This window comes from Neltuma alba, unplaced genomic scaffold (assembly GCF_004799145.2).
Source record: "Neltuma alba isolate B1F8T4 unplaced genomic scaffold, ASM479914v2 tig00006132_pilon, whole genome shotgun sequence".
Taxonomy (NCBI): Eukaryota; Viridiplantae; Streptophyta; class Magnoliopsida; order Fabales; family Fabaceae; genus Neltuma; species Neltuma alba.
Genome location: NW_021634362.1, coordinates 1 through 70529, shown reverse-complemented (window position 1 = coordinate 70529; position 70529 = coordinate 1). Strand labels below are relative to the sequence as shown.

General features: G+C 33.8%; 8 protein-coding genes across 12 annotated transcripts; 4 read left to right on the top strand and 4 right to left on the bottom strand.

Annotated features, from left to right (window-relative positions):
• Nucleotides 1–2048: 2048 nt before the first annotated feature.
• On the bottom strand, nt 2049–13706 carry LOC114749701 (probable thimet oligopeptidase). 2 transcript variants are annotated; one of them, XM_028938246.1, is made up of 21 exons: nt 13549–13706; nt 11333–11517; nt 11059–11180; nt 10320–10483; nt 9960–10050; nt 9607–9786; nt 8869–8949; nt 8169–8249; nt 7169–7261; nt 6091–6171; nt 5860–6022; nt 5584–5704; nt 5413–5485; nt 4814–4921; nt 4151–4248; nt 3997–4042; nt 3496–3592; nt 2824–2897; nt 2629–2733; nt 2464–2550; nt 2049–2311 (listed from the first exon to the last, which is right to left on the bottom strand). In XM_028938246.1, exons 2-21 carry the CDS (start codon nt 11487–11489, stop codon nt 2201–2203), a joined length of 2133 nt encoding a protein of 710 aa, XP_028794079.1. In that variant the 5' UTR covers nt 11490–11517; nt 13549–13706; the 3' UTR covers nt 2049–2200. The 2 variants fall into 2 exon arrangements, with proteins under 2 accessions (XP_028794079.1, XP_028794078.1); XM_028938245.1 differs by lacking the exon at nt 13549–13706 and adding an exon at nt 12733–12805 and having other exon boundaries at nt 11333–11545.
• Nucleotides 13707–18083: 4377 nt separating this feature from the next.
• On the top strand, nt 18084–22744 carry LOC114749704 (signal recognition particle subunit SRP72-like). Its single transcript, XM_028938248.1, has 6 exons — nt 18084–18354; nt 18454–18599; nt 19857–20209; nt 20819–20915; nt 21014–21295; nt 21465–22744. Exons 1-6 carry the CDS (start codon nt 18213–18215, stop codon nt 22458–22460), a joined length of 2016 nt encoding a protein of 671 aa, XP_028794081.1. The 5' UTR covers nt 18084–18212; the 3' UTR covers nt 22461–22744.
• A 3110-nt stretch (nt 22745–25854) lies between these two features.
• On the top strand, nt 25855–30350 carry LOC114749699 (trihelix transcription factor GT-1-like). 4 transcript variants are annotated; one of them, XM_028938242.1, is made up of 5 exons: nt 25855–26473; nt 27821–27859; nt 28847–28978; nt 29235–29459; nt 29917–30350. In XM_028938242.1, exons 1-5 carry the CDS (start codon nt 25933–25935, stop codon nt 30117–30119), a joined length of 1140 nt encoding a protein of 379 aa, XP_028794075.1. In that variant the 5' UTR covers nt 25855–25932; the 3' UTR covers nt 30120–30350. The 4 variants fall into 4 exon arrangements, with proteins under 4 accessions (XP_028794075.1, XP_028794074.1, XP_028794073.1 ...); XM_028938241.1 differs by having other exon boundaries at nt 29232–29459; XM_028938240.1 differs by having other exon boundaries at nt 28841–28978.
• Nucleotides 30351–31269: 919 nt separating this feature from the next.
• On the bottom strand, nt 31270–33509 carry LOC114749707 (mitotic spindle checkpoint protein MAD2). The gene is made up of 7 exons (XM_028938250.1): nt 33293–33509; nt 33182–33197; nt 32927–33057; nt 32233–32353; nt 31897–32000; nt 31647–31768; nt 31270–31558 (listed from the first exon to the last, which is right to left on the bottom strand). The coding sequence occupies exons 1-7, from the start codon at nt 33363–33365 to the stop codon at nt 31502–31504; spliced, it is 624 nt and encodes a 207-aa protein (XP_028794083.1). The 5' UTR covers nt 33366–33509; the 3' UTR covers nt 31270–31501.
• An 11031-nt stretch (nt 33510–44540) lies between these two features.
• On the top strand, nt 44541–48314 carry LOC114749697 (lysine histidine transporter 1-like). The gene is made up of 7 exons (XM_028938238.1): nt 44541–44683; nt 45575–45958; nt 46587–46980; nt 47115–47220; nt 47526–47617; nt 48029–48097; nt 48216–48314. Exons 1-7 carry the CDS (start codon nt 44631–44633, stop codon nt 48312–48314), a joined length of 1197 nt encoding a protein of 398 aa, XP_028794071.1. The 5' UTR covers nt 44541–44630.
• A 1205-nt stretch (nt 48315–49519) lies between these two features.
• Nucleotides 49520–52880, bottom strand: LOC114749705 (3-oxoacyl-[acyl-carrier-protein] reductase 4-like). The gene is made up of 11 exons (XM_028938249.1): nt 52565–52880; nt 52249–52391; nt 51791–51844; nt 51087–51167; nt 50972–51017; nt 50800–50894; nt 50690–50722; nt 50348–50482; nt 50167–50260; nt 49961–50043; nt 49520–49760 (listed from the first exon to the last, which is right to left on the bottom strand). The coding sequence occupies exons 1-11, from the start codon at nt 52752–52754 to the stop codon at nt 49728–49730; spliced, it is 987 nt and encodes a 328-aa protein (XP_028794082.1). The 5' UTR covers nt 52755–52880; the 3' UTR covers nt 49520–49727.
• A 3724-nt stretch (nt 52881–56604) lies between these two features.
• LOC114749703 (protein Iojap-related, mitochondrial) lies at nt 56605–58963 on the bottom strand. The gene is made up of 4 exons (XM_028938247.1): nt 58586–58963; nt 58036–58123; nt 57453–57544; nt 56605–57080 (listed from the first exon to the last, which is right to left on the bottom strand). The coding sequence occupies exons 1-4, from the start codon at nt 58910–58912 to the stop codon at nt 57009–57011; spliced, it is 579 nt and encodes a 192-aa protein (XP_028794080.1). The 5' UTR covers nt 58913–58963; the 3' UTR covers nt 56605–57008.
• A 6634-nt stretch (nt 58964–65597) lies between these two features.
• On the top strand, nt 65598–70523 carry LOC114749700 (cell wall protein RBR3; the record flags this gene model as incomplete). Its single annotated transcript, XM_028938244.1, has 6 exons — nt 65598–65863; nt 66126–66627; nt 66737–66845; nt 67100–67223; nt 67741–68484; nt 69288–70523. Coding segments are annotated over exons 2-6 (2409 nt in total), but the record flags the coding sequence as incomplete, so codon positions are not given.
• Between the last annotated feature and the right edge of the window lie 6 nt (nt 70524–70529).

Genomic DNA, 70529 nt, shown 5'->3' with positions numbered 1-70529 from the left:
TCCAGATAACTCAGAATAACGCAACAGGAAAAAAAGAAAAAAAGCGAAGAAGAAGAAGAAGAAGTAATTATAGGGTCGTATATACATAGAGCAAACACGGCTTAATCTTCCTCGTCGTTGTTTGTTGACCCGGAAAGATATTCATTACCAGCACGCATTAAAACATTTCCTCTGATTCAAATTCAACCATTCTTCTCTTTCTTTGGGATCCGTTTGGTCGCCACTCGATGGTCAAAGCTGAAGAAAACAGCGACGAAACGAGCGAGAAATGCCCCAGAAAACATCAATTGGCCAGGACACAATTCAAGACGACACTGTCGTCGGTCACATCAAAATCACGCGTTCTGAACGTCAATGAAAGGAACTTCGGCTCGGATTGAGATTGAAGGCCCTGGAAGAATAGCTTTTGTGGTTAGCAAAAGCACAGGGAAAACGGAGTGTAAAACTGTCAATATTTTAAGCTCGCCACGGAAAATTCACAATAAATCGTGTATTTTTATGCATGTTTTGGATTTGGATTTGGCTTTGGCATCCTTTTTGGTTTCAATTTTTGGTTGGTGAAACTGAAGGAAGACAAAAGTAGAATCGAGTAAACACAAAAGAAGATTGTCATTTTTATTCTTCTGGTAAAAAAAATAAAAACTAATTTGGGAACATTTAAATTCCCAGCAAATATTAACAGTTCAAATTTTATTACTGGGGCCTTGCCGTTTGAAAACATGAGCGTTGTACGGTAAAGCTAATGAAATGTAAAATAAATTTAAATTCTAACTACATTTCCCAAAGGAATGAGCATATTATGCTACTGCTATCCCTACTAGTATAAAGTATTTTCTAGATATTAATTAGCCGGTTAAAAAAATATATTAAGTTTTTAAAAAAAGTAAGATATTAGTTAAATTTCTAAGATTTCATATAATCAAGACCGGAAGAAGGACATGCATATACATGTACACCATTGTGTAAATTTAGGGAGAGGGGAATTTGACTGGAAAATAATAAATTGGTAAGCAAAAGGAGACTTTTCTTTGAGGTCAAAAATTATTTTTCTTTAAAAAAATGGGGGAAGATTATGCATTTTTTAGCTCGAAAGACTACGGAGAATTAGGCTTTCCTTGACATGGCATAATTTGAAGCAATCATCATTGTCCGCCCAATGGATCGATCGATTTCACAAAAGAGAGAGGAAAAAAAAAAACCCACCAACCAACAAGAAAAAGCTACATGTTCGTATCTATATGCAATTAGAAAATTTGTTTTCAAAAAATAAACTATTTATTCATAAGTATAGCTCAATTTAAACTTACACTACAGCATTCACATTTAGTTAAAATAAAATAAGTAAATGTTAAGACAAAAAGGAAGGCTGTACTGAAAAAGAGGGGGGGGGGAAAGCATCATAGGCCAACATTAAACAAACAAATAAATGAAACAGGAACAAATACAAATAAATCTGAGGTTCGCAAACCCATGATTCCTCTACAAGCCTAGCGCATATACCTAGGAAAGAGTATCATGTTATATAGAATAATCCAGCTCACATGCAGGAGGGAATGTATAAAGGTAGATGACCAAGAATGAAAAACATTAGCATTTAGCTAATGGTTGTGCACACGTGCTCCTCTGCTGCCAGAGGCACCGCATCTAAAAATATGCCCCAAATCATCTCACCACAACACTTTTTCTCTCCACGACTCTCTCTCTATATATATACACTTTCTCTTTCTCTCTCCCTCTCCCTCTAACCTGTCAGGGGGAATCTAATAAACATAGGATTTAACAGGTCATCCACGCCCAAATCAAGTTTCAAACAATGACAATCCAACGGCACAAACAACTTTAAAAAAAATGAAAAGAAAAGAAGACAAGTACCTAGAGTATTTACACTTTTCGCCTGGGAAGTAATAAATCTCCAAAAAAACTGGAGCTTGAGTGGATGTTTAAAGTGATAAAAGCTAGCTACGGACTTATTTACTTTGATAAATTTTTATTGGGTCAGCTGGTATTTGGGTGCTTCTGGGAAAAAAAGTAAAAAAAAAAAAAAAAACTGCATAATTAACCCAAGCATATAAATTTAACTGCACAATTATCATAACATCTTATCTTTATCAACGAAGCTCAATAAATGGACAAATTTATAGGCCAATAAATAAAACCAGGGTGTAAGGTAATGAGCCGACAGACGATACTCTCAAATTCCCTACAAAGTACAGTTGGCTCTGCTATTGATATAAGCCTGAATTGACGGTTCTCTTCCCAGAAAGGCCGATAAAACTTCAATGGGATCCTTTGATCCCCCTGGGGCCAATACCTGCCGATATGGTTTAATCAAATAAGCAAATAAAAACCTTCACCGATACGCGAGAATTTCATTAGGTAACCCATACAAAGCTGTATGACAATTTTAACGCTAGTAACAAATAATCAATATAGCTCTTGGGAAAATGCCATAACATTATGTACCTTGTTCCTGAATTGCATGCCAACGTGATGGTTTGAATTTGAAACATCATTGCCAAATTTTGAGGCAAATATATCAGCAGCAAAAACCTGGACATTTCATCATGAAGTTTTAAAATGTTGAGATATGTGACTATGGTCTTTGATGAAGCAGTGAGTTACTCGTACCTGGCTCCAAATACGACTGTAGCAAGCAGCCTCATAGCCTATGACACTGGAAGGAAAACATGAAGCTGGATTGATTCCTTCTAACATCGGCAAGCCTAACATCACCTGGGAAATGAAAATTGTACACATCTTTCTTCCATTTTTTTTTCCATTCCACAGTATGAACTCAATGTCGTATACCGTAAATTTATGTACCTTAGGGTGAAGATGCTTGAACAACTCTAGAATGTCTACATTATCAGCAGAATGTATGATTTGATCAAAAAGACCTGTTAGCAAAAAATCATGTGTCAAATTGGAAGTACTATTGACAGATTCTCTCCATCAACAAACAACACCAAGTTCAATTCCTACTCAAAAGAAAAAATAATGGAGAAAATAGTAAGCATCTGACACCTAACAAAAATTGTAAAACCTTGAATAAAAATTACATGGGCCGAACAATGAAAATTTGCCCAGTATAATAACCATGAAAATTACTACGTGCTTTGTATGACATACAGCAGAATACTGTTTCACATTCTTACGACTAGAACATTCAGACTCTAGCATGCAATAGAGGCTCATAGGTATCCAAAATACTCGTCCTTGGAATTTTGAACAGTGTGAATCGAATTTACAAAAAATGAACAAGTCACATCCCAATAGATAAAAGCGATTCAATCACATTTTATTATGAAAAATGCCACAACAGAGACAAGGGAACTAACATTTAAAATCAACGATACATTTCCAATCAATTTTTACTTCTAAGCAGATTTCAAGATATTCAATAAAAACACTAATTATCAATTACACAACTAAATACATAACATAGTGATACCAAATATGAAGTTTAATTCCATGATGTAAAATGATATAACATACAGTAAAGAATCTCTTGCTTTAGTTTGAGTGCAGAAAAAGAATTCCTCCATCTTTTAATTGATTTACATACGTCTTCCTGTAAGGGCTTTGTAATGTCCTGCAGCTCATTAAATCAATGTAACAATTAACAAGCGTAGAGCGCGATCAAAAGAAGTATTTATTAGACCCATTTCAGATGATTAATGATAGTTTTTGTAATGCCCGCAACTCATTAAATCAATGCAACAAGTAATAAGTGCATAGCGTGATCAAAAGTAGTATTTATTAGACCCATTTCAGATGATTAATGGCAGTTCCAAACTGTTTCAGGGTCATGCAATTAAGAATGCAGTGTTGGAGACACGATTTCTGGTGCAGCTGGCCCCAGATAAATCAGACACACTGCACAGTGAGAATGGTACGACTCTAAAATGATCAGCAATAATCATCACTCGTTTCAGGTGGAGGGGACCAAAATCATTAAAGACTTAAATCATGCAGTGAACGGACAGCAAAACCCACCTGATAGAATCCACTTATCAATTTCAAAGAAGAGCTTTCATAACACCTGCAGTTTTTCACAAGCATGAAGAATGAACTTGGGTTCAAAAAAAAGACCGGTGAAGTCCTTTTATTTTTAAACCATTGAAGAAATATTGATTGAGTGATTGATTACCAATTTTCTAGCACCTGAGCAGGGATTTCCACAAAGTCAGGATCAACACGCAGCCCAGAAAGTCTAGAAAATGATGCGCGATTGCAGATTTGTTGAACCTAGCAGTTTAATTTGAAAAGATTCCATAAGAAAAATATAATGTGCACAAACAAATATAAATGGAAGTACAATCAATGAATAGTAAAAATTTAATAATGCTCTGATTCTTATTAATTGAAAGCTGAACAGTTTGAGTAAAAATAGGGTTGAAGAGCAGTGGTCAACGATCAACATCCAATGAAAACCAATTTTTCTTGAATATAATACAAGGTCAGGAAAATTAATAATAAAGGCCTAACTAACTGACAGATAGATAAAGGCGTAACAACTAAATAAAAAATGCTTTCTGTAATAGGCAAAAAGAAACAGTTAGATAAGAAAGATATCATTGATAAAGCATTTACTGGAGTAATAAACACCAATCTGCCCTTCCCTTTTGTAACTTGAGTTGCCACAACAATAAGGAAAATTGTTAAAGTTCCCCAGAGCAGGATGTCTCTCATTCAGATATTTTTAATTTTCTTCCCTTTTTCCCCAGAAAAATTAATCATAATGACAACAATGATAACCATAATAAATTCAATAACTCAGATTAGGGAACCATTTAAGACGACAGCAACATACCACGTGCCCAAACTCATGGAGAAGACCAACCACTTCAGAAAATCGCAATAATCCAGAATTACTGCCAGCATCCCTTTGACACTGAGAGATCAATAATGCAACTGGAACCTACATACAGGAAAACATGATGGAGGGATATATTTTTATCCATGTAATTGTCAAGATTCAGTGTTTAGGAAAATAAATAATTAAATGCAAACCTAACCTGTACATTCAACAAATTTGCATGAGATGCATGTTAGTGTAGTTACAAGTTAAAAACAAAATAACAGACCATAAATACATCACACGAATCATAATCATCCATGCATGAAATTATTTATGCAGGAAATTTCTCAATTAGAAGTTCTACTTTTCTTTTAGAACAAGACATGTGACGATTGTATTTGTTAATTGGCATTATAGCAACAGATCCTTGCTTCAGTTCCTGATTGCAATGTTCAACACAAGTAAATCTGTAAAAGCAGTGATAGAAATATGGCATGTAAATAATCATTACCATGAGACAACGTTTAGAGGGAGAAAATAGAGAACTCTAACATCGAACCTATTGCTTTGAATCAGAAAGTTAGGAAATCAAATGTTAAGCAAAAATTAACCTGCCGTGCCTGACTGATTGTTGAGGCATTGTTTTGAAGAGCCACCACACAAGTATGGCCATATTTACCTTCCCTGTTATAGTTAAAAAAAAAAAAATTAAATCACTTTTCCAACTTTCTAGCAAACATAATTTACTGAAACTCTGAAATATCAGGTAATAGGGAATAAACCTTGCGTACAAATCAAGGTAGCAATAACCCAATAATTCACCAGAACCTAAATCAAGTACTGAGAAAACACGAACATCAGAATGCCAAACCTCAGCACCAACAATTTCCTCAAACCTTAAACCTGTGTGTTTGGTGAAAAAAAATGAGACATAACAAGAAAGAGAATCAGCATGCATTATAACAAACCCAAAAAAAAAAAAGGTTAATAAATTGAATATCTGGTGGTCAGGGCAACGAAATACAAGAAGGCTAATAGATAGTCAGATATAACAATACCAAATATATCTTGGAGAATTTTGAAGATCCCAGATAGAACTAAACTAATTGGAAAGTATTGTTTGAGCTCGATGAAATCCAGACTATAATTCTGCTCTTCAACTCGTTTTATGTAATACGGTAAATCCTCAATTCCAAATGGAAGCTCTCCTTCTTCTTTCTTCTGAAAACACAACAAATTGTAATCAGAAGGAATAAAAGTACAGAAAATGCTTTAAAAAATGTACAAACCTTCATATTTTTCAACAAATCAAGTTCCTTCATGGCCAAGTCATCTAAACTGGATGATATCTCTTCTAGGAACTCAAACACCTGGATAAAATTTAGAATAGGTCCGCATCAAACAAAAAGCCTCATGCGAGAAGTGAAGGGAAGAAAATATAGGATCACAGGAAGAAGACAATGCCTTCAATTCCTATCACATTTTCCTCAGAGCACGCCCAACACAAACAAGCCTGTACTGAACATGCATTGATGAAAATAGGCTTTTTTATACATTTTTACCCTGTAAAGAAATATGACTTTATCAATGATCATGAATATTTATTATACTTCCTCCGGCCCTCAATATATCTTTTAGGAGTTTCGCTTGGTCATTAATATAAGATGCTTTATAAAATTCGGTGAAGCATTTATGAATTATTTCCAAAAATGCCCACATATCTAATTGATTCATTTAGGGGCATGTTTGACTTTAAGGTTCAAAAATGGAAGTCAATAGTTTTAATTACGGGTAATTTGGGAATATTATAGTAATTTTTGAAGAAATCAAGACTCTTAACCAATTTTAACCACCTTTCTTAATCTGTGTGATTCAGCTAAAATGCCTAATAAATAGGACCAGATGAAGCATTCCAATTCAACATAACTGCATATGCTGTTAGTTGTTCATCTGATGAGCACACCACGCAGTAGGCAGAAATGAAATAGAAGAAAGATAGCAGAAATAAGAGCAAGAAATGTTTTGGACTGACTTAATGTTCAATAGATGCATTTTTGACTTAACGTTTACCACCAAATTTAAAATGTAAACACAGATAAACTGAAGACAAAAGCTAAACCAGACTAGAAAGACAAACGGTTCGCATCACGGTCTCCACATATCCATATCACTCTTTCTCCTTTCCTCTTCCACTGACCAGGCATCCCAAAATGAAATGCAATACAAGTTACCATATAGTTACTTGTCATGAGAATCCAATGAAAAATTATTTTGACTTTAATTAGAAAAGCATTTTCCAACAGAAACCCAGTTCATAGACCTCTAATTATAATCACATTACAACATGTCTAGTAGAACCATACAAACCTTTGTAGGTGTCCTCGCCATCCTAATATCAACAACATATTCAGCATAGTTTGAATACCCAAGTAACCGGGCATATTTATGTCGTTGTTCCACCTGAATCATACCAATGGAATATGCATTAACAAGTTTATAACATGTATCATAATGAAAATTCAAGAAACAACACAGCAACAAATACATAATCAAGGATCATATAAACTCAATGCCTAAATATGCTCATGTGAATACGATATGCAATTCAAAATTTAATCAAAACAACTGTTCTACAAAGTTCACAATTCATATTTTTAAATTTTGTCCAAAAAATTCAATTTTCTAACGAATCACAAATGAGTTCTTTGAATTAGAGCATATATAGAATTATACAATCACCTGGAGAATTCGTCAAGGAGCATTAGAGAATGTTATTATTTGAAGACTAATTAAGTTGTTTTAAATAAATATTATCCTACCTTGTCTGCCAAAGAGGTGGGAGAGGATTAGGATGTCTCTAACTTCTTATTTTATTGGGATTAGATTGGGTGTTGAATTACTGGATTGTAGTCAACCATAACACAAATCTCTCCCATTCGTATCAACAGATTCTGCCTTGAATGATAAAGGGAGAAAGCACAGAAACATTTTCTTTGGTTTCCTTCAACACCTCTAAATTTCAGTTAGTCACGTACATATATCAATGTTCAATGACCCGCTAAAAAGGCAGTTTCTGGTATTTTAGTACTTCGTAACATTACCCAACTCATAAAGTTGCTCACAAATCATTAACTTGCAACGAAGCTAGCTTTTGGTTTATGGTTTTTTACTTCTATTTCCAAATTCCTATTAGCAGTCTAAGTACAATTTCAATAACAAAAAGTCGCTTATAATTCAATTACCCACTAGAAAAGCCAATTTTGGGTCAAATAACCAATAACTTCAATGTTCATGGCTCACAATTGGCTCATCATTGATATTAGAAATTGAAGTCCTAGTAGTGATTGATTCCATTTACAAAAATTACCAGATTTTCCAAAAGTGAAAGATTGACTTCTCCAGATCTCTTCCCGTATGCTCTAGCTACCATCCGCCTTGTAGTTCCTACCTTCACAAACTCAAGGAAATATTAGAGATCATGTGAGTAGATGTTCTCAACATAAATGGTGATATACAAGAAAGATGTACCCACCACCATGACAAACAATAGACCTAATAGATGCTATACAGAAAAAATTAATATTTCTGCTTGCGCACATGAAATAAATTCAGAATCTACAGTGACAATATGATTACTCTTAGTCAATCCCTTCATTACTGTGGGCGCATACTGTTTGATAACTCACATTTTTCAACAGAATTAGTTGTAGGTTTCATCTTGGTCTAACCAAGAGTTTAAGAATGATAATCATCTAGTAAAGTATTTATAAAATTACAATCGATTATAAACAACTCTTTTGGCAAAATCAAGCTCGAAATAATATTCAGTACTTCGCATCTACTTCCAGGCAGACTGTCCTTCTTACAACTGTATGAGACACTTGACCTATTCCAAATGGCAAACCACTATGAAAACGAAAATATCGATTTATAATAGATATGGTTCGTGAACCTCAGATGCCTTGTAGTATAAGGGGATACAAAAATCAATATAGTGCCCTGCGATAATATAGCACTCAGTTGACAAAGCAACATGCAATCACTTATCAATACTTCAAATGCGATACCTTGCAAAGTTCAAGTACAGCTGCAACATGATGACTTCTCAAAGAGATCTTCACTTTTCCGTCTTCAGATTTATCTAAAGCCTGTGATGGAATCAGTTTATTCCAAGTTTTAAAACTATAATTCTTCAAGACAGAAATGTTCTTTTTCTCAAGGAAACTCAGAACCAGAGTAGTGAGGAGTGCTCATATTAATAGCTCTTTTTGAGAAGAGTTGAATTTAAAAAAGAAAAAAAGAAAAAAAAATCATATAAAGCTTATCTTCCCGACCAATTAAATCATTTACGTCCAGGAAGCTGAGAGGGATCTGGTTAACTGTGAATTAATAAGGATTTCCCAGATAGTTTACTATAATCACAAAGGTTCAAAATATTTCGTGTCCAGGAAGCTGAGAGGGATCTGTTCAATTGTGAACTAACAAAGATGCCCTGGATGGTTTACTATAATCACAAAGATTCAAAATTTTCTCAGAAATTCAATTTTGCTTGAAATTTTTAGGAGAAAAAATTTCATTGACAATATATTTTTCTTCCATTCAAAGGAGAGAATTTCAATGAAACATCCATTATATGTCTAACTCAATAAAACGTCCATTATATGTAAGCACTCACTTAGTATTTTACTTGTTCTAAGGATCACAATGGAGAAAAAGTTAATTTTGGAGACATACCATCTAAATTTCTAAAGTCACTAAAAGTTTTGTCAGAAATAAAACTAAAGGGAAGAAAAATCATACTAAACCTTGAGAAACTCTGGAGGCGATCCAGCTAACTCTGACTCATTGAAGAGAAGAAAACTGCTATCGTCGCTAAGATTTTGGACATATCTTAAGCTTAATTCATCAATCTGAGCTCTTAAACGCAGTAACTCTTCTCTCTTGGTTGCAGTGAGGTTCAATCCATTTCGCTCAAAGTCTCTCACCTGTCACTGATTAGGCAAGAATCAAGATCTGGATTTTGTCTTTCACATGGATAACATTTTGATATATAAAATTGAGTTTACCAAAACGTAATTAGGTAGGACAAAAATGTTTATTTTCTCAACAAAATCTCCTAAAAATATTATACTATAATTACAAATAGAAATTGTCTTACCAGAGTTTGAACAAAGCATTTGGCTTCAGCACTCATCCACTCCCCCCTTGCTGCAAATGCCTTGACAGCAAGATATACATCTTCACGTTTGCTGATCCGATTTCATGGAACACTAATATATTTAGTTCTATAATCATTCTATTGAAGAGAAAGTTAAATCTTTAATATCTTGTAATGACACATATTGAATAAGTCACGGAAAACCAAAAACTTAAAAAACCGTAAGTTTTCCTTTCTTTTGCTTCTGGTAGAAAAATAAGCATAGTAGGGAAAGCTATTATAGCATTTTGGTTTTTCTTCACTTTGTAGATTACAGTTAAACGTAACCACCACATATTCCCATAAACTAATCAACCAAACCTGCACAAGTTAAGATGAGCATCTATTTTTCTTTCTGCTTCTGCACTAGCTTTGCGTACATCCTCCACAGAAGATACCAGCTTTGGAAAAACACAAGATTGTATCAACGGGAATTGCTGTGCTTCAAGTTCTGCTAGAGGTGATATGACGTTCATGTATGTAGCCTGCGGTTTTTGGCCACTCAATTAAGTCAAGCAAGCCTAAGAAAACAATTTACGGTGACGACTAAAATAAAAAGGGGGGAGTAAAGTTAATATCAACAAACAGAAATGACAACAGTTATGAATTTACCAATGGAAGCAAGATAGAGGGAAAATAATTAGGAACAGACGCATACACATACAAGAAAGTTGAACAGAGGATTATATCCTTAAAAGTTCTCAGCAAGAATATGCCACAAATAAAATGCCGTTAAATACACCAACAGTGCATGAAGAAGCTCCCTCATGAATAGCATCAAAAAAGATTAAGAAATACTACTTCCCGTGTTTAATATAAGAGCTCATTTGGCTTTTATTTTGATCCTAATTATAAGACCCAATCCACTTTATCTCTTATATTTATCTATTTTTTCCCCAAAATAGTTCTAACCAATTTACTTAATAATCAAGGATATTTTAGGAAAAACAATACCTAGTTACTACAAATAACTAACTTAACTAGTTTTCTTAATCTTCTCAAATTAAATTAGTTAACTAATTCTCATGTTAAGCTGAGCTAGTACAACAATTAAGAGTACCTTGTCAAGGGGGACTGAGGCAACAGCATCATGGACCTCTTTTGACTTAGCAATGATTTGGTCAGCCAACTTAAGAATCTCAGATTTTGATAGGTTAATACGCACATTGGAACCCGGAAGATCTACAACGTTACGAAAGCGATTTCAGAAACAAATAGATATTCATTTAAACTATAACTAAACCAAAAATTATATATAAAATTAGATCACTGAAGCAAAACAAGCCAGACGGCTTAAGTTAACTCCAAGATAAGAAAGTAAGAGATAATTGGACCTTTTTTCCTTCGATTTTTCTCCTTATGATGCTTGATGGCGGTGATGGCAAGGTTGACGGCAATTGCAAGTACAGCTGCAGCTCCGGTGAAGGCGAGTAGGCTTCTGTCTCTCTTCTGCCTGACCATTTTCTCACTCTTTTCTTCACTTCCCGTCATTTTCTCTGGTCTTTTCTTGGTCACCAACCTGCCGAGCGCGAGGGAAATTTGTTTAGCTTTTGGCGGAGTGAAATGGCAAAATTGAAATTAACGCGTACGAAGAAATTCCAAAAATAAATGATGTAATGAATAGCAATAAATAACTAATACTACGTCCGATCCTAATTATAAGAGCCATTTAACTAATTTGAGAAGGTTAAAAAGGTAAGTTGAATTAGTTATTTGTCCTAAATAGGTGTTGTCTTCTCTAAAATATCCTTGCTAATCAAGTACTCCTCCGGTCCTAATTATAAGACCCAATTGACTTATTTGAGGAGATTAAGGAAGTAAGTTAAGTTGGTTATTTATAATAAATAAGTGTTGTCATTCCTAAAATATCCTTGCTAATTAAGTATATTGGCTAAAACTATCATTATTAGAAGGATTATCTTGGAAAAAAATGCATAAATATAAGAGACAAAATGGATTGGGTCTTATAATTAGGACCAAATAAAAAGTCAAATTGGGTCTTATAATAAGGACCGGAGGAGTATATTGACTAGAACTATCATTGTTAGAAGGGTTACTTTAGAAAAAAAATATGTAAATATGGGAGACAAAGTGGATTGGGATTTTATATTTAGGACCAAAATAAAAGTCAAATAGGGTCTTATATTAAGAATCAGAGGTAGTATATTACTTTGTTATGACGTTATTTAAATTTTAATATTTTTTATAAAATTATCAAATTATATATATTGTAAAACTTATATATTTTTAAATTATTTTAAATCTAAACTTACTTTTTTACCAATCATCTAAATAAGTTTTAACTTTTAAAATTGAGTTCTTTATAAAAGTTAATCTAAACAAAATCACATTACAATTTAAAATAGAAATCACATTATAAAAAATGTTGGCAAAAAAATTAAAATTTAAATTGCAAAAATAAAAAAATTAATTTATTATTAAAAAATTTTTAAATAAATAAAAACCTTAATTAATTGTTTTTACTTAAGGGAAAATCATAAAATAAATAATTTTTATTAGTAAAAAGTAATAATTATTTTCTTAAAACTATATAAAATAAATAACATAATAAAATAAACAGAGTGATTATAAATGAAATAAATAAAAATGTAAATATTAAAATATGAGAATGGAGACGAAAGTTATGACAAGGTAGCAACAAAGTTAAGAATGAGGACAAAAATTGTGAGGGCAGAAAAGGAAAGAACAAAAGAGCAGGTGAAGGAGATGCAACCTAACGTTGGAAGCTAAAAAATTGGCTTCTCCGGTAGTGAGCCTTTTCTTCAAAAGCCAAATGAAAATGAAAGTTGATCCGAACAATGTTTAAATTGACGATAAAAAAAATAATTTATTTCTAATTTAATTTTTAAAAAAGTAAAATTAGGTAAAAGTTCAATTGAATAAGTTGAATTATGTTTATATTAAAATTTTAAAAAATTAATTTATAAAAATAAGATTAGTAAAAAATTATTTAGATTATGACGAAGTAAAAGTAAGTTTATTTTTAAAATTATCAAAATGGGTATGAGTTTTAATAAATAATAAAATATAATTTAAAAATAATTTAACATAATATAATAAATTTAAATTTAAATTAATTTAATATGAAGAAATAAAATTTAATAAGTAAATTAAATTTTAAAACTTTAAAAAAATATTTTAAATATAAAGTGAAACAAGGTGCGACTCGGTAAGAATGGGCACAGGGGGGAAGAAGAAATATTCCGAGGAACTATCAAGAACTGCAGGTGGGGGTGGGACTGCGATTCCAGGTGATCAGAAATTCCGAGAAGGCAAGCACGACGACAAACAGGGCAAGTATCGTTTTGGTCAAAGTTGAGCCAAACATGGATAAATGCAAAGCAAAAGAAATGGTCGCAAGGTAATTTGTCTGCATCTCCTCCTAATTTGAACTCCTCCTTGCGTATCAGACATATGGTTTTCTCTCTCGTAATCGCCTCCCTTATTTCCATATTCCTAACCACATCACCATGATCATCTTCAACCCCTGAGATTTTAGTTATCTTTACACAGATTTGTGGAACCTGACTACGGTTTCGCAGATGATGTTGCGCTCACCCACGATAAATGGAGTCAGCAGCAATGGTGGTGGTGGATGGAGTTGCCAATCAACTTCAGTAGCTGAATGGGAAGCGTAAGGTATGGCATCTTCAGTGGCTGGGCTTGGCATCTTCGGCGACCTCAGTTGCATAACCGTCCTGAATTAAGCTCCTCAGACTTTAAAAGGAAGCTCTAGCTTATTTTCAATAAACCCCATGTGTCATAAGCCCTCCCACATATTGGATTAATTTTCAATCAGGCTTATGTTAAAATTAAGCCACGTTTGGGCCAGTAAACGCTGACCCGAACAGGCACAAAATGGTGATCCAAACGCACTCAAAGACTAATGAGACTATGACGGGTAAAAGCTTAAAGGTCCGTTATCCATACTTGTCCTCATTATAACATTATTTAGGCTGGTCTTTTTTTTTTTTTTTTACAAAAACATAATAAAATAAAATAGTGTGATTATAAATGAAATAAATAAATACCAACGAGAATTGGGTCTAGCAGAAAGGGCTAGTTTCCCACAATGTGGTGAATTAAGGTTCAAATCTCTGTTGGAAGAGGTGCCCACATTTAATGTCTGACAGTACCTTGAATAAGATTGCCTCCAATAGAAGAATACCTATGCTTTAACAAAACAAAAAAAAAGTAAATGAAATAAATAAAAAAATGCACATATTAAAATATGAGAATCTAAGACGAAAGTTATGACAAGGAAACTATAAAAGTTGAGAATGAGGACAAAAATTATGAGGATAGAAAAGGAAAGAAGAAAAAAAGTAAAGAGAAGGCGATCCAACCTAATGTTGGAAGCTAAGGGTCCGTTTGAATTAACAATTAGAAAAATAGCTTATTGTTAATTTGGTTTATGAAAAAGTAAAGTTGGGCAAAAGCTAAATTGGATAAACTGAATTGTATTTGGATTAGAATTCAGAAAAGTTAGTTTGCAAAAATGATATTGGTAAAAAGTTGTTTAGATTATAGTTGAGTAAAAGTAAGTTTGGTTGTAAAATGATCAAAATGGGTATGAGTTTTAATAAATAATAAAACATGATTAAAGAAGTACAATTTAGTGAGTGAATTAAATTTAATTTAATGTGAAGAATGGAAAAAAATTATGACAGAAAGCAACTGAAAGATAAGCTTCCTCCTATTTAAACACACACGTATATAAACATAGCAAAGTGATTTATATTTGAAAATGCGCTCGCAACAAATGGGCCTCCGCAAAAGGAAAAGTTGGTCTAAAATGTTACTTCTTGTTATTATTATTACTCTCACCAACATTTGTTTGTTTATAATCACCCAGATATATATATATATGTATGTATATATTACAAAAGGGGATGGCGACAATTTGACGTGTGAGTGGCATAAATAGGAGAGATATTTGATATTTTGATGCAAAGATATTTTTAATTTGAAGGAAGGATGGCGGTGCGTGTCACTTTCACATTGGTGAAGTTGTCGTCTTGGGGTGAGTACTAGACCCACATGTGGAAATAAGCTCTTAAGATTTCAAAATAAGCTCCCTCTGCTTTTTTTCTTTCTTTCTTTCTTTCTTTCTGCTACAAGAGAGAGGGCTAGGCCCAGAAGTTACAAAAGCTAATCAAAAGGGGAATTAAATCTCATAGACTCATCAGCAACGGGAGTGCTTAGCCAAAGAGGGCAAGAGTCCAAGAAGGTCGAGGTGCTTAATCCTCTTTTAACCAATAAATCAACTACTTTGTTTCTTTCCCTCAGAGTATGTTCGATCACTACACGCCACAGTCTAGCCAAGAAATTTTAGACCTGCCAATTTAGAAGGCTGTACAAAGGGGAGACTTCTTGTCTTTGAATTAGAGGGATAATATTCTGGGCGTCTCTCTCCAGTATCACATTTTTCATACCCAAATCCCAAGCCAATTGCAATCCCTTATAGATCACCCACAATTCAGCTTCCGCTACTTCACCAATTCCGATAGAGTAGGTGAAGCCTGCAATCCACAGACCATTATGATACCTTAATACTCCTCCATAACCAGCTTTGAGGGTAATCGAAGAAACTGCACCATCAACATTCAGTTTTACCCAGTCTTAGGTGGAGGTTTCCATGTCTAAAGCATAGAAGAAGATAACTTCCCTGGGAATTGAACAAGTCTTTCCCAACTTCGTAGAATGATGATTGAGGGCTCCTTAGGCTGTGTAAATTCTAGATTGAAGAGAGCTTCATTCCTCCATTTTCATATCCTCCAAATTGCTACCCCCCAAATGAGGTCCCAAGACCTATCTACAATAGCTCCCAAGTCTCGCTTAAGGTTCATATCAAACCATTCTTGCAAAGTAGCAGCAAAGAAGGAAGTGTGGAATTGGGGGGCTTAGAATCTGTTTCCACAAGTTCCTAATAAAAGGATAGTCTCGCAAGATATGTAGTGTGTCTTCTACTACCTGTTCACAATAGTCACATAATGGTGATGTATTAGCCCATTTGTGTCTCCGTGCTTCAGTGGTAAGTCTGTTTTGGAAAGGAATCCACATAAAGACTCGGATCTTCTCAACACCCTTCCAACTCTATGTGGCCTTATAAATTCTCTTGGAAGTCTGAATCCTCATTGTGCTCTAGTAAGTAATAAGCACTTTTGATTAACAAGGATCCATTCGACGCCACACTCCATATTAAACTATCTTTCCTTGCTATTTCCATCAGGGGAAGTTTAGTTATAAGAGTTTGCAAGGTATCTGCAGGTAGAATTGTCACTAATCTCAAAAAATCCCAGGTTCCATGCTCAACCTCTGCCACTTTACTCCTTTCTTCATCTAGGGAGAGAGGCCTGAGGCATATATCTTTGATTGTTCGGTCAGGTAAGAGCCATTTATCAGTGAAAAAGTGTACAGATTTGCCATTCCTTATGTTCCATGTTAAACCCATTTCAATAATATGTTGCTGCCGCGAAATAAATCACCACAGCGAAGAATCCACTTTCCTAGCTGCCAATAAGTTGGTTTCATTCCTCGCCATACATCTATTGAAAAGAACATCAGCCCATAAACCTTGCTCACCTGATATGAGTTTCCAAGCTAATTTAGCTCTAAAGGCATCATTCAAGCTAGTGAGTCTCTTGAATCCCAATCCTCCTTGTAATTTTGGCCTTAAGACTTACTCCCAGCTTATGGGATGGAAACCTCTCTTTTTACTAGAGCTGCCCCAAATGAACTGTGGACGCTTAATTTCTGAACAAATAGAAGTAGGGATCTTGGCTACCTGCATATGATAAAGTGGAATGGCACCAATCACAAATTTAGCCAGAACAATCCTACCACTCATAGTGAGAGAATTTTCTTTCCAAGTGGCCAAACGGGTTTTGACATTATCTAATATATATTGAAAGGTATCCTTTGGTTTCCTCCTTCTGGTGATAGGAAATCCAAGGTACCTCCCTATTTCGCAAGAGATATTCATGCCAGTAACTGAGCAAATCTGATTTCTTATGTTCCTATCCACTTTAGGAGAGAAGAAGATGGATGATTTGTTCTTATTGATCCTCTCCCCTGATGTAGCACAAAACCGGTCTAAGCATGTCATCATACATTGAGCCTGACTTGCTATAGCTTCCCCCAAAAAGAAGTAGATCATCGGCGAACATAAGATGTGAGATTGCCAGACCATTCCCAGATATCAGAATAGGCTTCCATTCTCCATTATTTATAGAATTACCTATCATATGCGAGAGTCTATCCATGCAGAGCACAAATAAAAGGGGAGAGATAGGGTATCCTTGTCTGAGTGCCCTACTGAGACTAAAGAACTCAGTAAGGGAACCATTCCAGATAATATTATTCGAGATAGAAGAAACACAATTCATAATTAAGTTTATAAGCTTGTCATCCAACCCCACATCCATAAGAACTTGTTTTAGGAAGTCCTATCACAGTCTATCATAAGCTTTTGCAAGATCAATTTTCACTGCCATAAGGCCCTTCTTTCGTTTAGTGTTTTTCATAATATGCATAATCTCCTACCCTAGAATTACAACTAAGCTCCCTCTTCTGACTCATTCCCAACGTACGTTCAATCAGCTTAAAATTTAATAAGCCCAATACAAGATAAGGCCTCCCAAACAACACCAAAAAATTCAATCAGGCTTATCTTGAATTTAAGCCACATTTGCTGACCCACACAAGCACTAAAAAATTTGGCTTCTACAGTCATGAGCTTTTTTTATAGAAGCCAGATGAAGATGAAAGTTGATCCAACATACTTTCATTTTTAAATCACAGCTGGTAACTCGTGTCTCCAAGACACGATTTGGAGACAAAATGGTGATCCAAACACACCCGACTGAGGAGGCTGTGACTTGGGTGTAAGCTAAAAGGTTGGCCACCCAAGCTCATCCTCATTATAACATTATTTGGGCCGGTCTTTTATCTACAAAAAAAAGGGGCCTAGAATGGCTGTACAGGCCCAATCCATTAACAGGTTGAGCCCACATATGGGGCGGGCAATCGGGAAGGAAGGGGACTCTGGGAAATCCGAAAAGGGCAAAGCTCCTGGGTGGAGAGGACGAACGGCGTTAGTTGACAAGCTGACACAAAGGCGCACTGCTAGATCAATCGTCTTTCGTTGTTTGGCGAGCGAGAAAAGATTTGGTCTTGAGTCGGACTGAATCGATGGCTCCGAAGTCGAAGGATAAGCAGAAACCTGCTTCACCGGCGTCACAGCCTCTCCCTCCCATTGAAGATCTCTTCACCACGCTTAACAAACACATACAGAGTTCTGCCTACAAAAATGCTATTAAAGTTGCAGATCAAAGTTCGTTTTGCACTTAGATTTGTTTTCAATTGCCGACCCTACTTCCCTCTCTTTCTATCTAATTTGCCTTTGTTTGGGATGTCTGAAATTCCTTTCCAGTTCTCTCGATTGCACCTGGCGATGAGGATGCGCTTCGATGCAAAGTTGTGGCGCTGATCAAATCTGATAAACCTGATGGCTTTCAAGAGGCACTCTCCACGATTCAATCTTCTCCGAGGTCACCGGCTGATTTCAATTTCCTGAAAGTATGTAAATTCAACTTCCATTGTGGTGTTTTGGTTATTGAATTGATTTTTCTGTGGGTACAAACTCGATTATTTATCAATATTTGCTTGTTTTTGGCTAAGCTTGGTTACTACATTGGGCAATTTAATCCATGAGGCCATGTGGGAGTGCGATGAAAATGATTTTTAAGAAGGAAATCAACTGAAATTTCTCAATAATCAATGCTATTCAGACTTTTGAAAGCGGAGTATAGAGATGCTTGAGCTGAATTTAACTCAGATTTGACTTATCAAATTGAAATCTCGGAATCAAATGCACGTGTTTTCCGCAAATTAAGCGGATATTGTGTTGTCCCCTTACTCATGGCTATATATCTCCACCGTTGTGCAGAATTAGCATTGAGATGCGCTCTTTAAACACTCTAATTAGCTGCATCAATAAATGCAAAAAGGAATATGCTTGTTATTAACATTAACATGAAATCGTTTTCCTCTACTTTGTGTCTCAGATTGAGTAATTTTAACATTGTATAACTACCATAGCTTTGTGAATTTTTATTTGTCTGTATCCAGCGATAGTGCATGCAATTTGTGTTCGAGGATGAGATATGATCAGGAACAATTGGAATTTGGAAAAATTCTTGATGTAGTACAACTACGGGGTTAACGCCAATTATCAATTAATAAACATTTACTGGGAACCTTCAGGGACTTCGTTATTAAACTAATTTTGGGCGCTATCAGGCCAATCCTTTATGATTAGATCATATTCCTACTAGGATATCATCTGAACTATGGATATTCTAGATGAATTCTTTCTTGCCAGTCCATGTTCTTATGCGTTTAAAAATTAAGAGGTTGTACTGTGTGCAAAACAAGAGAAAACTTGTATTTTAAGCTATAACTGTGAGCATTATAAATTTATAATATTCTTTTACCAGTAATGTAAAAGGTTTGAGTGCTTGAATATTTGGAAGAGATGAAGTGTACTTGCTTCTCTTTGGTGGATCAATGAATGTGTTGCCCTTATTCAAGCTTGTCAATTCAGTTGGCGAGACCATTTACTGCTCTGATATGAATGCATGTATGCATGTATTATATACGTATAGATGCATGCAAGCTCCATTTTCTTTTGAAACATCCATATATTTAAACATAAATGTTCTTCTCGATGATTTAGTTTGTGGAAATTCATTAGATGGACGCATCTTGCGTGCACTTGAGTGGAACAATGCTTACCATTGATATTTTTGTTTCCCTTTTGCTGTTTCTAAATAGGCATACTGCTTATACAGACAAAACAAGTTAAATGAAGCTCTGGAGTCTCTGAAAAGACAAGAGAGAAGTGATGAAACCATGCTCTTGGAATCCCAGATTTTGTATCGTCTAGGGAAGATGGATGCTTGTGTGGATAATTACCAGAAGCTTTATAAATCCAAGATTGACAACTTGGAAATAAATTCTGTTGCCGGCCTAGTTATGGCTGGAAGGGCATCTGAAGTTCAAGGAGCATTGGACATACTTCGGGTTAAGCCAACTAGTAGCTTTGAGCTGGCATACAACACTTCGTGTTCTTTAATTGAAATGAATAAGCACACTGATGCAGAACAACTCTTGCTGTCAGCTCGAAGGTAATACCCTTTTTTATCGTAGAAATCATAATAAATACGAAGTTTAAAATATGAGTAGATAACAATGCATAATAACTGCTTTTTTCCTGTTCAGTTGGTTTATAATACGTCTGTGGTAATGTGGTCTAGGATGCATTAAATAAACTTGTCAACACATGGCTGTTTAAGATAACATACGGAGTAAATTTAAGTAAACTTGGTTAACCAAAAAAAAAAAAAAACTTTTTCTTTAAGTTTCCATAAGCTTCTGGTTTTGGTTGTGATTCTTTTTTGGGTATATTTTTTAACTTTTGTGTACACTGGTTTATTATCTCCCTTGTGTAACCAAATGCTTGAAGCTATCTGTTAGTGTCGCTTCAGATTCAACAGCTTATTTCAATAGGCGTGGGAATGAAGCACAAGAGACAAGATGCATTTCATTGTTGATGATTTTTGTTTTTTAGACTTAGATTTCTCTTTTAGGTGAAAAAGCTTTAGATTTCACGCTGTTGTTTGTTTTGCTAGTCAGTTTTTCATCTTCAATACTATGTCTTCTAATACGCAATGAACTTGTTACTCTGAAACTTGGCATCTACATAAGCTAATATTTATGTTATGTTTGTTGTGTAGAATTGGTCAAGAGACACTTATGGAAGATAACGCAGCTGATGATGCTATAGAAATTGAGTTGTCTCCTATAGCTGTACAATTGGCCTATGTCCAGCAGGTAAATCTTCTGAAATCGCAATACTTATTTTTTCATTCAGGAAAACAGCTTTGGTTCTCAAGAGCCAGTAACTTCAATCAAGTGTGATGTATGAACAGCTTCTTGGGCGTAAGCAAGATGCTATGGAAGGTTATACAGACATAATTAAACGAGATCTGGCTGACGAATCATCAATTGCAGTGGCATTGAACAATCTTGTGTCATTGAAAGGTCCGAAAGATGTTTCTGATAGCCTAAAGAAACTTGATCGGCTTAAAGAGAAAGAGGCACCAAGCTTTCAGCTTGCTCATGGACTGGACTTGAAACTGTCTGCCAGGCAAAGGGAAGCCATATATACAAATCGGGTCCTTCTGCTTCTTCATGCCAATAAGTTGGACCAGGTCATTTTTCTTTAAAATTTTCATCTGATTTCTCTGTATTTTCTCGTCACCCTTTTTCTTGCTGATGCGCAAAAATGTGCCACAGTTCTTTTATTTCAAAATTTGGGTGACAAGTTATTTGGCATGTGAGCCTCTTTCTGATAACTGCTGTGTTCTATGGATATTATAGGCCCGAGAAATTGTCTCTGGGCTACCAGACATGTTTCCTGACAGTGTAATGCCCATTTTACTTCAAGCTGCATTGCTGGTGAGAGAGAACAGAGCCGGAAGGGCTGAGGAAATTCTAGCACAGTTTGCTGATAAGTTCCCTGAGAAGTCCAAAATTGCTTACTTGGCAAGGGCTCAGGTGGCTGCTGCTGCTGGCCACCCACACATTGCAGCAGATTCTCTGGCTAGGATATCAGATATCCAACACAAACCAGCTACTGTTGCCACCCTTGTATCTCTTAAAGAGCGTGCTGGTGACATTGATGGTGCAGCTGCAGTGCTCGACTCTGCAATTAAATGGTGGTCTAATGCCATGACAGAGGACAATAAGCTTGACATCATTATGCAAGAAGCTGCTTCATTCAAGATTAGGCATGGCAGGGAAGAAGAGGCCGCTCGTCTGTACGAGGAGCTTGTGAAAAGCCAAGGAAGCATAGAAGCACTAGTTGGGCTGGTAACAACAGTTGCCCGCATGGATGTTAACAAGGCAGAACTTTATGAAAAGCAATTGAAGCCATTACCTGGTTTGAAAGGTATTGATGTAGATAGTTTGGAGAAGACTTCTGGAGCAAAACATGTTGAGGGTTCTATTAACGTTAGTGTGGTTGAAACACACGAGGAAGGAAAGAACAAAACAAAAGCTAAGAAAAAGAGAAAGAGAAAGCCAAGGTACCCTAAAGGGTTTGACCCCGCAAACCCAGGCCCTCCTCCAGATCCAGAAAGGTGGCTTCCCAAGCGAGAGAGGTCAAGCTATAGGCCCAAGAGAAAGGACAAAAGAGCTGCTCAAGTGAGAGGCTCTCAGGGCTCTGTGAGTAGAGATAAGCAGGAATCTGGAGCATCTTCTAACAGCACAAATCCAAAATCAAACCAGGTAGGCAGCTCCAAAGGAGCTGCACATAATGCTGCCTCTGAGCAAACTAAGCCTTCGTCTAAGTCGAGAAAGAAGTCTAGGAATTAACTTGGATCCATGTTGTTACGTTAACAATTTTTGCTTGAGACCATTTGTTTACGCTGCTGCTTTCAATGCCTAAGCTGAGGGAGTCGGGGTCCATATGAAATGTTTGGGTTCAATTTTAAATCAAACCTTCAACTTTTTTTTTTTTAAATTTCAGGAGATGAGAAGATGAAGATGTAACTCCCAGACCAAGAAATTATGGGCAAAATTGTCTTGCATGATTTAAATCTATGTAGGATTTGGAATTCATGGCGATCAACACCAAATTAGAAGCATTAGTACCTCTATGTTGCTTTTGCCTGGGGCTGTTCCGAAACTCTAACCACCCCCGCCCCACAAAAAAAAAAAAAAACAAAAAACAAAAGCACCCTTTCTTCTTTTTTTTTTCAATGGAAGGGGGAGGGGGTATGATTTGTTGTTTAATTCAAGGGAGGAGAAGGGGAAGGAAAGAGTTTTGATGATTTTTTGTTTGATTCATGTGGAGAGAGGAGAGAACACAAGTAGAATGCGCCATCCCCGCCAAAACACCCAAATTTGGGGTGTGGAGAAGAGAGGAGAGGAGTTCCTTTTCCTCCAATTTTCTTACACGAAATAATTTGGATTCTTGGATGAAAGAAGAGGGTGAGAGATGATTCGTGGAAGTCGTAATCAAAATCTTTAAATATTAAAACATTATATACATCCACAAAATTTTTTAGTGAAAATGAATGCTTTTCATTTGAAAATGAAACGCGATATAAAGTATACAAGGAAAATAAAGGGAAAAATTAAAAAATCTCTTATCGTTCAACATCTCAAATTATTAAAATCATATTTGAATTAATGTTGTGTAGAGCTTTTAATATATGTTTGGGATAGTTTTTGCCCAAAATAACTTTTGGTCTATGTATAACTTAGCATGTGTTTGGGTTTCCGTTCAAACCACCAAACGTGGTTTGGACAATATGAAATAGGAGTTAGATAATTGTTTTGATATAGGGAGTGTTTAGATAGAAATCAAATTATGGTTTTAAAAGTGTTTTTACTATTTACAAAATAAATATGTAGAGGAGTTTGTATCGTTTTGCTAAAAAATACTTTTCAAAAACACTTTTGAGGGTTGCCAAACACTCTCTCATCCTTGTTTGAATTAGCTTTTCCTCCAATATTCAAAATGACTTTTGGGGTTATGTATAACTTAGCATGTGTTTGGGTTACTGTTCAAGTCACCAAATGTGGTTTTTTTTTTTTTTTTGACCGGAGTCACCAAATGTGGTTTGGACAATATGAAAAGGGGGTTATATGATTGTTTTGATACTTATACTTGTTTGGATTAGCTTTTCCTCTAACAAGCTTTTGGAGCAAAAGCACAGTGCGGTCCAAAGCCAAAAATTTGAATTTTTCAGTTTTCAACGTGAAGAGAGAACATATTGTTGCCAAAAAAAAAACGTGAAGAGAGAAAATAAATGAGGGTGAAAAGAAAAGAAAAAGTATTTAAGTGTTCTATTTTAATCTAATACTTTGATTTTTTTTGGTAATAATTAAATGTTTATAAAAACATTCTAAGAAGAAAAAATTAATTAACAAAATTTAACAACTTTATATAGAAAATATTTAGATCAAGTTTTTTATATCTATTATGTCAAACTCTTGATGGACATGTGTCTCCATTTTTTTTAAGGAAAAATCGCAAAAAAAGACAGTTGAAATAGAAAAATTACAAATGGGAACTTGTTACAACATTAGTATGTATTTTGGCAATAATAGTATGAGTTTTGACAATAATTTTTATGAAGGGGTCCTTGCGTGTAATTTTTTAATTTCATCGGTCTTTTTTTGCCATTTTCCTTTTGTTTATGTGGGCTTATAATTAAATACCATTAAATGTTAATATTTTAAAAATAGTACACATGGTCATGTATGATTAGAGAAATTGACATAATAGATATAAGAAATGTGATATAAGTATTATCCATTTTATATTTACATACGCATTTGATTAAATGCTTTTAATAATACAGTAACTCTTTTTATTTTATAATTTTTATTTTAGTTTATTATTTTTCTTAAATTTATCAGATTATATATATATATATATATTATAAAACTTATGTCCTTTTCAATCATTTTATATTTAACTTACTTTATCATTACTCATTCAAGTAAGTTACAATTTATCAAACTGACTTTTTATAAAAGTCAATCAAAACATAAATCATATTACATTAACTGACTTTTACTCTGACTTATTTTTACAAAATCAGATAAAATAAAAATTAGTTTTGTCACCACTAATCCAAACAAACCTTTAAAAGTTGGGGCAATTTTTCCTTTTTGGGCAAACATAACTTAAAAGTTGAAGCAATTTTTTTTTTTTATAACTTTTGGTTTTTTTTCATATTTAAACTTTCTAAAAACTTTTTTTTTTAAATATGTCACCCAACAAGTTTATGTCAAAATGAGTTTTTTTTAATCAAAATAAATTCAAACATGAATCATATTTTATACTAATTAACTTTTATCCCTACTTCAATTTACAAAAATCGATTAATATTAATTCCAACAAATCCTATGGTGGTAGATGAGTGAAAACTCAAAAATAGCAATGCTAAAAGTGTCACTTTATTGTAACTCCAGTCGCGGTACTAAGAGAGGTATCTCCACAGCGTAGTGAAGTTGGGTGATTCTTACTTATTGAACCAAAAAAAAAAGAATTTGCTTATCATACTCTCGTGCTCGTAGGAGCAGGTCCTAGTGGATCAAGCATTAAGTATCCTATTTTTGGATTGTGGGCGAGTCCAATCCATTTTCTAAAATTTTACTATTAAAAAAAACTCAAAAATCGAAATCAATATTATGACCTAACTGAATGAGAGGGCCTAACTCAGATAAAAACAATATAAATACATGGACAAATCTTTTAAAAAAAAAGCTATAAAATTTTAAAATCTTAAATTAGGAATCACTATAAAAGTATTTTGTAATTTTTTTTCAATATTTTTTGAAATTATTTGGAAATATATCTATAAAATATTACACGCATTTCACATCACAATGAATAATAAGGGTGGCAGGGAAAAATTAGAATAAAAAAGAAGCGTTTCATTTTACATTAAAAAAAACACAAGCTCGAAGAAAGGCCCTTGACAAACAAGAATTGGTCATCACCTAAACTTTTCTTTTACAAAAGCACGGTTAAAGCTCTCTCTTTCTCTCTCTAAAAAAGAGGCGGCTCCACATAAAGCTATCCATGTTGAAATTGACTGCTTTGTTTTTGAAAGTTGAAACCGACACGCAAATGAAATCAGCTGAAAAATGTTGGACTGGAAGCGGAAGACATGGAGAGACAAGTCCATTTGATTCCATATGCGAAAGCTTCAACCTCACAATCACTAGATTGCGCTATTGCGTTCTCCCCAACTCCTGTTTTTAATCTAGTGGTTTTCGAACTCTCACTCCTTGTTCTCGTCTTCCTCTGAATTTCATTTCCGTCTGAATGTATTTATCGGAGAAACCCCGACCCATCGATTTCTACAAAGAAGAAGCAACCCCAGATATGATGATCGAGGTTGCGTCCAGTGCGGAGCTCCCTCCTCCTCCGCCGCCACTTCAACAACCTCAGCAACATCAAATGATCCTCGGCGACAGTAGTGGCGAGGACCACGAGGTTGAAATTAAGGCGCCAAAGAAGCGCGCTGAGACTTGGGTGCAAGACGAAACGAGAAACCTCATTGCTTTTCGCCGCGAGATGGATGGGCTGTTTAATACCTCCAAATCTAATAAGCACTTGTGGGAACAGATATCGGGGAAGATGAGAGATAAGGGATTTGATCGATCACCGACTATGTGTACGGATAAGTGGAGAAATCTGCTAAAGGAGTTTAAGAAGGCGAAGCATCAAGATAGGGGAGCTGGTTCCGCTAAGATGTCGTATTACAAAGACATTGAAGAGATTTTGAAAGAGAGGAGCAAGAGTGTGTGCTACAAGAACCCTACTCCTTCAAAGGTTGAATCCTATATGCAATTCTCTGATAAAGGTATCAACTGTTCCCGTTTGTTGCAACTTGCTATTCTGATTTGCCTGTGACTGAATCTGTGGGTGTTTTGCACATTTTTTGAGAGATTGTCTGAGCAGCATTGCTCAGCTGTTTATTATCGTATTGTTTCTGTAGTCCAACAAACTTGGTTTTGTCATGAAATTTCCTATCATTGTTTTGTTAGGTTGTACTTCTTTTCTCACAAAGGGAACGGGTCTATAGTCTATACAAAAAAATTATTTATTGCTGTTACAAGTTATAACTGGAGCGAACTGCCTTATTTATAATCGCCAAATCCGCTAGTCATTCTGAACTCTGAAAATTTTGGGCAGAAAAGATGGGCATCTCTGTTATTTGATTTAGAGGATTTATAAGTTTGTGCAACATTTGTAAAAGGTGAGTTGACCCTGAAGAAAAGAACTCACTTTAAAGGCTTGCAATCCAGTGCTCATTGTTATATAAAATACTCCCTCCGTTTCTTATTATAAGAGACATTTGATGCTTATGGCATGTTCTTATATATAAGAGACACTTAAAAGTTGTCTCTATTTTTTTATGTTTATTTCCTATTTTATCCATATTTATTATCTCCAACTCACACTCTCTCTCCCTTGCACTTCTTTTTCTTTTAATAATTTAATTATTCGCTCTCATGCTCTCTTTCCTTATTAATGAGGGCATTTTTAGAAAAAAATTATACTTTTTACATATTAATTATTTTAAACTAATTTTAACTGTTTTTTTTATTAACGTACTTCAGTTATTCATCTCTTATAACAAGGAACGGAGGGAGTATATATGAAGTAGTTAGTTAGTTAGAGCCGTTAGCAGTTATGATTTGTTATGTTTGAGTTTCCTAAAACTTGCCGTTATGGGAGTAGATAGAGATGTGTACTTGTAAATAGAGCTCCCTACATTATTTGTACCTGTTAATTAGTTGAAGTTTAGTGAAGTGTTATTCAATTTCCTCAGAATTCTCTGTCTCTCTGATTCTCTGTTCCTCTTTCCCTCGTCTTTCTCTTCCGTTCTTTCATCTTCTTTCCCAAATTCCATAACACTCATCATGATGGACTACTTGCTGGCACTTGGGGGTGAAAGCAAATGAAGCTTTAGTGCGTGTTTGGTTTCATGTTGAAAACCAACAAAATCATGGTTTTGGTGAAAGCAAGGCAGCTTCCGTCAAAACCATGGTTTTGATGGTTTTTAACGTGGAACCAAGCACTCTTAGTAGTTTATCCGATTATATCATTCCTAAGTCATGCACTGCTAATGTTTGTCACTTGTGATGTGAGTTTACTCCTTCCTGCCTTAAAAAATGTTTGTTTGACTAGTTATATGGCTGTACAGGTATGGAGGATACCAACATTTCTTTTGGGCCTGTTGAAGGTATATCAATGTAAAAGCTCCTCTCCAAATTTTTTTCTTTAATTTCCTGAAATATTTCATATTTGGTCATGGTTGCTGATCAAAATTTGATGAGGGACTTTTGTTTCTAGTTATTAGTTTTTTTTTTTTTTGGACCTTGGTTTCTAGTTATTAGTTAATCACACTGGTAAGTGTAGACTGCATTTAGTTCACACGAAATCTTCATTATTTTTCCATCAATTTCTTTTCTTTTCTTTTCTTTCTTTTTTTTGGGTTGGTATTAATGGTGAAATACAGATACATTGACAGAAAAATTTAAACTAACATCACCTATCGCAAATCGTTGCCACCAACCTTTCAAAAGACCAGTGTTTTGTTGCTACTGACAGTTTCAAAATCCTCAAGAAGAGCACAAAATATGCATGTGGAACTGAGGTTATAATAAATTACAATGGTTATAATAATGAAATGCGATGGCCGTTTCTGGTTATAATAAATTACATGGTAACTTATTGGCATAATGTGATGATGATTCCCCCCCCCCTTTTGGTTCTTATTTCATAGAGCGATTGGAAGTATTATTTTACCATCTGAGATAACTGGGTCTCACTCAATTTTCGGCAGTTGTAAATGGGTGCAATTTTAAATAGGTTTTTGATACAGTGATGTAATTTAGCAACTTATCTCAAATTATTACAAATTGTCCTCTGTTGGTTTCGCCCTAAATTGCAGTACCTGTTTGTTGCAGCTTTTTGATGTTCAAAGATGGCTTGACACTAATCATCATTATTTAATCCAATTTGCAGCTTTTTGATGTTCAAAGATGACTCAACACTAATCATCATTATTTAATCCAATTTGGAGAAAACATTAAAAGTGCTAACTGATTGAAGTGTTCTTGTTTTTCAAAAAAGCTCGAAGATGATATATGTTTGACTTCATTTACCCATTTCCCATTTGGCACTTCATATGTTTGATGTTACTCAAGTACCTGGCGTTCAGTTTCAGCCACTGGCAGATCAACACTCAATCTTGAGAATCGTTTGGATCATGATGAACATCCTCTTGCAATTACTGCAGCTGATACTGTTGGCACAAGTGGGGTTCCTCCTTGGAGTTGGCGAGAAACTCCTATAAGCAGTAAGCTTTGTATAGATTCCTTGTTTGATGTGTGCTTGATCACAAAGAGTGTGGAACAGTAAGTAGGAAAGATTAATGTTGTGTGGCTTGAGGCCCTCAATTAATGCACATTAAACTGTTTAAAGTGGCTAGCTTTTGATGAACCAAGTAATTTTATCAGTGGCAACAGCCAAGTTATTATTATTATTATTATTATTAGTAGTATTTTACTTTAGCTTAATACTTCTCTTGCTTCTTAATCTTTCTACTTTAGCAGATGGGGAAGGTCAATCATGTTGTGGGAGGGTCATAACAGTTAAATGGGGCGATTACACAAGAAGAATAGGCATTGATGGTACTTCAGAAGCCATCAAAGAGGCAATAAGAGCTGCTTTTAGGTTGAGAAGCAAACGTTTGTTTTGGTTGGAGGATGAATACCAGATAATAAGGAGTCTTGACCGAGATATGCCTTTAGGAAATTATACTCTTCACCTTGATGAAGGTATTTTAAGCTTATTGCAATCTTCTGGCAATTGTTCTGTTTTGTGTAAATTTGTTCACAAATGCTAGTTGGTTCTGCTTGCTGGTCAGAAAACCAACAAGTGTATTGCTTCCATGCACAGATGGCTGACGGATGAAATGGAGCAAGAATAATTGATGACTTCTTTTATTTGCCTAATATAATAGATGTTAGTCCATCAGTAATTTTGCTCAGTTGAATCATGTAACTTTTAGCCAGCGCCGGGAAGTTAGGTTCAGTTAGCAACAAAACCCATGAATAAGGAGTAAACTCTTTTCAGCACTTGAAAAAAATGGAGGAATAAACTTTGTCTTCTCCTTCTAGATGATTAGCTCATCGGCTTGTGGTCTCATTATTAATCTGAAGGGTTTTTGTGAAAAATTTATGCTCCTACTCAAAGTGTGTGCTTGCTGTGTAACCCTTGAAATTATGGTTGCAGGAATGGCCATTAAAGTATGCCTCTATGATGAGTCTGATCAAATTCATGTTCATACTGAAGAGAAGATCTTTTACACCGAAGAAGATCACCGTGACTTTCTGGCTCGGCGAGGCTGGACATCTCTAAGGGAACTTGATGGATATAGAAACATTGATAACTTCGATGATCTTCAACCTGGTGCCATGTATCGTGGTGTGAGTTGAGGACTGGTGCATGATATAATCAATCTTCAGCTAAAATGCCTAGAGAACTTTGTAGGGGGACTGTATATATATCTCTTTGACATTCATGCAGCACAATCCTGGGGTTATATTTGGCTGTATATTTTTAGGAATATAGATGTGCATAATTTATGTTCTCTAGCTTCAACATGTAAATGAGCATTGCCGGTGCTGTTATCTTTTTTGTTAGAAAAGTTATCATTGCTAGAAAAATATCCAAGTGTTCAATTAAAATTAAGGGAGTGTTTGGATGAAAACAAAACCATGGTTTCAGAAGTGCTTTTACGGATTACGAAGTAAATATGTGGAGGACGTTACCTCGTTTTGCGGAAAAGTGCTTCTGAAACCACGGTTTCAGAGCATCCAAACAGGCCCTAAAAAGAATCTCAAGTTTAAAACCAGTATTTGTTGGAGTATGTGAGTGCGCGCTTGCTTTTTTTTATTTTTATGGGGGGGGGATGGTTTATCCACTGTATTTTAGCGGGGGCATGAAGCTTTAGCTTAGCCCATCCTCTTCTTGTCGTTTATGGTACAATTAGCCCATCCTCTTCAACATATTGTTAGTGACTATCTTCATCACTGGCCCACCATCATACTACTGGCCCAAAAAAATTCTATTATAGGAAACTGAATTCCATGGATAAAAATGTCCTTTTTGGAAAGTATGTGAGCTTTAATTATGATTTGTGAAATACAAGATAAATATATGAAAAGAATTTTGTTTCATTTTAGGTGAAACAAAATAAATACTTGTATTAAGTAGTTTTAAACAAGCACAAGATCATCTTTGTCAATTTTCAACTATTAAGTAAATTTATCTGATAAGAACACGAATTTTATGCACTTGACCAAACGGGAATCCTAAAGGGGTTGCCTATAAAATCAAAAGCTGGTGGATTTTTATTTCTTTCTTTTTCCGTCAACAAAAGCTGACTCTGAAGTTGCAGAATACTCTTTTTTTTTAAAAAAAAAAAAAAAATTTGTGAACCAGAGGTTACAAAATGCATAATTTGTTTATTATCCGCTGTCCCTAGCTGCGATAAACATGAATATTATGACCACGAAGAAAGTTAACGAATCATTAAACTAATTTAACCAAGAATTTACTATTATGATCAATGCAGACCGGTGTTTGCCTGGAGTTATCACTGTGTCACAAAACTGAAATGATAGTCAACTACAATTTTGGCGTTCCTTACACGCTGAACAAGGTGAACAATAAAACAAAAGTGCGGTTTATACTGTCTGAGACTGGGTTAACCATATCACACATTGACAGGCATTAGACACTTCTACAATATGTGAATAGAAGATTCACAGTACAAACACAAGAATAGAACGAAAACAGGAAAATAAGTGTGGCTCTATTGTTCATCCCACTCGTCGTTCTTGTAGGAAACAAGAGTGTCAACTTTATGAATCTACATTGCAGAAACAAGATAAAATTAGTATCTGAACAAGTAACCGAAGGACCTGAAATTCGTTGAACTACATTTAGGTTCCTCACACCTTGGTATCAAAGGAATGCAATTTCACCATTTGAGGATTTGCAATGAGTTTTGGATCACTTTCAACCCAAGTGAATGGAACCGCCACATCTTTGTCAGTGTATGCCAACACATCAAAGACACCTGAAACAAGAGAACCCCATTTGATGTTAGGTTTCATTGTAGTGAAGAGGAAGGAAGGAACCCCCCCCCCCCGGGGGGGATGCAGGGTAGCAACTTTTCTGTTCATGATGCTTCCTTATGAAGCTTACAAGTTTCATCAAGGCATGGCAAATAGGTAATGCTTGAAGCAATCTGTCGCATAATTGCTTGTATCTCTCTCATGATTTCCTTGTCGCTCTTTTCCCTCGAGACGCTGAAAGTTCAAATAAAAAATAAAAACGTAAATGAAGAGCAGAGTACTTCAGATGCTAGTGTTAATAAGAAGACGAATTAGGAATTGTTGAATTTCTTCTAGCGTAATCTTATACATTTTCCAAGGGTATAACATACACAAAGCTTCATTTTTCAAGTGTCTACATTTATAGTTCCCTAAAAAATAACTAAATAAGAGAACGAAAATTCAGATGGAAATTCGGTTACTTTACCCCTTTTCAACAACCTCAGAGTCGGTCTCAATGCTGAAATTCCACCTTTCAAGGACTTCGCCAGTGGCCTTGCTCATTATAACGAGGACAACTCTCTGTAACTTCCCAGCTTCAAGCCATTCTTCGCAGCATAAGAGATTCAGATTTTTCAATCGTTAGCAATGATCAAAGACATCAAAATTACTCATCCCTCTCAGTTAAGTGAAAATTCACAGCACCTAGAAGGGCAGTGGGTCTATTAACACTATAATTACCAAGTCAAAATAAGTTTACATCTTTTAAATTACGTTACTCTCTGAATTTAGTCAATCACTTCCAAGCATTGTACTGAGAAAAAGTTTCCAGACATCCAAATAGTGCTCTGTTTCAGTTCAGTTGTAATTGGCAGCATTGAGAAGATAATGAAGAGAATAGGTATTTAACCCTATAATTACCAAGTCAAGATAGGTTTATAAGTTCCAAAATTTTGTTACTCCATGAATTACAATCGCTTCCAATCATAAAATTGGAAAAAGGTTAAAGACATCAAAACAGTGCTCTGTCTCGGTTCAGTTGGAATTGGCAGCATCAAAATGATAAGGAAGTGGATATGTTTGAGACCACTTTTGTCAAGTAGAAATAAAACTCAAGTTTCAACTTACGCTAATTAACCACCGTTAGTCACGGTATAAAGAAGAAGGAATTAGGGGCTTACGAGATAGCTGAGCAGTTAGATTGGCAATAAAAGATTTGACACCCTCATCTTGTGTGAGCAACATTGGGAGGCCATATTTCTTGACCTTCACAAAGCTTTCTTCTGGGTAAACTCCCCGATTGTAAAGAATACTGAGAGAAAGTTCCCACTCAAAATAATTATTACCAGTGTAACCAAACAAAATTTGAAATCCGGGGGGGGGGGGGGAGGTAGAGAGAGAGAGAGAGAGAGGGATTTAAGTTCAGAATTGATCACCTGTTAGCAGCATATCCTGATCAGGAAAAATTAAAAAAAGTCAGATTCGAAAACCCCTAACCATTTCTGGATGAAAGAAATCGTCACGAGAACAAAGGAGAGTTATCATACCGAAGAACTCGCTAACTATTGCAGCGGAACCACGAAGAGTGATGATGTCTTTAGCGACTGTTCTTGCGGCCATCTCCTGGTTCTCCTTTGAATTACCAAAAATCTATGTTTGAATCGACAAGAATCTTAGGATACTAGATCGGCTATGTTCTGAAATCGAAGTGAGGGATTCGGCTGAATCGATCAACAGAAGAAAAAGCCCAAAAACTGGTAGGATGCGATTTGCAAAACACTGAAGGCGCACTAAATTAGGGCTTTGAAGATAACCAGCGTAACGGCTAGTTCTGTTTTTGGCTTTGGTTTTTAAAATTGGTGCGTCTTCAACGGTCAAGTTGGTACTTGCCTGCTTGGGAACGAATTTTTCTTTTTCTCTCCTTTTTCCACCTGACAAATTATTATTATTATTATTTTTTTTTTTTTTTGGGTATAATTATTAGGAAAAATTCCAGAAAAAGCCCTTGGAATATACCAAATCTCACATTAGGTCTTTAAATTTCGAAAATGACAGAATGGGTCATTGATTCAATCTGTCATTTATGAAATTCAGGCGAATTGACATTTTTTGGGATTTTCCCTAATTATTATTTCTTTTTAAACAAAATGGTTTCACCTTTTAATTTTTATTTTTTTAAAAAAAAGGTCTAAAGCCCAGTAGCCCCTGCACGAATGCATACAAGGCACTAGGCCCCAAGATTATGAAATATTTTATACTAATTAGGCATGCTTGAGACATTTTTTATGTGCATTATACAAAATGTGATAAATGAATTTCATAATGTATGAATGGGATGACTCTTTTTTTTTTTTTTAATAACTCAGTATCCTCAAATCACTTTGAATCCGGTCATTAATATAAGACCTTATTTAATTTTTATTTTGATCCTAAATATAAGACCCCGATCTACTTTGTCTCTCATATTTATGTATTTATTTTTTAAAGTAGTCCTTCTAACAATTGTAATTCTAACTAATACAATTGATTAACAAGGATATTTTAGGAAAGATAACATCTATTTAAGACAAATAGCTAACTCAACTTACTTCTTTAATCTCCTTAAATTAGTCAACTAGCTCTTATAATAAGACCGGAGGTAGTATATGAATGGGATGACTTAATATAAGTTCTATGTACTTTGATTTTGATAATGCATTGTGTATTTGGAACGAGATGCATAGAAGAGTAAAAATGTATTAAAAAAAACTCTTTTTCTTTATCTTTGTTGGAACAGTAAAGAAAGGACATTTGTTTAAAAAATTTTAAAATGGCCAAAAATGCTACTTTTATGTATATAAATTAAAAATTGAATAATGGTTATGATTTATAAATGAATGATGGCCAAAACATTTTTCTTTCCATCTATCGACAACCCAACGTAAGTAAGGATTCCTCGTCCGAATTGTATCTGTAAGCAAACAAGCCAAGACATTGAAGAAAAATACTCATCCGATTCTTAATATAAGACTTTTTTAATTAATTTAATTAGATTAAAAAAAAGTTAAGTAAGTTAATTAATTATAAGAAATATGATATATTTTTTCTAAAACACCATAATCATCTTTTTCAATATCTTCTCTCCCTTATTTAGTTGATTATAGTTGAGAGATTGTCCATAAGGGTAATTTAGAAAAAATTAGTAAAAATAAAAAATAGATCTTATATTTAGGAACGAAATTAACTTAACAATTATGTCATATGTTAAAGACCGGAGGAGTAACATAGAACTTGAAAAAAAATGATTTAGTACACACAAATATAAAAACTTATTTGAAATTCAATTTGATTATAAATATAAAACTCAAATCTACTTTGTTTTTAATATTTATCCATTTTGTCTTCAAATAATTATTATAGCAATTACATATTTTAAGCAGTTTCATGAAAAAGTAATTTCAATACATATAATTGATAAGTATATTTTAGAGAAGACAATATCTATTTATTACAAATAACTAATTTAACTAATTTTTTAATATTCACAAATTAATTATCTAATACTTATATTAATGAGGTAATATTCATTTTTTTAATCAATGTACCTTTTTAAAGATAGAAGTTTTTTAATTTGCATTATATATAATTTAAACTCAAGACATATTCAATGTGAACAATGACTTACATAATTTAATTCCTCAGATTTTGTTTAAATTTCTTAATAATTCTGAGATTTTGACATTGTTCAACTTGATCACCACGTCAGACAAAATTCACTACACCAACCAAACTCGTGCACACATAACAGTTGTAAATCCTAAAAACTCAGCTGTAAAAAACACAAAAAAATTAGTTGATAACATATATATAAATTGTGAGAGGATGAAAAGTGTTCACAACTGAGATTTCAAGATTAATTATAAATTATACGAGTATATGGTTTTCAAGATTTAGAACTTAGCTTTCAAAATTTTACAAAACTCGTGTAATTCATAATTTATATGCAACTAAGATTTTAATTTTTATAATTAAAATATCAGGATTTACATCCGGAATATGTTTTCTAGTTGGTTAAAAGTATATGTTTTTTGTCTTAGCCTTCCTATGTGATTTTACAAATTTGTAGTTTCAGTTTAATTTTTTCCATCCTTCTATTGCATTCTCCCATTAATTTTTTGAAAAAATAAATTGAAAAGGTAAGTTTTAATCACATATGTTATTTATCCAATTAGTCATAGAAATTCTTTTGAAAAATTAAGAGAGAGAAAAATAAGAAACTTTATTATTTATTGAACGACATGGACAAGCCTCATCCATCAACAAATTACAACTAGTGATATGAAAAATGAGATTGAAGCGTACCTAAACCTCTCTCAACACAAAACCCAAAACGTAAAACCAATTCCCGGGAATCAATTCAAGCCAATGAATATGAAAATAATTGGACAGTGTGAGTTAGTTGGGTTTAGAGAAGAAATCGTTGACAGATGGCATAATCTCAGGGCGCTTGTTGCGCAGAAACCTCCTCAGTCCATGTTCCTTATACTTCTCACCCTCTGCGAAGTTCTCAAGCACTCCTGCTGCTCTATTCTCTTTTAGTACCCTGCCATTAACATTACCAATTCATCCTTCAGTTCACAACAACTTCAAACGAAGGAAGAAACATAAAAAATTGATGAAAGAATTGCTGTAAAGTCATCTAAAAAGTTTCAATAATAATAAAACGACAAGTTTCAGTACAAAAAATAACAACTTCTGATTTGTTATTAAAACTTTTTGTATTTATTTTTTTTTTACGAGATCTCGTTGTAATTCTCTCATTATTTTGTAGTTATCTATACTTTTTTTTAATTTTTAATTTGATATCCATGTATGTTTTGATTAAATTATTTAATTTTGCTCTTTTAGTGTTATTAGTCTCTTTACACTATTAGTATTATGAGCCTATGTAACTGTGCTAACAAAGCAAAGTTAAAGATTTAATAAAGAAAAATGCATTGACGCTAACTTAAAAATCAGGAGAAAATATAAGTTGTTCGGAAATAATTTTTCCTTGGTTTTTCAAAGATAGAGCTTCCCGATTCATTATTACATGTTTTTCTCAAATCAATGTGGTCATTTCTTTAAGTGAAAATGGAAACTCACGCGTCTGTTAATTAACATGATATAATGTACCTGACTTCAGGATTGGTAGTGATGTTCCTAACGAGTTGCATACCGCAGATCCCAACAGCCACACTGACTGAAGCAAAGAGAGGGTAAACCTATTCGCAGGACAATAAACAGAACGCATTCAGGAAAACCCAAAAAAAAAAAAAAATCAGAACGAAGATTGATAATCTGAATGTGATTTTCTTTTCAATTCTCCCTGACATTGGTTTCTTAAGAACACGAAACACAAAATCGAACCAAGAATCTCCTCGGAGATTTACAGGCTTATAGAGAGAGAAAACGGATCACCATTTCTCCTAATCAATTAACCGACGACGTTTACGATGAAAAAAGAATCTCCGGCTATATTTAACCCGAAACTACAACCCAGGTCAGGCGTTAGAACAACTATTACTAATAGATCGATCGCAAAAAGTAACGAGCTGAAATGGCGTTCGCATTGGAATTGTTTTCTCGGGAATCAAACAATATGAACATCATTGATGAAAACGAATTAGGAAAAAAGGGAAAAGATAAAACGAAGAAGTACCTCGGGCTTGAACCATCTGGAGGCTGCCATTTCTAGTTACAAGAGAATGAAAATTGCAGGAGATGCGAGAAAAGAGAAAAACGCAGAAAGTTTAACAACTTGCCTCCTCCAAGAAACTTGAAAGGAAGCAAGAAGGAGAAGAATAAGCTACGATATGAAAATGATGGCCAGCGGGGGGTTTATATGCGTGAATGGGACGCGAATATGACGGAGTTTCATGCAATTCCCGTGAAAATAGAAAACCATCTCTTCTAAAATGGCTTGTTCTTCTTTTTTCCCCCCTTTTCCATCAATACTACCTTCACCTTTGTTTTGGTTTGACAAGTGTTATCATTATTTTCTGAATTCTTTTTTGGCTTTGTGAGATATAAATACTCCTCCAGTCCTTAATATAGGACCCAATTCTTGAGTTGATTTTGATCATAAATATAAGACTCATTTCTCATATTTATCACTTTTCTCTAAATTACCCCTATAGATACTCCCTCAATCATAATTAAGTAGAAGAGGGAGATGGGGTATTAAAAATGATGATTATGGTATTTTAGGAAAAATGTGACACTTTTCTTATAACTAACTAACTTATCTAACTTCTTTAATCTAATCAAATTAGTTAAATGAGTCTTATACTCCTCCGGTCCTAATTATAAGACCCAATTGACTTATTTGAGGAGATTAAGGAAGTAAGTTAAGTTGGTTATTTATAATAAATAAGTGTTGTTATTCCTAAAATATCCTTGCTAATTAAGTATATTGGCTAAAACTATCATTATTAGAAGGATTATCTTGGAAAAAAATACATAAATATAAGAGAGAAAATGGATTGGGTCTTATAATTAGGACCAAATAAAAAGTCAAATTGGATCTTATAATAAGGACCGGAGGAGTATTAAGGATCGGAGGAGTAACTTATATTCTAAAAAGTTAATATAATTTTTACTTCCTCAAGTTTGCTCTCATTTTAATTTTAGTCCCTCAAATTTTAAATTATAGGTTTTGATCTCTTAAAAATCTTTTTAAATATTGGTCCTTATAATCCAATACAAACTGAAATCATTTTACCCTTTGAGAAACCAAAACTTAAATTGCTTTAACTTTTTATTGGATTATAAGGACTAATGTTTTAAAAAAAACTTAAAAAGATCAAAACCTATAGTTTTAAAATTAGTGCGTCATGACTAGTGGGTAGGATAAAGAATATTTTTTTTTAATATTTTAATACTCCTCCGGTCTTTAATATAGGACCCAATTGTTGAGTTGGTTTTGATCCTCAATATAAGAACCATTTCTCATATTTATCAATTTTCTCTAAATTACCCTTATAGATACTCTCTCAACCATAGTCAAGTAGAAGAGGGAGAGAAGGTATTAAGAAAGATGATTATGGTATTTTAGGAAAAATATGTCATATTTCTTATAATTAACTAACTTACCTAACTTTCTTAATCTAATCAAATTAGTTAAATGGGTCTTATATTAAGGATCGGAGGAGTAGTTTATACAGATTTTAAGTATTTGGCAACCATTTCATTAGTTTGAGGCTTTATTCACGGGGTATGAACGGTTTCAAACATGTTTCCAAACGAGGGAGAAGCAATTAACTAGAACACGAATTGTTTTTGCATATGCTTGGCTGTCGGTTATGGTTCTGCTCTGGGATCTCCGTCATGTCACTTTATAAATAAAATATTTAATATGAGTAAATTAGTTGGTATCGTTAAAATTAACTGGGCTTAACAAAATAAATCGCAGGGCTCAGAAAATTGGTTTTAGCCTGGCCCAATACATATTTCAGGCCTAACACCCACATACAATTTCTACAAAGTATCGCAAATGAAAACTGAGTCTAATAGAAGAAACTAACCTTTTATGACACGGTGAGCTAAAGTTTGAATTCCCGTTATAAAAGGTGTTCATATTTAATACCTAATAATAACTCAAAGAAGATTGTTTTAATAGGTTTTGACAATACTGGATTTGTAAACAATAACATATTTATGTACAAATTTCTTATTTAGGGTTTAGTAATTTCAAAAAAGTTTGTGAGATTTTTTGTTTTTTTCGTTTAAATGTTATCTTAGCCCACTCAAGAGCTCGTGTTCAAGTGGTTAAAAGGCCCTTTCTGCTACAACTAATGCCTGTTATTTTGTCCAACCCAGTTATCAAAGCAGGGCTTAACATGGTTGCCATCATCATAATCCAATATGACAACAATAGAGTCGGGAAAACGGGCCGAGCCCATCGGGCTGGCTCGTTTAAGCCCTGAAATTATGAGGGCCGGGTTTGATATTTTTCCCTTCAAATGGGAAGTAAGCCCTGGAAGGCCGAGGGTTTAAAAGGACCAGCCCTAGAGGGTTGCGGGCCAGCCCGTTTAAGCCCTTTTATAATTTTTTTTGTTTCGTAAATTTTTTTATATAATTCTAATGTTATTAATTTTTTACATTGTTAATAATATTTCAAATATTTAGTTATTATTATCTTTTTAAAATTAAATTTATTTTTAGATAATAATTTATCCAATTAAATTTTTAAAAAAATGGGTTAATTTGGACTTTAATAATGATTTGATTTATATTATATGCATTGATATGTTTAAACTATGTATATTTGATAATAGAGTAGTTTTATACTTATATAACATGTGATTCTATAATTTGAATTAGAAATTCATGAGTTTCAACAACAATATTTCTCATATTAAAGAAAATAATATCTAGATTGAAAATTTTAAAAGTAAAATTCCTATAAAGAAGAAAAACTTGATATTTTTGTTACGAAATAAAAGCATACTTATGAAGAAGAGTAATTAATTATAGTGATGATGAAGTTTCAAGAGATTAATAATAGTGTTTATTTATTATACAATTGTACTATAAATAAAACTTTTGAATGTTGTTATCTTGTTAATAAATGCTTTAGATGTTTTTAGATGTTGATAGATATTTATATACGAGGATATTTTATATTTGTGACTTAATTTTATTCATATTTATGTCTTTTATTAATAATTTCATTGATTTATTTTTATTTTTTATTAATAAAAAGATGATAAATATAAAAAATAACATTTTTTTCTTAAACGGGCTAAAAGCCCGCGGACCAACCTTGAGCCTTGTAACTTAAGGGCTGAACCTAGCAAATTAGGATATTTTTGAAATTTCAGCCCTGCAGGGCCGGCACTTTTAAACCCGCTAGCCCTAAAGGGCCGGCCCTGATTCCCAGCTCTGGATAACCATCTTAGTTTCCAGCCAGACATCAGCAATACTTTTCCAAGCATGTGAGCTTCATTTTGAAGGCATAATAATTGGTCCATTTGGACCAGTGTCAAATAAGATATGGGTGAGCTATGAACATCAAATCAAGTTTGGCAAGTAGCATCCTAATATCAAAGCGAATAAAACTTTTATAGCAGCGACTTATAGGCCATAGGATTCATCCCAAGAGGATTATACCATCAAGTTTGCCAAACTTACAGTGAATAAATTCAGATACGGAAGATGCATTAGTTAATGCATTGTCCATTAATTTCCAATTCTACTCATGATATATTTAATTAGTCCTCCATAATTAATGACCCTATGCAAAAGCAATTTCTGCTTCAATGAAAAAAAAAAAACCCTTATTAATAAAGCTAAACAAAGCACATGCATCAATACCCTGTCAGTTTCCATATTTACCTGTAAAAATACCATTTGAAATTATTTAGTGTCACAAATTAAACTTCATTTACGTATTTTATCCAATTAGAAAAATTATAAACCAGCACCTTGTGGCTCATATATATGGATTTTCATTCCCTCAAATAAAGGGTTATTAAATATTAAATCTTATATAAAATAGTGCTGAGAAAGAGTTAGAGACTATGTTTTATATATACTCATTGTTCAGAGAAAAGATAAGATAACAAAATGGGAGTAAGATAACAAAAGCTTTATATTTCACAAAAACTGCACATTTAAACTTTAAATTTAGTCTTTTAATCCTAAAATTATTTACAAAAAATAATAATATTGAGATCTTAAATGTTGATAAGACATTTTTAAATGTTAAACATATCGAGTTTAATTTTCAAAACAATTATAATTATTACAAAAAATAATCATTTTATACTAATAATTTTTGGATTAAAAAACTATAAATATATTTTTTAAAGTTAATAAATATAAAATTAAACGATTGAAAGTATAATTTAGTTTTTTAAAATGAGAAATTTGTTATTTTAAAATGTGAAATATTTTATCTTAAACTGAATTTGTTAAAAATGCGGCATCAATTAAAGAGACAACACGGTTCAACTAGCACGTGGTTCAAGGGAAGGCTGCCCCATGACCCAAGTTGATTTGCTTGCGACTTTAGACATAGGGACCAAGATGAAAAAACTATAACGAATTAAATAATAGGTTACATTTTTTTTACCCTTAAAAAATAAGTGATTATTTGCATATTGTTTTGAGATTTTTTGAAGAGTCAATTATTTTGCACGTGATTATTATAATAAAAAATAATTTACTTTCTAATGATTTTCGTATGTTATTCAAAGCATCCTTGGAAAGCAATAAAAAAAATATGACTTTTTAGTCTCTGATTATTTTTAAAAACTAAAATAATTTTTTTAATGATTTTCAGTTGTATCTTTTTAAAACGGTAAACAAACTGAAACAATGGCCCTCGCTTCAAATTAAGTTTAAAAATATATTGTTGAGATAGAATACAAGATTAATAGCATTTTTAGTCCTGAAATATGACATTATTTTGATTTTGTTCTTTAAAATTCTAAACTAATGATTTTGTTTCCTAAAATTTAACTTTATTTTGGTCCAATTTAAATTTTTTGGTCATTGAAATAAGGATGACAACCAAAGTAAGATTAAGGGGGTGTTTGGATGAAGCCAAACCATGGTTTGGAGAATAGCTTCTGGAGAATAGATTCTGGAAAGAATAGATTCTGAAAGAATAGCTTTTTTGAAAAAGTGATTCTGATAAAGTGAGAGTGTTTGGATAGTTGTTGTCAGAAGTGCTTTTTTATATGTAGAAATTACTAAAAAGGATATAAGTTTAAATGATAATTACATATAAGATATATTTCATAATATATGTTTATTTGAAGTAAATAAATAATATTAATACAAAAATTAATATGTATATATATATTAATAAAATAAATAAATATGTTTTTTTGCAAAATGATTTAATAAAATAATTAAATATGTATATATATTAATAAATAATATATATTAATAAAATAACTAAAATTAAAACGTATATATATATTAATAAAATAAGTAAATATGTTTTTTGTAAAATATATTATTTAAACCTCAAGGCTCACCCTCACAGACTCTCGCAAGGCGCAGCTCTTCGTCAACGAGACAGGAAAACCTCTCGCAAGGCGTAGAAGCAGCCCTCCGTCCCATTATCTGAAACCAAGGTTTTGGGGGACAAAACCATGGTTTCCCCCAAAACCAAGGTTTCAGTTTTTTGAGGGGTGTTTGACAAATTTTTTTCCAAACCATGGTTTGGGAGGAGAGCCAAACACCCCTTAAATATCAAAGACCAAAATCACTTGTTTCAAATTTTAGAAATCAAAATTAGAACGAAACCACATTTCAAGAACTAAAATTATTGGTTCCAAATTTTAGAGACAAAAAGTAAAATGTGATTGATTAAATTTTAAGAACTAAAGATAATATTACCATGTTGATTTGTTATTTACAATGATTACTAAGATTTGTTGGGGAAAATAGCTATAGAAATTCATATTTTTAATATAACAATATTGTAATATCAATTAAAACGATGAGATGAGTTGTAATCTTCTAGAATTTAAGGTGATTAAATAGGGTAACTTGTTATGTAAATTGTAATACACACACAAACATAATTGAATTATCCTCTTTTTTTTTTTTTTATAGAGACAAGTTAGTTAAATATAGGTGAGAAACTTTGGCCAGTATTTAGTGAAATTGGGTTGCCTCTCATTACAATATTTCTCTCCATTTTATATCTAATGAAATTTAAAAAAACATAATTTTACAATAAAACATATTTAGAGTTGTTAATTGGTGGATAAGTTTTAAATTCACTGGCTTAATTACAATACAAGCATTTTTCAGCATAATGATTGAATCGCAGTTAATATTATTCGGAGAATACTTAGGACAAGTTTTTAATATTTATTATGTCAAGTTTTCTGATTACACATAATTATGTATTTATTTTAAGCTATTATCATCACATTATAAACTCAAAAAAATAGGATGTATGATTGGAGAATGTTACATAAACTTGATGCAAGCATTTTCAATATCATTTTTAATTGAACATTTATTTAAGTTTTGAATCTAAAGTTGGGTAAGCATTAGCAAGAGTTAATCAAAACCCATGGGCAACTGTTAAAAAAGAAAGAAAGCTGATGTTAGCATAATACGGGCGGTTCGTTTAACATTAAAAAATAAATTATTATTACTAGATTTTTCAGAGATTTAAAAAGTAAATATTATTTTGTATTTAATTATAATCATATTGTTTCATAATTTTCAAAATTTATTCTATTTTCGTATTTTCCTCAATATTCTCTCTCATGCATGATATCCTAACATTTAAAAGTCTCTTCAAAATAATTAAAAATATGATTTTTTATATTCTAATTATTTTTAAAACCTCAAACAATTATTAAAAGATATTATTAACCTGCTATTTCCAGAAATTGACGATGACAACAACAATAATACAATATTAATATTACATCCGAAGAATTTGTTAGTTAAATACATGGAAAGTGTATTCTATATTTAGCGGAATCAGGATTCTTTGAGATAACTAACTCTAAACAGACTCAACAGCATTACAAGATAAGCTCAAGCTAAAAGTATTAATCTCCAATGGTCTGTTAGTTCCAGAGATCTGTCTTCAGCGACCGGCCGGCCACACACAAACTCATAACGTTTGGCTCTGCCCACCGATATATCCACAGACACATATAAATTAAACTGGGGTCATACGACAACAGGTAATTATTAGGGAATCCATAAGTAGCTAGTTAATTAGAAGTTAATCGTACGCACGCAATGACTCAAGTTGAGAAACCGCCGGCCAAGGCTGATGATGCGGCGGCGGCACGGCAGAAACAGCTGGAGGACTGGCTTCCGATCACCGGATCCAGAAAAGCCAAATGGTGGTATTCGGCTTTTCACAATCTCACTGCCATGGTTGGTGCTGGTGTTCTTAGCCTTCCTTTCGCCATGTCACGTATGGGATGGTACGTACCTTCTTTTCTATATATGTCTCTAAATTAAAATCTCATCTTGGTTCATGATCATAAGTTAGATTTATTCTTTTTCCCCCCCCCCTTGATTCTATTCTCACTGAACTTTGTAATCGTCGCTGAAGATTCATGTCCACCAAATATTGACTTTTGGTTTTTAACTAAAGGGTCGGATCACTTGGAATGAGTTTTGCAGTCATTCGTATTGTTCGGTTTTGAAACTTCCAAACATGCATGCCCTTTTTATTTGGTCATGATGAGAATGCACCATTCAACTAATATCTCCGATCCTTGATATAAAAACTAGTTGACTAATTTGAGTATATTAAAAAAATTAGTTAAGTTAGTTATTTGTAATAAACAAGTATTATTTTTTTTAAATATCCTTGTTAATCAAGTGTATTTTAATGTGCCCGTATCAAATTACCTCTTCAGAAGGTAATTTTAATGTGGCAGATTTCTCCTCTTTTGCAACCAGTTTTGCTACAACACCTGCTGCTTAAGCTATTTGTCCACCCTTTCCGAGTGTGATTACTATGTTATGTATGGCCGTGCCTAAGGGCATATTGGTTGAAATAGATTCTTCTTTTTGATCAATCAAAACCCCTTCCCAAACTGTATAAGCTTTTTTTAAAACATTGACTAGAACTATTATTATTATAAGAATTATCTTGAAAAAAATAAAAGATAAACATGAGAAATAAAATGGATTAATGTCTTATATTTAAGATCAAAATAAAAGTTAAACGAAGATTGGAGGTAGCATATATGCAAGTAAATTCACTAATCGCTTAAATAGTTTCAAATTCCTCGAGGTATCACGTTTAGTATCAGACATTTATCAGACAGGGATTACAAACATATGATTGATGATGTTGTGCGCAGGGGACCGGGGGTGATAGTGCTGGTACTATCATGGACAATCACGTTGTTCACGCTGTGGCAGATGGTGGAGATGCACGAGATGGTGCCGGGGAAGCGATTCGACCGGTACCACGAGCTAGGGCAGCATGCTTTTGGGGAGAAGCTGGGCCTCTACATAGTGGTGCCGCAGCAGCTGGTGGTGCAGGTGGGAACTTGCATTGCGTATACTGTCACGGGAGGCCACTCTTTGAAGAAAGCCCACGACTCCATTTGCTCTGACTGCTCCACCTTCAAGAGCTCCTGGTGGATTGTCATTTTCGCCTCCATCAACTTCGTCCTCTGTCACTTCCCCAACTTCAATTCCATGTCCGCTGTCTCCTTCGCTGCTGCGGTCATGTCTCTCACGTAAGTACAATATTTTTTCTTAAATTTAAAAAAATTAGTTGAGTTAGTTAATTATAAATGATACTCATCTGGTCCTATTTACAGGACGAGAGAAGATATTTTTTTGTTCAATTTATAGGGTACTGAAAAAAAAAATTTGTATGGATATACAATTTTACCCCTCATTTATTATTGTGTTAACTTTGTTTATATGAGGTATAATGTATACTAAATAGTGATAACGCTGAAAAGTTATTAAATTTTAAATAAAAGTTAATAAAGTTTAAGATTTTTCTTAGTTTATATGAAACATGTTGAAAGTACCTTATAAATAAGACCAAATGAATATTACTCTGGTCTTAAGTACATATACTACCTACGATCCTAATTATAAAACCTCGTTTATAAACTATAAATGAACTCTTATAAATAGAATCACTTTGTAGCTAACTATGAAATGATTGTTGTATTTAAAATTGGTAGAGAGTAACTTTTTAGTCATTTGCACTAAACACTATCCCAAAACAAACTAAATTTGAGCAAATCTCTTAATTAATTCTTAGAGTTCATCAATTCTTTGAAGGGTGGTGAAACAATGGGATTATGAATGAGAGGAAATTGGTTTCTAATAAGTGCTACGCAAGAACAGGTACTCGATCATCGCTTGGACAGCTTCATTGGCAAGAGGGTTTCAACCAGACATCAGCTACGCGATCAAGGCACGTAGCACGGCGGACGCCACCTTCAATTTCTTCACGTCGTTGGGGGACGTGGCGTTTGCGTACGCCGGCCACAGCGTGGCTCTGGAGATCCAAGCCACCATACCTTCCACGCCGGAGAAGCCTTCCAAGGGTCCCATGTGGAGGGGAGTCATCTGGGCCTACGTCGGAGTCGCCTTCTGCTATTTCCCTGTTGCCATTGTGGGATATTACGTCTTTGGAAATTCCGTCGCCGACAATGTCCTCGTCGGTTTGGAGCATCCTAGGTGGCTCATTGCGGCTGCTAACATCTTCGTTGTAATTCATGTTATTGGAGGCTATCAGGTCACTTTCAGACTTCTCTTTCTTTTGTTTTTTTTTTTTTTTAATACATCGGAAGTAAAAGACGCAAGACTAGGAGCAAAGCTAAGTAACAGCACTTGACAGAATCTCCCCTGTAATGGGTGCATAACAAACAGGTGTATGCAATGTCGGTGTTCGATATGTTGGAAACCTACTTGGTGGTGAAATTGAAGTTTCCTCCTTCCATTCTCCTTCGCTTCATTACTCGCACTATATATGTCGGTATGTACAGCACTTGTATTTATGCTTTCTCTCACAACTTACTTTGTTGTTCTTTTTTTTACCCTAACTAATTTATAAATATTATTAAAATTAATTTTGGCTATTTAGAAATTGGTTTTTAATTATTTTTTTTAATCATTTGCATTAGATACTAGTACCAATTCATTAATGACAAATCTTCTTAATATATGTAATTTTCGTCAATTTCACAAAACAGCTTAATGAGGATTTGTTTTATGGGATAATGCTATCTAATCAAAGTTCTTAATTAGAATTACATCCTTTATCGTTTATTATTTTCACAGTGGTAACAATGATCATTGCCATAGCGATCCCCTTCTTTAGTTCCCTTCTTGGATTCCTCGGAGGTTTTGCCTTTGCTCCAACATCATACTTTGTAAGTACCACCAAATCTTTCTCATTTCAAATTGTTATCTACCTACTACCTTACATGTTAAGGGGGAAAAAGGTTAAAATTGAATCAACCACACATATGAGATTAACTCTAATACATCCTTTACATATGCTAGAATTTCTCTTAGGAACAAGGCAGGACATTTCTACTACTAATTACTTAGCTAAATAGTCTCTTAGTTTGACTGCTATTTTTGCATCTTTGATCATTCTCTACTCTCTTTTTTTCGTCCAAAAGGCAGACATTGATAAGGGGTTCTTTTTATTGGTGTTTGTACTTGGTCTTTGCTTTGATCAGCTACTGGAATTCAGTATTTCAATCGAAAAGGATTTCTCTTAAGAAGAAGCCAACGTATTTTGGCATCTGCTAAGTCTTGTTCTCTGTTATTTGCAGCTTCCCTGTATCATATGGCTTAAAATCTACAAACCCAAGCGGTTTTCCTTATCATGGATGGTTAATTGGGTACGTTTTAAATTGACATTGCTTTGAAATTCAGTCTTCAAGTGATAATTTTTCTGAGACTTCCCTCCATTTTTTTTCCTTTCTGATTCAATGTATTATAATGCTTGCGTATGAACAGACCTGCATCATTCTTGGTATTCTACTGATGACGCTATCTCCAATCGGTGCTTTGAGGAATATCATCCTTTCAGCAAAGGACTACAAGTTCTTCTCATGAAACCACACAAAAAAAACAGAGTATTGGGATCTCAAATGCATATTTTTACTCCAAGTTTGATTTACCCATAAGGAAAATAAGTTCCTTCGAGAACATCTGACAAAACTGGAAAAGACTGTATTTAAGGAGGAGATTTCAGTGTTGAAGATTAATTGGGGTTACAAATATGTACATGCTCTTTGTCGAGGAGCCTATACAGATCTAACTGTGATTCTTGTGGTATGTTGGAGAAGTAGAATGACCAAACTTTAGAATTTAGCAGTGTTCAGTGGGATTCTTGTTTCTGACTTAGGGTGTGTTTGGCAAGTACCCCAAACCATGGTTTGAAAAAAATGTTAGCCAAACACCCTTAAAAAAATCAAAACCATGGTTTGGGTTCAAAACCATGGTTTTGACTCCAAAACCATGGTTTTGAGAAAAACAGAAATTTTTTACTTTTGGAGGAAAAAGGGGAGAGTGTGAGAGCCTATAGGATATGTATCTTGTTGTTTTTTTTATAAACATATTTTTAAAAATATATTTAATCTTATATCTTATAAATATATATACATATTAATTATTTATTAATTATATTATCTTATATATTATTAATATATGTTAATAAAAATATATTATTAACAATTTTATTCCTTCAAATTAAAATATATCATAAAATATATTTTTTCTATAATTATCATATTAATTTATGCCAATTTGTATATATAAAAAGTACTTCTAATAACAACTATCCAAACACTCACACTTCTCAAAATCACTTTTTCACAAAATCTATTCTTCCCAAAATCTATTTTTTTCAGAATCTATTCTCCAGAAGCTATTCTCCAAACCATGGTTTGGTTTTATCCAAACACACCCTTAGTGGAGTGTGATTTTATTTTGACTTGAATTATTGTCTATATATTAAATTTTTAATGGTTTTAATAATTTATTTATTAGCAAATGACTCTTTTATACTTAATTAAATTTATAAACTTAACTATATTATATCAGGCAAATGCCTATGCAATAATGATTATATTATATTATAAATATAGTCATTTTGATCAAAATAAGTGTATCTGTAATTTATTTTTTGTTGTGTGGAATATAATAATAAGACTCTAATAAAATTCTTGAAAGACAATGCTTATTTCTTAAAGTAGCCTAATTGAAGTATCTCGACTTCACATCGAAACTTCTCTTTCTATCTTATACCCCTCCAAAGTATCACCTATGTCACACATGTATTGTTATATTCGGAATCCCTTCTTACATAATTCATTTTTAATAAAAACATATTATTCAAAATTAATCACATAGCTGAACTCAATCGGTTCGCTAATATGATGAAAAAACTGTCCTAGAATGAAATACTGCGCAAGTGCCATACTGCAGAAGTCAAGATTCTGTGGCCAGTAGCACGAAATCGCTGATTCACATCACCATCCCTCCATCTATGGTTAATACCTGACAAAAAGCAAGTTTGGTCCAAATACGTTCTCAAAAAATGAATAAAAGGAGGGATGCAGGTAAATCATAGAATCTAAATTGACAGGGCAAGTTATAAACTATACTAAGCTCATGAGATATCCTAGCACACCATAAATTGGATAGTTTACGTGGGCAAATTCTGTTTATAAAACCATAAAGGCAGTATACAAATTTACCTGTCCAGTGATGTAACTGGCAGCAGGATCAAGAGCCAAGAATTCCACCAGTCCAGCGACTTCTTCTGGTTGGCCATATCTTCCTGGATCCAAGTGGAATGAGCAAGTTATCAAGATTTTCTTAAATTACTTATCAATTAAAAATTCCATTTAGAGATTCTTATTCTCCAGAGGCTGAAGTGTTTTTTTGGTCACTTATGACTCACCCAAGGGAATTGCCTCCAGAAACTTCTTCTCAATGTCAGGTCCTAGCTTGGCAGTCAAGTCAGATGCAATGAATCCAGGGGCAACTGCATTAACCTGGAAGGAAATGCCGGGTTATAAATCATCAGCTGGGAACCTGAAACTTGATGTTAGGCATAAAAGGTGACATATTTAGAGAATTACATTGATGTTTCTGCCAGCATATTCCCTTGCAACAGTTTTTGTCAGACCAATGACCCCTGCTTTTGCAGCACTATAATTAGTTTGACCAACATTCCCAATGAGACCAACAACTGATGCAATATTAATTATCCTTCCCTGCAGTAACGGCAGCAGACTGAGATACACAGGTTGAAAGCTTTAGTGACTACTTGATGCTATATTGCAAGTCATGGAATTAGAAAGCAATGGACTGAATCGACAGAGAGAGCAATCAGAATGAAGGCCAAAAGGTTCTGTCCAATAACACCCATACCCACACAAAAAAGTGAACATAATAATAATAATAATGACGTGTGATGTCACCTTTTTCTTCTTCATCATAATTTTGGCTGCTGCCTGCAAAACAAAAACCAGTTTAACTCAACAGAAGATCACGTTAATTAACATGAAAATCAAGGTGGGAAAATACTTACTTGTGTGCAAAGAAAAACAGCGGTGAGATTCAGATCAATGACCTCCTGCCATTGAGATGTCTTCATTCTCATTAACAAACCATCTCTAGTGATTCCTGAAATTAGGTTACCTTATTTCAGTATAACATTCACAACTGAAAGCTACTAGCACTGGATGTTTAATCCAAGTTACCTGCATTATTTACTAACACATCAACAGTTCCCCAAGCATCAACTGCCTGCAAATTTGAAAGTCATAAAGCTTCCTTGGTAGATAAATCTAAACTTGTTCATAAATATTTGCTCACAGTTTTAATCATAGACTCCACGTCACCTTCCTTAGAAACATCTCCCCCAAAGGCGAGAGCCTGTCCACCGAGAGCCTCAATCTGCAAGGAATTATCAAATATTCTTATAGAATATAGTCAATCAGTAGTTTCTGGAGCACTGGCTCAAACAACACAGATGATATGAGCTGATATCATGAGTACAATATGCCAAAAATGATATCGAGCATGAGTTCGTATAACTTTGCAGGATGGAAAGAACAAGAATGAAAATGATATTAGACTACCAATTTATATATGTAAAATAGTTTTCAGGAACTTCTTTTCAAAAATAATTATTTTTCTTCATCAACGTGACCTACACGAACTGTTTAAAGCACAGATTAGATAGCTTAACAGTAAAGGATCCTAAAACTGCAACCGAAAACAAAGATTCACGAAACGATAATGGGGGCAGAAAAAGGTAATGATCAGTATCATATATAAACATTAAGTTGAACAAATCATACACTCGCCTCCTTCGCACGGAAAAAATTACACAATCCTTTCTTCTGGGGAAGAGCAAAAGAAGAACATCAAACGGTTCTGGCTTTATAAATAATGACAACATCTAACAAGTGGCAATAGTTTGTTGACCAATTATGCTTGGCTAAATCCAGCATGATTATGGTGCAGAAAGGTCCCAATACAAATATTATCAGAAATTCATAAGAGCAGTTCTCTACCTCCTTGGAAACCTCCTCTGCTTCCTTGGATGACCTTGCATAATTAACCAGAACCTGTAATAGAAAAGCCAAGAACTTTATGGGCAGAATTAAAGCTTATATCATAACATTAACAAACTTGGAAGTGAAAGTCTCTCATTTTTCTTTAGCTAGCTAAAAATATGACAATCCAGCAAAATTAGCAAACTATCAATAAAATTTAAGTTCTTTCTTCCTCCCTAAACCTCTTAATTACCAAGAGACGATCAAGATCCACTGGTTTACCAAAGTTAATTTGACAGCAAAAAGTATCCGTTCCAAATTTACCATGCCACTTTAGAGTACGTAAAAAACAATTATTTGTCTCCAAACTGAAGAAATGTTTTTTCTCGACTATTACAAATCTGTGACAGTTACCGCTTAAAAAAAATGAGGAAAATGCTTTTTTTCCCCCTTTGAAGAGAAAAAGTGCCGCTAACCTTGCAACCTGCTTTACCCAAAGTCAATGCAATTGCTCGGCCAATGCCTCTGGATGCTCCAGTCACAATGACAACAGGAGCCTCCACATTCTGGGCTGTACGAGTTCCAGTTTCCTCGAGAGTAGCAGCATGGACTCTTATACCTGCGCTTGCCAAAGAAGGAAAAAACTCAAACGTAACATCAAGCAAAGATAAAACAATCTTGTTCCGACATAAATTTCCAATGTTACGATACAAGAACGAGAGGCTACCAGACAACAGACCAATTAAAAGACTAAAATACAAGGAAGAAACGAGAAAAGAGGGAGATCCATACCAGACGAACTCGGTGAAGAGTTCGATCTGCAGTGAAGAGCCAAAAGAGGACGGAGGTGACCCATTTTGGCTACATGGATTGGAGAGCATTGGCGCAGCTGACCGGCTTTGGTGTTAGTGATGCCACCAAACTTGTCTGAGACACCGGCGGCTTTGAAAGCCACAGCATTTGAAGCGGCAAAAGAAGCCATGGTATTACCCAAAAGCTCAGAGCAGTGAAAATGGTAACAAGAACGAGAGGCTACGAAATCCAAATGAATCGGAGAAACTGATCGATCCTTTTGTTACGACAAGGAGCTTCGATAGTAACGAAGAGTAATGGGCGATGCAAACAATGAGACTGCAGTCATCATCGCGCGGGTAAGTTAAAGCACCATGCAAATGTTGTGTTAGATTTCTGTTCTAACTCCACGTATCGTAATTCCACTATTCATCGAGGTACTATCTCCATTACGTTCTTTAGTATATCTTAGTGGGGTATTTGCTTCAGCCAACAAACACTTTTTAAAAGTTTTTTTCACGCAATTCATGTACTTATTTCCTTAATACTGGTCCTTATTATAAGACCCTATTTGACTTTTTATTTGGTCCTAATTATAAGACCCTAATCCATTTTGTCTATTATATTTATGCATTTTTTTCCAAGATAATCCTTCTAATAATGATAGTTTTAGCCAATATACTTAATTAGTAAGGATATTTTAAGAATGACAACACTTATTTATTATAAATAACCAACTTAACTTACTTCCTTAATCTCCTCAAATAAGTCAATTGGGTCTTATAATTAGGACCGGAGGAGTATATCTTAAGGGTATTTCATATGCTATGAAATTATTTTTAAAATTATGATTTTGTTTTTAACCAAACACTCTTTTAATATAAGAGTTCAAATTTAATCTGGTCTTCAATATAATATCCCAATTCACTTTATCTCGTATTTATCTATTTTTTTCTAAGGTAGTTATTGTAGTGGTTTCATCAAATGATAAGTCTAACTAATATACCTGATTAGTAAGATTAATAACTACTTTAACTAATTTTTTTAATCTACTTAAATTAATCAACTAACTTTTATATTAAGAATCAGACTAAGTACATTTCAGCAGTTAAATAACTAATATATACATATTATTGGAAAATGCTCTTATTACTGAGTAGAAAAAACATTCTTAAGGTACTTATAATTTCTTTCAATTTTTAATTTGGTACTTACGAGTTTTTTTCCATATTAAATTGTTTTATTTTATTTTATTAGCACAATTAATTTTTGTACATGGTCTAATTAATAATACTAGAGCAAAGTTACAGAGATTTATAATATTTAAATAGTAAAATTAAAATATTTCATAAGAAGAAAAAACATATAGATGCGAAATTAAAAATTGAAGAAAATTATAAGTACCTCAAGAATAGTTTTCCCAATTTTTTGCTTTGAAAGATAAGATGAATTGAGCTCTTGCGATAAATTTTCTAATCAAGTCCTACATTCAAGATCATAGAAGGTAAATAAAAATTTATTTATTTATTCACACGTTTGGGATCATATAAGCAGCAACACAAAAGGTAAAATGACATCCAAGAATATGGCAAGAAAGAAAATTATATAATCATCTCATAATTTTTGAAAATATGACGAAGGCTTGGGCTTTTATGGGGGAATAAAAGGATGATGGCATATTAAAATTGTAAGTTTTCTACTATTACTGGTAAATCATATGAAGTAGGGTAGCTAATTTCCTTTTCTTTAAAAAAAGACAGCTCTTTTTACATCATTTACAAGTGTCTCTTAATTAGCCGCAGGTTAGATATAAGGGACATTGTTGGCATTACATTCCTTTTTTATTCCATAAAGACCTAAGTTCTGCATTGTATTCTTCAAAATTTTCAAAACGCCAAACAACGACGTTGCTCCTTTAATAATGTTAATCAAGAGCACCTTTAATAGTGTTGGATTTAAAAGCTTATTTGAAATAACTTATAGATAATCTTTCAATCATAATTTACAGAACACAAAACAAATAAATTGGAAAAATTTTGCCTCAGTTTGTGCAAAACATGTTTATAAGTAATTCTAAACATAAATACCAGGAGACTCTTATTTTACATGCCACATCAACCCTCTTCTCCTCTGTTGGCCTGTTGGGCACGTCCCGTCCCGAAGAGGTCATTAAAGTAAACTAATTCCTCCAAACGACTGACAAAAGCATTTCACTTGATGATGAAAAATGTTTAAAGTCTCAATTAGTAGAGATAACATGACATATTATATCTTTCATTCGTATTTTATATGGACTAGTTAATCGCATTTTTCACACATCACACAAAATGTTAAAAATAAATTGTAATGCTTATTATTTGCAAATAATACAGTTTACCATATATATATATATATATATATATTGCCTAAGAAGTAAAAGGTTTTGATATTCACTTCAAAAAGGTTTTGATACTGATTGGTGCAACACTGGGACGTTAATTTTAGAGTACAATAAAATGCATTTTATTGTTTGAAAAATTAAAATTAAAAAACATTACGTCTTACTACCTCCGATCCTAATTATAAGAGCTAGTTGACTAATTTGAGAAGATTAAAGAAAGAAGTTAAGTTATTTATATACTCCTCCAGTCCTTAATATAGGACCCAATTGTTAAGTTAGTTTTGGTCCTAAATATAAGAACCATTTCTCATATATATCAATTTTCTCTAAATTACCCCTATAAATATTCCCTCAACCATAGTCAAGTAGAAGAGGAAAAGAAGGTATTAAGAAAGATGATTATGGTATTTTAGGAAAAACATGTCATATTTCTTATAATTAACTAACTTATCTAACTTTCTTAATCTAATCAAATTAGTTAAATGGGTCTTATATTAAGGATCGGAGGAGTATAATAAATAGGTGTTGTCTTTCCTAAAATATCCTTACTAATTAAGTGTATTGGTTAGAACTACTATTGTTAGAACGACTATCTTGAAAAAATATATATAAATATGATAAACAAAATATATTAGAGTCTTATATTTAGAATCAAAATAAAAGTAAAATAAAGTCTTATATTAAAGAGCGGAGGTAATATATAACAGTGTTTTGTGTATCTATATGTATCACTGTGTTACAATCCTATCTGCCAATGTTTTCAAGAAAGAAATCCTGTCTGTCAAATGAATTTAATTTCTCGTTTCGATTGAAGTTAGCTAGCAATACCCCACAATACAATCGCACAAAGGGAATTGGACTTTTCAATAAGTACGCATGATATCAAAATTTGAACGCATAATACTTGGAAAGAAAAGAGAGAGAGGAGGCCCATGAAGCCATAAATACCCAAAAAAAAAAAAAGATACTTAAATATCTCAAAAGTATCTATGAAAAAGTACCTAGCACCTAAAGTTTCTTTTAGCTCTTATATACCTTGAAAATTTATCTTCGTAGTAAAAATATCCTGCTCGTTATGTACTGTTAAATTTGATTGATAAATCATGCAGTGCAATTAGTATTTTAAACGGTCAAATTTAATAACAGATAACGGTTCAAGACAAAAATACCATGAAATAAAACTTCCAAGACATAAGAGCCAAAAACACTTCCAAGTACTAGGTGCTCTTTCATGTATACTTTTAGATCCCGTTTGATACGAATCATTAAAAACAAAAGACAAGGACTAGGATTACAATTAAAAAAAATTATTAAAACAAATCCTTAGCATGAATAATCACTTGTTACATAAGATTAAATAAATCCATGAAAGTAGGATTAGATAATACCACTTCCTCTCATGGTATTCCTCAATCTCACATGCACAGTTTTCTCTAATCCCATGTAAAGCAATCTCTTATGTTAAATATTATTTTCTCAATCTTAGTCTCAATTCCTATCTCATATTTTTAATATTTCGTAACAAACAGTACCTTAGGCTATTTAAGCACCTTACCCAATAACAAATTATCACTAAATATACAGCAGTAATACAATAATACCACGTTCCGTTTTATTCTTGATTTGAAAGATCAAAGATCTATTAAGCAAGAGTAGACTGTTTAACGTAATCAAGGGTGCTCTGTTTAACCTTGATTGAAGATAAAATATCTCCAAATTAAACACGAGAAAGAACGAGCATAAATATGCATATCAAAAGCTTATTGCCCTCTATCACCCCAAAATATTAGAGAGAGAGAGAGAGAGAGAAGCTTATTGCCCTCACTTTTGGTTAACTTTTTGGATCTTATTATAACAATAGCACTGCTCAGCATTCTAATACAAGCTATTTGGGATTCTAAACCAACGAAGCTGGGATTCAGTACGAGGACAAAAACGGATAACAAGGAGACCATGCGTCAAAACCTGATCTCTTCCTACTGTTTACAACTGATGCACCTGCACTTTCGTTGTTCACAAACAACAATTACAAGCTCCTTCACGACTCCTGCAGAGATACACTAATTAAGCACTCCTTTGTGCTCGTTTCTTAGAATTGTTTTTCCTGCGGATCTTAACCAAAGCGTTTCCCAAATCCTGAAAACAGAAATACAGACCTCAGACACCGAAATGGAGTTCACTTCGACATCCCATGAAAATCCAGACCAATATGCAGCTTTGAACAAGTTCATAAAAGGTGTTACTGAGCATGAACCATTATCCAATTAACGATGCTAAACTGAATTGAAAATTTTTTGTCAGAAGTATTAGAATTATGTTAATTTTAGATGTAATTTAAAAAATCAAGACGCCTATTTAAATCAAATTTCGATACTACCTAGAATAAATTAGCGAAGCTTCAATTTAGTTACCCTGGATTTATGAATCCAGTATACTTAGAACAGAACAATGTTACATAATATCCCCCCGAAGGGGGGGGGGGGCAACAAAAGCCCAAGAAACACGTACAGGTTCTTTGTCCAATGTCTCTGAGTTCCAAAGAGACTCCAAATTGTAATAAGCTCTGGCCTTTTCATCAAGAGCATGAACTATAACTCTACCTGAATCAATAAGGGAAAATCAAGGCATGTTTAGATCTAGCAAGTTATATAGGACCCACTAACGTATTTCAAATTGTTTCTGCAATAAAATTTAAGGACCAGTATAACAGCTGATAATCCCAATTGTCAGATATCATTAAAATGAATATTTGCGAACTCACATGGAGGAAATAGGAATGTTTGGGGGAAGAAAAGTCAACTTAGCTAGTATGTGACCCTTTTTTAGGAGGGGAGGGGGTTCTCTAGCTCCAATTAAAAAAAAAAAAAAAAGCTTCCTTATCACGGACAGAGCATAGTAAAAAAAATCGTCCTCAACTTCAGTTACACAATGTTATTGAATGGTACGATGCCTATAACAGGTTATTATCCCTCCTGTCATCCCTGACAATTTGCTGCCTTAGTTTTTAACTTTGTGGTTGTCCCAAATTAATCAGCTAACCCATTTCAGAAGTTTAAAAAAAAAAAAAAAGAGACAAAGCATCATCAGATACCAGAGTCAATTACGATCCACTTTCCTCCCTTTTGACCTTCCACACTAGGTAGCACCATTCGTTCAGCTCCTCTCTGCTTCTGCTTAGACTGGTTACACATAAGCACAGAACATGAAAGGATGGTGAGCATTATTCTCTGAACGGATAAATACAGAACACAGAAAATAACCATACCTAATAGCCAATATCTCAATTCAACCCAGCATAATATTTTCTTGTAAGTTAATTTTTGTCCTCCACCTAGTTCACTCAAATTCTCAGAAGTTTTTTTTTTTTTGGTGGCTATGGCAAGGATAACGGTCATAGAAAGACTACACACCAGGAGACATGTAAATCAGCAACCTTAATTGAACTAAATAAATTCGTATGCTCAATTATTTATGCAGTCTAATTACTCTGAACCAGAGTTTTGAAGTTGGACCTGATTCCTTCTATCTTTGTGCAACCGCAGTGGTTTCAACCAAACTAGCCATCCCTCTGTCCATTTCCGATAAATTTAATACACAAGAGACAAGCATGGCATTGCAAAAAACTGAACCAAGGGACCTACCTGGTAAATTAGAGCTTGAGCAATGTTCTTGACGTGCCAGGTCGACCTGCCAGTGGCAATCACCATATAATCCGCCCAATCACAGTGCTTGGGAACCGGCATGACCTTGACGTCGTCGGCTCTGACATCGCCCAGAACCTTCTCGATCTCCTGCAGATCCAAAAGGCCCTTATTAGGGCCATCACCGACGGACGAAGAGGAAGCATATTTGAAGTCTGAAAACGAAAACCCTGGCCTCCATGATGGTCGAGCCTCCGATAACGACGAAGAAAATGACGACGCCGTCGAAGAAGAGAGGAATGCACGAGCTCGTTGAACCGCCCACATAATCGAGTGCGCACCCGCTAAACCCAGCTTCCGTGGTGCTGCTTGCAGCCAGGGAGAACCGGGGATATTCGACGACGTCGTTTATGGTTTGTCCCCTCCTTCTATATAAAATGTTAAATAACTCATTTAAATTTAAATACATTTAAAAGTTTAAGCTAACTATAATAAAAATTATTAAATTATATTTAAATATAAAAAATTCAAAAACAATTTAGAAATATTTTTCTCTTTTTTAAATAAAAGGTTAGGCGAATTAAATCTTAAACTTTACATTTCAAATTGTTTAATTAATGCTAGGAGAATTTGAACATTTTGCTCTTTCTAAGATATGGACCAATTCAACTGACGTCTCTTTGGTACTGTCTTAAATTTTCCAGGAAAAAAAGAAAAAGACAAATTAGACAACAGGATAAAAGGATTAAAGTGCTAATTAAATTACATCTTCAATCAAAATAGGCGTTAAATTACATCAGAAAAGTAAGCTATATCTACTAAATTTTTAGGGTTAAATGCGTCTAACACCCCGAACTATTTACTCAGGTGCGTCCAGTGTCCTAAAGTAATTTTGGGTGCATCCAGTGTCCTAAACTAATTAAAATGGTGCGTCCATATTCCCGGTTAACAGAAATGTTATGTTTAATTGTTACTTTCCTGACTCGGTTTAAAGTTGATCCCAGATATTCTACATGGCAGACACATAGACACCCGATGTGTATTATTCTTACTCAAAAGTCAATTTATTTAGACGAAGAGGAAGAAAATAAATTCAATTTTGAGTAAGAATAATACACATCAAATGTCCATATATCTGCTATTTAGAATATTTGGGGTCAACTTTACGCTAATTCATGAAAGTAACAGTTAAACATAACATTTCTGTTAGTCTGGGATATGGACGCACCATTTTAATTAGTTTAGGACACTAGATGCACCCAAAATTACTTTAGGCCACTGGACGCACCTGGGTAAATATTTGGGGTGCTGGACGCGCCTTAACCCAAATTTTTATACTACCTCCAGTCCTAATTATAAAAGCTAGTTAACTAATTTGAAGAGATTAAAGAAGTAAGTTGAGTTAGTTATTTGTTCTAAATAGGTGTTGTCTTTCCTAAAATATCTTTGCTAATCAAGTGTATTAGTTAGAACTACCATTGTTAAAAGGACTACTTTGAAAAAAAATGTATAAATATGAGAGACAAAGTGGATTGGAATCTTATATTTATGATCAAAATAAAAGTCAAACAAAATCTTATAGTAAGGACCGGAGATAGTAGTATACTACGGATTTTCCAAATATCATATATTAGAGTCTCAAAAATTATTTTTATTATTGTAAATTTAAATTAGATAAAAAATCATGTATTTTGGTTTCATTTAAAAATAAAGAAAACCTTTCTAAAAGTAAAAATACATTTTAATTTATTTTTAGTATTAATCTCAATACTTGTCTTTTGCCTTTTTTTTTTGGTAATTTGGTTTGTGTATAACGTATATATATCATTTAACTAGTGTATATTTACATAGAATTACATAAAAGAAAATATTAATTCATATCATCACTATCACGATAATATAAAATATTAAATTTATAACAGATTATACTTTTAATAAACAATGAATGATGCCATCTCAAATTCGTTTAAATATATGGAGGCTCCCAAACAAATATAAGTAAAATGTTAAATAATAAATATCAGGAAAATGGATATAACGACAGGGTGATACCCCTGTCTCTTTTAAATTAAACCATCTTCATGTTGTTTTGCCCCAATAAAAATCTTGCTTCCATGCATGCATGCGCCAGAAACGCGCGCACACAAATAAAAGAACCAGGGAAAATTATAACGAAGGATGTGTAGAAAATTATATTTATCAATTATTTAAAAATATTAATACAAACTTTTATCTTTTAAGTTTACTCTCATTTTTATTTTAGTTTTTCAAGTTTCAAATTATAAGTTTTGGTCTCTCAAATTTTTTTTATTCAAAACATCACTTCTTATAACCTAATAAAAACTTGAACAATTTTACTATTTGAGGAACCAAAACATATGATTTGAAATTTCTAAGAGTAAAATCAAAATGAGAATAAACTCGATGGATTAAAAATTATATTTACACTATTTACAAAGACCTAACATTAAGATATAAATCTTAAAATACTAAATTGCCCTCAAACACAGCCCTGCTGTGATTCACCCTCGTGGATGGTAATCTTCTGGATTTCTGGCTGCCATCACGGCGGACTCCGGCAGGCCCTTGATTAGGCCTTTTCTTATTTGTTTGAACCCAATTTCTCAGGCAGAGGTCATGCAATGGGCATTCGAATGTTGCTCTCTTGTAGGGAGAATGGAACTTGAGGTCTGGAAGAAACCTGTTGCAGGTCGTTGAATTACGATTTGTCATCTTGCGATTGAATGGTGGACATTTGTGTTTTTTCCCTCCGCCGGCAAAAATGGGAGACTTGATATATGAGGTGGCGGTGGGACATGGTTTTTTAAGCCGTCTAGGTGAGGCTTCAGGTTTCTACAATGCCGACCCAGCAACTCATTTTGGATCAAATGGGGGAAAATAGAGGATTCCCCCCCCCCGGGTTGATAAATTGCATAGTTGGGTGTGACAGTGATGAGTGAATCTAACGGCTAAAGTGATGCGGTGTTGGTGGGGAAGTGAGGAACGGCCAGTGGGAGAGAAGAAGGGAGAGAATAGTGGGAAGCTTTTCAGGGGAAGTCACCAGATGGGAAAGAAGATGGTGGCGTCAACTCGGGGAGGCAAGGAGTCTTGGGGCAATTTAGTAATTGTAAATTTATGTTTTAGATTTTTGTCCTTATAAATAAATAATTACAATTTTTATGGTCTTTTTCAATAAATATCATTTTTCCTAAATGCTTTCCTTTAATTTTCCCTAAGAGCTATGTAGATATTATATCTATATTTATATTTTCCTTTATATATAAATATGTAATTCTAAAATATATATTCTATTTATGCACTTGTTACAAACTATTCTTTTTCATGCTTACATTATTAAGAATGTACTCCTTCATATCTTTACTACAAGACCCCCTGTAAAAGAGATCGATTGTAATAAAATATAAGGTGCTTGAGATATTAATTAAGTTTTTCTTCTATTATTACTTATATTTAAAGTCATTAACAATAAAATATACCCCTCCGGTCTTAAATATAAAACTCATTTTATAGTGTTTTTACACTACAAAATAGATCTTATATTTATGATTGTTAATGACTTTAAATATAAGTAATAATAGAAGAAAAACTTAATTAATATATCAAGTAATTACACTACAAAATGGGTCTTATATTTAGAATCAGAAAGAGTAATATGTACAATTTTGAAAAAAATTTCACTTAAATATGGATATTGTTAGAAGTTTATTTCATTTTTAGATAAGGCCAATTTGAAATGCCTTACAAATAGTTTTTCAATCGTAATTTATAAAACAAAAAATAAATATATAATAAAAGTTTTATCTTTACTTATATAAAATGTGTTTATAATCTTAATTCCAAAGGAGCTAAAAGTTAACCACACAATCATCCATCCTTAATTTTGGTGACATAGTTAAAAGGGTCTTATAAGTTGGAGAAAGTGACAAATTATTCTCTCACATCATATCATTGAGACTTGATTTTTTTTTTTTTTGCCGTTAAGAGCTTAACAAACTTAAATGAAGAATGATGAATACACAATCATCCTTCCTTAATTCTGGTGAGATAGTTAAAAGGGTCTTATAAGTTGGAGGAAGTGACAAATTATTTCCTCATATCATATCATTGAGACTTGAATTTTTTTTTTTGGTCGTTAAGTGCTTAACTAACTTTTATCCATTTATTGAAGAAGGATGAATAGAAATATATTATCATGATTGTTAATATAAGAGTTAGTTGACTAATTTAAGTAAATTAAAAAATTTTGTTAAGTTAGTTATTCATAAAAAATTAAGTGTTATCTTTTTCAAAATATCATTGTTAATCATATATATTAGTTAGAATAACCATTTGATATAACATTTAATAACTATTATGAGGATTATTTTGAGAAAAAATAGATAAATATGATATATAAAATGGATTGATATTTTATAGTTAGGATTAAATTAAATATCAAATTAGACTAATTGCTAATTAAATTTAAATTGATCATGTGAGAGAGATTTGCGGTCGGAGAGCGAGAGATGAGAGTAAGAGACGAGGTTTTTCTTTTTTCCCCCCTCAATTATTTGGTTTGCCAAGTGAAAAGACAGAAGAGATATTAAATTAAAAGCGGAAGATATGCAAATCCATCCCATTTCTATTTCCCTATTCAAACTCAAAACACTTAAACATTTGAGGGAATACGGCCCCAAAGCATCTTTCTTACTTAATTATTAATTTAATAATTTGAAGAATCCAAACTATCAGCCGGATCATTCTATTATATACTCAGATGTTTTTTTTTTTGGGAGGTACAATTGTTAATTATTGTAGACCTACTATAACTTTTATTTATTTGTCCACTTGAAATTAAAAAAAAAAAAAGGGTCATGACCGTTGGTTCTATTGCTTTAAAAAAGTTCTATTTAACCACCTTTAATTAATTTTAAAATCCATAGAATCCAACATAAACATAATGCCATGCCATCACATAAGAAATAATTATAAAAAAAAAACTACAAGGAAAAAATAAATTAAAAATAATGATGCAACTAAGTTCATTAATTAAATGAGGTTAGAACCAAATAAATGAGCTGTGTGGGGATATATAAATAAAATGATCAAAATGAAATGATTAGCGTGAGGGCTTTTGAAGTATCCTTTTGTCTCACCCTCCAATTAAAGTGACATGATAATAATAATAATAACAATAATAATAATTAATCTATGGATTAACTAATAGTGCAACCCAAACACACACAGCTAGCAATTAGCTAATCATAACGTAGTTGTTATGTTGACCTTATCTTTCTATGTCCCACATAACCCCTTTCTTTTTCTTTCCTTTATTCTCAAGTTTCTTTCTCATTTTCTCGGCTTTATTGTTTGGCATTTATATTTTTTTTAAAACAATATTTGGCACCTATATATATATATATATATATATTATATAATATAAAACTTGTTCACTATTACAACTCGTTTTTTTGTTGTTTCTAGAAAAAGACTTTTTGAGGCTCCAAATATGACTAATTAGGACGCATTACTTGTTTAACATGTTAAGCTCACCAAAACGATGCCTTTGAATGTGATTGTTCAATGCACTTTGTTTTAGACAGTCTGGCTAATCTTCCTCACTTTGTGCATTTCGTTATATTATTCCCAGTAAAAGAGATATTTTTATCCTAAAATATTTTTATTATTCCAGTGAAAATTATACAGTTCACAAAATTGTGTCCCTTTTTTGTGTAACGTCATGAATTTTGATAGTAATCAGCATTACATAGTCTGAAAACTTTTGAGTTTTATTTCATTTATTTTGTCAATTCATATAATTAGAAATAAATAATTTTGAATAAAAGCCTAAAAAACCAAAAGCAGCACAAAAGAGACAATTCATCATTCATTATTTTGAATTTTGAAATTTAATAAAAATTGAATGCATGTATTATAATAAGGGAAAAATTTAGTAACTTAGAATATTATTTTGGTGTGATCAAGTCACCAGGATGAAGTTTGGGACCCCTGCTATAATGCATTAAAAAAATCATGTTTGTGCTGCAATTTTAAATAAAATCACTTATGTACCACATTTGAGAAATTCATGAAAGGATTTATACTTTATACTAATGCATTGTGAAAATATTGGCAATAAATAGATATTTAATTAGCATTTAATGGTGACTTTAATTACTTATCCTTGACACTCAACTAATCTTGAAGAATTAAATCAAACATAATAATAAGGAGGATCTATATTGAATTATATATATATATTCATATATTTGTATGGACAGAAATTTAGTATGGTATTTTTGTACGTAAAAGTAATAATTGGTGGCTATCAATTTCCAAGCCATTGCTTGTACAACGACCAACCTTTGCTTTAAAAGTTGGAACACAATTGGGCATTAAATGATCCCACACATGTTTTGAACCATACCAATTATAAAGTGATGTCCAAAAAAATTACCCATTATAATTGTAAAGTGAAACCATATAGTATTATGGTTTTACTTTTGAATTTTGAATGTTTCAGCAAATAAATGATTATAGATCCATTAAAAAAAAAAGGACAAGTATATGATTAGAAGGGACATGTTAGTTAGTGATAAACAAAAAAAATAAATGACATGCTGGATATAAATTTAACAAATAATAAACTAATTAAAAACTTTTCAATAAGAAGAGAATTTTTTAGTAATGTATTTTTTCCGCCTGAAAATGTTGTATCTAATCAAACAGGTAAAAAAGAAGCTAACCTTTCCAAATATATGAAATAACGTATTCCACAATGAAAAATGAAAGTTTGCCAGAAGAAAAAAAATTGATATGCTTTATTATTTCTTACATTAAAATTAATCTATAAGCTTTATGTTTTAGATAACCTAATATAAAAATAAATGAATAATACGGGATAAGCAGAAATTAAAAAATTATTATTATTTTAAAAGAATGCTTCTTGTTGCGGAAAGGAGCATATCAGACGACAGCAACAAGAGGTTTTGGATATTCTTAATTTTCACTTCTGAATTGTTTTTTAGCAAAAAGAATTATAGAAGAGAGAATGCGAGAAAATTTTGGGTTTGTTGCAACCGTCCGATTCCTGTAAAGCTTCGATCTGTACTTTGGTCGCCACTTTCAGGTCATGAATGCTATAGATCCGACTGTCTGAAACAGAATTCGTCGCATTGTAATTGGCATTTGAGCTCTGTTTTATCTTCGAACTTGGGATCCTAAGCGCACTCTTCGAGCTTCCATTCCGTGTTTGAAGCAATTTGAATTGGGAAATTGGTAAGTCATGTCCTGTCTGCTGCTTTGCAGTGGTGGGTTTCACTTTGTACTTCGAACTTCAATGCTTACTTAATGGGCAGTGAAGTTGAATTTTTGTTTGACTTAGACCCTCTTTTCAGTGAGAATAGTGCAAATTGTGATCTGCAAATGGCAAATGTTCTAGGGTTTCCGACTCTTAGACATTTGCAGAATGAATTTATCAATTTGGTTTCGGATATTTGTTACATTTGGCTTTTAAGACTTTGTTTTATGAATGGTACAGTTGCTCCTGCCGTTTTGCATGTTTACTTGCATTCTTGCGATATATGCGCTCCAGTTGACTCGATCACACTGAGTGTCAGGTCAATGCGTGTTTGGATTGAGTTAAACTGAAGGTCGAGAGGACAGCAACTGGCGTACAAGTTTGAGTGCGGTTGCTGCCAAAACTGATTGTTGGGGCTTGAATTTCTAATCAGCTCGAGCTATATGTCAATTCTGGGTTGCACTATAGACTTCTGTAGGTCATCGATTTTGGGCTGTATGGAGAGCTCCAGGTGACATTTCTCTAGTACAATCTTGGGTAGCGGAAATGCCTCCTTCCCCAGCATTGAGATTCTCTCCTGGAAGAGAGCCAAAAACAGTCAGCCACAAGCGTGGGCGCAGTCTTGAAGGTGGATTACTCTACAGGGAGAAAGATGATGATCTTGCTTTGTTCAATGAAATGCAGTCCAGAGAATCAGAGAATTTTTTGCTTCAGTCATCAGATACCGTTGAAGACCCATTCTGTAATCTTCTTAAGGGCACCCTAAAACAAAACTTATATGTGGTTTTGGTACATTTTTCTTGAGTAATAATCATGCATTTCTCCTTTTTGCCTTAACCTCTAATTTACAGCTGTGAAGTTGAGACATTTTTCTGATATTAAGCTTGGAATCTCCGTTCCTGGTCGAGGAGAAAGCAGCGGACTGCTTAATGCAGACGGTGACAAGAATGACTATGACTGGTGTGTTGTGCTTTTCTCCCTTTTTTGATTCTTTTTTTTTGGGGGGGGGGGGTGTTAAATGATGTTCGATGATACAGTCCTTTACATGATTCAAAGCCAAGCATTTGGGTTCGTCATTATTCCACTTCAACACCTGTATTTTTTGTAGGTCCATAGTTCAACTATTAAAGCGAGGCTTGAGACTTTGATGTGCATAAAGTGATTTCTGGTGTGCAATGCTTAGTTTTCTAATACTTTGTTTATTGTTTTTCAAGGTTACTGACGCCCCCAGACACACCACTTTTTCCTTCATTAGATGAGGATGAGCCACCACCAATCAATGTTCCGAGCCGGGGAAGGCCTCAGAGTAAACCCATTTCCATATCGAGATCTTCTACGGTGAGCTTTTGAATCTTATTACATTATGCATAATTGTATACTCTTTTCATTTCAAGTAAATGCTCTTGAAGCATAGAAGGTGATGTAAAATAGGGAGGGGGGAGGGGAGAGAGAAGAGAAAGGAGGTAGAAATTGAGAGAAATTGAGGGATAAAGAAGAACTTGAAGGAGAGAGTGAGCACAATTTTCATCTTTATTCAATTCATCAAAAGAGGCCTGACAACTAAGAAACCTTAGAGTTATTCGTAAAGCTCTAGGTATGATTACTTAAAATAATAAAATCTAAAGCTAAAATAATCCTTAAAAGATGATAGTGATAAAATAAGGTAATTCCTATTAAATCCTGATTAATCCTTATTCAAGGTAAATCTGAAATATATCTTGATAAAATACCCCAATCTTTATAAAACATTGAGTCCTAGTTATTGCATAGCAATAATAAGACAATCTTATGTGTCACTAATTAAGTATTCAGTCAGGAAAAATCTTATCTCATATCGGATGTTTACCCCGTTCAGATGGAAAGAAGTCGCAGAAGTAGCAGGGGGAGTGCAAGTCCAAATCGCCTTAGTCCATCTCCTCGTACTGGAAATAGCACATCCCAGTCACGGACTGGGCCATCATCAGTGTCCAATTCCAGCCCAACTCAAAACTTGCGGCATGCTACTCCGTCAAGAAGACCATCTACTCCTCCAAATAAGCCTTCAACACCTGCACCGAGGTCCTCTACTCCTACTCCTAGGAGAATGAGCACTGGCTCCAATGGGCCTGTATCAGGGATCAGGGGAACTTCCCCAGTCAAGACAAGTCGTGGAAACTCTGCTTCACCAAAGATAAGGGCATGGCAAACTAATATCCCTGGTTTCTCCTCTGAAGCTCCCCCAAATCTTCGAACCTCTCTGGCTGACAGACCAGCATCATATGTGAGGGGTTCATCACCTGCATCCAGGAATGGAAAGGATCCTACCACTAGATACAGTAGGCAGTCAATGTCTCCAACTGCTTCTAGAAGCAGTAGCTCATTTCATAGTCATGATAGAGACCGATTTAGCTCACGCAGCAAAGGTTCTATTGCATCATCTGGTGATGATGATACTGACTCTATACAGTCCATCCAAGTGGGTAGTTTAGACCGGCTAAGTTCAAGAAGGAGTAGCTCAGTTATAAATAACAGAACTCCTGCCATTTCCAAGAAGACTGCCAAAACGGTGTCTCCAAATTCTGCTCCAAAAAGATCATTTGACCCTGCCCTTCGCCAAATGGTATTCTAATATTTGATTTAATTAAAATAATATACTTTCAGCTCTTTATGGAATACTGCCAAATTTGTTGACAATCGATTTTGAAAGTGTTCAATTCTTAATTTGTCATACCATTACAAGATCAATTAGTTTGGACAGTCATCCTTGTTCCTAGGTCTCTTACCCACTTATACATGCATTCACACATGTGAGCACACACGCACACTGCAGTTTCTCTTCATGAATCCTTTGCCACAAAAATGCTGTCTATTTCTACTGAAGCAATTAATGATAAAGTGTACTCATTCAATTTGTGATTCTCTCTGCACGCCAATAAAGGAACTTCGCAAAAGTTTGTTTTATTTATAAAATAATTTCAGACACAATCCCGAATTTATCTAAGATTTTCCATTTCAATGATGATATTGGATGCCTGCTTGTACATTGTATATGATAAGTCAACTATTCTTAGTAATTGATTTCAAATTAATTAACGATGAAGGTTGGATTTATTGTTGCACTGAAGTGAGATGCCTAAAGTGAATTTATTTCAAATTAATAAAGTGAGATGCCTGATCAAGCATGAGTTATTAGCGTGTTCTCTTGGTTGGCATATTTGATACTTATAGTGCCAGAGGTGCTTATAAAATGTTTGGTAAGAGATTAATTAGAAAATATTTGGTGTTAATCTATTGGATTCAGATCTAGACATTTGCAATATCTCCCGGTCTCCCTTTATCATGATTTATTTTATTAAATGTATGTTAATTTTTTATAGTAATCAAAGTTCTAACTCATCGCAGACGCCATTCAATGTTGTGCAGGATCGAAAAAGTCCTCAGAACATGTTCAGGCCACTTTTGTCAAGTGTGCCAAGTACTACCTTTTATGTTGGAAAAGCAAATTCTGCTCGCAATAATTCTCTGGTATCCAGGAATTCCTCAATCACAACAAGCAGCAACGCCAGCTCTGATCAAGGTACAAGTATTGCACTTGATACTGAAGGGAGTGATCACAACCAGGATGATGTGGCTAGTGAAGCTGAGAAAATACCATATCCTGATATACATGAAGAAGTCTTTGCCTTTGATAAGGATGATGTGATGAATGCTGATACTGGGCATGAGATCGCCAATGAATCAGTTGATGCACATCTTAATGAAAGTAAAGGCTCTAAGATTGATTGCGGTCCCACTATAGCTGAAGAGTCCTTATACCATGGTATTGCTGCTGCCACCATTGAAAGTTCAGAAACTACCAATGCCAAAACTGATATTATGGAAACTGATGGTTTTGAAAATACAGCAATCTGTTCTCAATGTGGTTGTCGATATGAGGCCTCTGATCAAACAGAGAAGGATGTTAGACTTTGTCCAGAATGCAGTGGGAAGTATACAATGCTGAGAGTCATCCCCCAGGAGACAGTTTTGGCTGTCGCCGAAGACTCTTCAATGTTTTCTACTAATGGGTCCACTGAAGAAAAACCAGGAGCTGAAACTGACCAATTAATGGTTTCATGTGAATTGCCTCAAGATACCAATGTGGATGGTGAGAGAGGTGCTGAACGAAGCCAAACGTCATACAGTGAGGTAATCCAGGATCAGTCACAACAAATTCCTCCTCCAAGCTCAGCAGCAGAGGGAAGTGGCGAGATGCCCGCCAACCAGTTAGACATGGACCAATCAGGAGCTGATGGCAGAAATCCTTATAGTAATGTTGGGGACCAGCAGTTGTATCACCACAATGATCGCCGAAATTCAAAAATGGACCTCTTGGGAGGAGCTGGCATATCTGTATTGCTGAAGAGGTCAAGCAGCAGCAAAGGACCGGTAGTTCAAGGCAGGACTTTTACTGCCACGACCATATCTTATGATGATATATCTCTTGCAAGAGGGAGTGTAAACAGCTTCAGAAGTTCTACTGGGCATGGAAGTTATTCTGCCTCATCATCAGTTGATTTCAGCCCAGCCAAAAAAATGGACTCCGGCATGCAGCGACAGTTAAGTAGCAGGAAGTTGGATGTAGATGGTGGGCATGATATAAGGATCAAGCATGAAAGAAGTGGG

Coding starts and splice junctions, on each gene's coding strand:
- LOC114749705 (XM_028938249.1), bottom strand. CDS start 52,754: ATGGCTTCTTTTGCCGCTTCAAATGCTGTGGCTTTCAAAGCCGCCGGT. Junction 51,845..52,248: donor TGGGTAAAGCAGGTTGCAAG/GTTAGCGGCACT, acceptor TTTCTATTACAG/GTTCTGGTTAATTATGCAAG. Junction 50,723..50,799: donor CTGTTTTTCTTTGCACACAA/GTAAGTATTTTC, acceptor TTTGTTTTGCAG/GCAGCAGCCAAAATTATGAT.
- LOC114749703 (XM_028938247.1), bottom strand. CDS start 58,912: ATGTGGGCGGTTCAACGAGCTCGTGCATTCCTCTCTTCTTCGACGGCG. Junction 57,545..58,035: donor GTGGATCGTAATTGACTCTG/GTATCTGATGAT, acceptor TTATTGATTCAG/GTAGAGTTATAGTTCATGCT. Junction 57,081..57,452: donor AGACATTGGACAAAGAACCT/GTACGTGTTTCT, acceptor TTCTGTTTTCAG/GATTTGGGAAACGCTTTGGT.
- LOC114749699 (XM_028938239.1), top strand. CDS start 25,933: ATGTATTTATCGGAGAAACCCCGACCCATCGATTTCTACAAAGAAGAA. Junction 26,474..27,820: donor TATGCAATTCTCTGATAAAG/GTATCAACTGTT, acceptor ATGGCTGTACAG/GTATGGAGGATACCAACATT. Junction 28,979..29,231: donor GCGAGAAACTCCTATAAGCA/GTAAGCTTTGTA, acceptor TTTCTACTTTAG/CAGATGGGGAAGGTCAATCA.
- LOC114749701 (XM_028938246.1), bottom strand. CDS start 11,489: ATGACGGGAAGTGAAGAAAAGAGTGAGAAAATGGTCAGGCAGAAGAGA. Junction 7,262..8,168: donor TTTCACTTTTGGAAAATCTG/GTAATTTTTGTA, acceptor GGTATGATTCAG/GTGGAACAACGACATAAATA. Junction 3,593..3,996: donor TGATAAGTGGATTCTATCAG/GTGGGTTTTGCT, acceptor AATGAGCTGCAG/GACATTACAAAGCCCTTACA.
- LOC114749707 (XM_028938250.1), bottom strand. CDS start 33,365: ATGGCCGCAAGAACAGTCGCTAAAGACATCATCACTCTTCGTGGTTCC. Junction 32,001..32,232: donor TCTGAGGTTGTTGAAAAGGG/GTAAAGTAACCG, acceptor TTGAACTTTCAG/CGTCTCGAGGGAAAAGAGCG. Junction 31,559..31,646: donor TGCATTCCTTTGATACCAAG/GTGTGAGGAACC, acceptor TCTGCAATGTAG/ATTCATAAAGTTGACACTCT.
- LOC114749697 (XM_028938238.1), top strand. CDS start 44,631: ATGGTTGGTGCTGGTGTTCTTAGCCTTCCTTTCGCCATGTCACGTATG. Junction 46,981..47,114: donor ATGTTATTGGAGGCTATCAG/GTCACTTTCAGA, acceptor CATAACAAACAG/GTGTATGCAATGTCGGTGTT. Junction 47,221..47,525: donor TACTCGCACTATATATGTCG/GTATGTACAGCA, acceptor TTATTTTCACAG/TGGTAACAATGATCATTGCC.
- LOC114749704 (XM_028938248.1), top strand. CDS start 18,213: ATGGCTCCGAAGTCGAAGGATAAGCAGAAACCTGCTTCACCGGCGTCA. Junction 18,355..18,453: donor TATTAAAGTTGCAGATCAAA/GTTCGTTTTGCA, acceptor ATTCCTTTCCAG/TTCTCTCGATTGCACCTGGC. Junction 21,296..21,464: donor ATGCCAATAAGTTGGACCAG/GTCATTTTTCTT, acceptor TGGATATTATAG/GCCCGAGAAATTGTCTCTGG.